Consider the following 72,089-nt stretch of genomic DNA (forward strand, 5'->3'; position numbering starts at 1 on the left):
GAGCTCGGTTGACATAAATAAAATATTCACTTAAACCTATGAAAAATCATGAAATTTTGTGTGTGTGACATATTTAGTTCAATCGAGATAATCTCATTATCCTATAATAAAGGGTGAACATCCAAGGGGAATTATAAAATTATTAAAGTGGATGTTTGACTTTTAAACCTTATATCTTCCCCCTTATTCTTATATTTTATCTTTATTTATCAATTTGTTAGTAGGAATTAATTCTTTTTTTAATATGAAGATACTATAATAATGCAGGATCCACGCTGTTGGAGATTATATGTAACGTATATTGTTTGAATTCAATTCTTTGTAACCGTAGGTTTGAATTCTTTGTAACGTATATTGTTTGAATTCTTTGTAACCGTAGGACTGTTTAGATAGAGTATTTATTTGTTTTAGTCTGTTACGTTGTTACCATTTATTGTATGTTCGCCTATTTAAAGGCTACCAATGAATAAGATAAACACACAGTTGAAATATCAAGTTTATCTTGGTATCAGAGAAATCCTAGTATACACGTTTCTGCATTCCCTTGCAGTGCGAAAGCTGGTTCATTTAACATGACACCAGGTGGTGGCAGCAAGTCCAAAACAACTGATCCTAGTTCGCCATTTTACTTGGCTGGATCCGACAGTCCAGGTCTCTTGTTAACGACTGTCATGCTGCGTGGTGAGGCCAACTATGACAACTGGGCCAAGCTCATGAAAAACGCATTGAAGGCGAAAAACAAATTGGGTTTTGTGACCGGTTCAGTCAAGAAACCAGGAGAGGATGATGCCGAAGAGTGGCGCGCCTGGGAGATGTGCAATTCGATGCTCAATGGTTGGATTCACAACACCATTGATGCAAAACTTCAACCATTCATCAAGTGCTTTGATGACGTCAAGGACTTATGGAATGACCTAGAGGAAAGATATGCAGTGCAAAACTTTCCAAGACAGTATCAACTGAAATCCAGTTTAGCCAATATCAAGCAACATGGAGATAACGTTGGTGATTATTACACCAAACTCAGGGCTGTATGGGATGATCTGGAAGGTAGCAAAACTCGCAAGTCTTGCGATTGTGGTGATAAGTGTGCCATTGCCAAAGCAATCGAGGAGGAGCAAGAGCATGATCGCGTTTATCAATTTTTGATGGGGCTGGATGAATCTACATTTGGCAATCTGAGATCCCATATCCTCAACACTTCTCCTCTTCCTAGTGTCAACAAAGTGTACGCAATTGTCACTCAAGAGGAGACCCATCGTAGTATTTCTCGCGTTCAAGATGAGATGAGTTAGGTAGTGGGATACTCAGCCCAAACCGATTCCATGAAGCAGTCAGACACGTCCATGCAGCAGCGGATGGTTCCTAACCAACCACAAGACAGAATACCTTGCCCTCATTGTGGCAGGACCAATCATGACCTTTCCAAATGCTGGAACGTTCATGGTTTTCCACCAAACAGGAGTGCTGGTCACGGACGAGGAAGGGGAGGACGTTCGGCAGGACGTTATACGCATGCTCATGCGACGTTTGCAATGGATGCCTCACACCCAGTTGCTGCTAACTCTCTTCCTCCAGACGTCTCTCATTCTGCCTCTTCTCAAGTTGCTGCACACTCCGTTTTGACCCCAGAAATTGTGAACAAACTGTTAACGTTGGTAGACCAGCCTCAGTCACATGAAAAATTATCTGGTAAGCGTATTCATTATCAATGGCTCATTGATAGTGGGGCCTCACGTCATATGACAGGCACTTTGGCTTTATTAGCTGACATTACACCTATTCCCCCTCTATCTGTGACTCTACCAAATGGTTCTATTACTTATGCTGCAAAACAAGGCACGATGGTGTTTAATACAAACTTCAGCTTGTCAAATGTTTTATATGTGCCTAACTTACGCTGTAATCTCATCTCTGTTTCCCAATTGCTTCACTCCAAGAGCAGTAGCGTTACATTTACTGATAAAAAGTGCATTTTGCAGGACCAAGTGTTGAAGAGGGAGATTGGTTTGGATGAACTTCATGAAGGAGTCTATGTGTTTCAGCCTTCATGTGCTTCAGCTTCGGTAGTTCAAGCAGGAGAGTCAATTGACTTGTGGCACAACAGGCCAGGCCATGCATCCTATGATATCTTATCTTTGGTTCCAGAATTTCAAGCTTTGCAAAATAAAGTAATATGTAAGGCATGTGAAGTTTGTCATCGTACCAAGCAAACTAGATCAATGTTTCCTCATAAGTTTTTCTCGCAGCAAAGAATGTTTTGATTTAATCCATTGTGACACTTGGGGTCCTTATCAAAATTCTTCTTCTTATGGTGCACGTTATTTCTTAACTGTGGTGGATGACTATAGTAGGCATGTATGGGTTTTTATGTTGGCCGATAAAAGTGAAACTTATGATCGGATGTGCAAATTTCTTGCTATGGTTCTGAACCAATTTGGTAAAACCGTAAAAATAATAAGGTCTGATAATGGTACTGAGTTCAAATCTAATAACATGGTGAAACTCTTGAATGAAAAAGGTATTTTGCAACAAACAACTTGTGTTTATACGCCTGAACAGAATGGGAGAGTCGAAAGGAGGCATAGACACATCCTTAATGTATCATGTGCCTTACTGTTTCATGCAAATCTCCCTGTTGATTTTTGGGAGAAGAGTATTCTTGTTGTTGTTCATATAATTAATAAAACACCTACAAGAGTTCTCCAAGGCAGGTCACCACATGAAGAATTGCATGGAGTTAAACCAGATTATACATACTTGCGCACGTTCGATTGTCTGTCATTTGCTAATACAAGACCGAAACCAACTGACAAGTTTGCTCCACGTTCGCGACGATGTGTTTTCATCGGATATGCAATAGGGCAGAAAGGTTGGAGATTGTTTGATATAGAAGCGCAACAAAGCTTTGTGTCCAGGGATGTAAAATTTTTTGAAAATATTTTTCCTTTTCGCGAAGCTCCAGTACAATCTGTTTCTGCACCAAATTCTCGTGTGCCTACAGAGCCAAATTACTTTGACGAAGGCAAAATTGTCCATGACGGTTCTGAGGCATCAAATGACAGCCCAACGCCTAGTGGATCATGTGTTCCTCTGGACGATAGGGGGAGTGTTTCTCTGGAAGCAACACCAACTAACGAAGTTGCCGCTAGGGAGTCCTCCTTACTAGAAAGAAGTTCGAGTTCTAGTGATGCATCAACCCAACAGCAGTTGCTGGAAGCAAATCTGCGTCAAAAAGTCACACGCCAGCATCGTACCAGGAAGCAGCCATCTTTTTTGCACGACTATGCATGTCAAGTAGCTGAAACACACACTCCTTCATCTCTCCCTACTCAAACCAATGTCACCTCAGGTACTCGGTATCCTATGTGCAATTATCTTAGCCTCACTAACTTTTCTAAGCAACATCAAGATTTTGTTGCAGCTATTGACACAGGTCATGAACCACGTACATTTCAAGATGCTATGAGAGACTCCCGATGGGTTGAAGCCATGAGGGCTGAAATCACAGCCTTAGAAGACAACCATACATGGTGCCTCACGGATTTACCTCCAGGGAAGCGTGCTCTTCCAAGCAAGTGGGTGTTTAAAATAAAATATCGTTCTGATGGAACGGTATAGGGCAAGATTGGTGATTGCAGGTAATTATCAGATTGCCGGAGAAGATTACAGTGAGGCTTATGCACCAGTGGCAAAGATGGTGAATGTACGTACATTGCTTGCAGTGGCTGCAACAAGAAACTGGGAGTTGCACCAGCTTGATGTTCATAACGCATTCTTGAATGGAGAAATAAGTGAGGAAGTTTACATGAGATTCCCCCTGGATTCAGTACTGGGTCTAAGCATAAAGTATGTCGTCTTACAAAGTCATTGTATGGTTTGCGCCAATCACCCCGAAACTGGTTTTCCAAACTCAGCAGTTCGTTGACGGCATATGGATTTGTTCAGTCAAAAGCTGATTACACGCTCTTTACTATGCAAAAAGGGGAGGTGTCTCTTGCACTTTTAGTTTATGTCGACGACATCATCTTAGCAGGTAATAATTCACATGCTTGTCTTTCAGTCAAAGAGTATCTGAATCAGTGTTTTAAAATAAAAGACCTGGGTAGTCTGAAATATTTTTTGGGTATAGAAATTGCCCGCAGCAAGAAAGGAATATTTTTATGTCAGCGTAAGTATGCCCTGGATATTCTTTCTGATTCCGGGCTCAGTGGATGTAAACCGGCGATTTCCCCCATAGAACAAAATCATCGTCTTGCCTTGGATGACAGACCAGTATATGAGAACCCTGAACGGTATAGAAGACTCATTGGTAAGTTGATTTACCTCACTATCACAAGACCCGACCTGAGCTATGTTGTTCATATCCTTTCTCAATTCATGCATTCACCGCGCCTAGCTCATTATGAGGCTGTTCTCCGGGTTATTCGATATGTAAATAGAGATCCTGGTCAAGGACTTCTCCTCAAATCGGATTGTGACCTAAAAATTCATGCCTATTGTGATTCGGATTGGGCTTCATGTCCTCTTACCAGACGATCTCTCACTGGTTTCTTTATTATGTTGGGTTCTTCACCCGTATCCTGGAAGACCAAGAAACAAGTAACGGTGTCTCGCTCTTCTGCAGAAGCAAGTATAGATCAATGGCTGCAGCTACAGCAGATATTGTGTGGCTCAAGTCGTTTCTGACCTCTCTTGGGGTCACTCACTCAAGTCCTATGGAATTGTTTTGTGATAACCAAGCTGCTTTACACATTGCAGCGAATCCGGTGTTTCACGAGCGTACCAAGCATATTGAGTTAGATTGCCACTTTGTACGTGAACATATTCTAGCCAAGCATATTACAACAGCTCATGTGCCTTCTCGTTCCCAACTTGCTGATTTGTTTACTAAGGCCTTGGGACAACGCGAGCTTCTTAGTTTTCTTCCCAAGTTGGGCATTTCATCCTTACATACTCCAACTTGAGGGAGAGTGTTGGAGATTATATGTAACGTATATTGTTTGAATTCTTTGTAACCGTAGGTTTGAATTCTTTGTAACGTATATTGTTTGAATTCAATTCTTTGTAACCGTAGGTTTGAATTCTTTGTAACGTATATTGTTTGAATTCTTTGTAACCGTAGGAATGTTTAGATAGAGTATTTATTTGTTTTAGTCTGTTACGTTGTTACCATTTATTGTATGTTCGCCTATTTAAAGGCTACCAATGAATGAGATAAACACACAGTTGAAATATCAAGTTTATCTCACACAAAGCTAGATTTCAAACAGGATATTTATTCACAAGTAGAAGAACGACATGAGATAATAGCAATTCATGAAGAAAGTCAAGAATGTGTTTGATCAAGTTTAATGACGCAACACATCCGAAAAGCATGCGATTCTTAGAAAAAGAGGATTCAACAATATTGCATGAAGATAATGTTGCTTGCATAACTCAATTAAATGGAAGATACATCAAATGAGACAAAACGAAGCATATGTCATCAAAATTCTTCTTCACTCATGATCTTCAACAAAATGGTGAAATTGATGTTCAACAAATTCGTTCAATTTGGCAGATTTATTTATGGCATCACCTACTTCAAGTTTTGAGAATACAAGATCGGGAGTGAAATACGTGCTGCACTCTTTTTTCCTTCACCATGGTTTTGTCCCATTGGATTTTCCTAGTAAGGTTTTAAGGAGGCAACTTCTAATACATATTTCTTCTCAATAGGATTATTAGATATCCAAGGGGGAGTGTTAAGAATAATTTATTGGTTGTCCATATTCGTTATATAATCGTTGGAGACGTTATGGCTGTTGGAGACATTATGACCGTTGCAGAATAATTTCAGTTATTGTAACTTTCATGTTTCTCGAGCCTATAAATAAGGCATCATTGTAGTGTGACAATACAACAAGAATACATTTCCCTATCTCTCTTATCTCTATTCTTCTTCTAATTCTTATTAATTTTACAACAATTTTAACTAAAATTACTTTTGAAATATAAATCACAACGTATAATTTTTATGTCTTAACAAAATCAAGTTTGTAAAATTTAATATAAGTGCAATTGTTTATGGCTCCAAGTTATTAATTTTATCTCTTCAATGTACGGAATAAAAGTGGGTTCTTAAGCGGATGGTTGTTAGAATCCTCATTCATTGCAAATAACTAAATAAGATAGGACTTGTACTGAAGGATTCTGACAGTCTTTGGTTGGGCGATACCGTGTTAACTTTTTCAAAGGATGTATTGAATCAATTGTGAGGTTTATGAGAAGAAAAACATTGCAACCTTGGTTTCGTTCTAATCTGAAAGCAAGACAAAAATAATTTTAGCAATACCAATAGATCAAGGGACATCGCGTTTATATTGAGAAAACATAGAAGTTGCAAATGCAATTTGCAACAAAAACCAATGGGTACTTGATACCACAATAACACTACTTGATACCACAATAACACACTTTTTTTTACCTTTTTTTTATATTATCTTTGGTATATATGTAAATATATACAATAAAAGAGATGGAGATGAAACATAAAAATAAAAATAAAAATGCAAAGGTGTAGGAATAAGATGTTTTTGAAGAAAACTCTATATTAAAAAAAAAAAGGAAAAGAAAAACATCGAAGTTCTTACTTCTTATACCACGGTTCCAAGTTCTAAATAACAAAAGCTCCAAATATCAGATCTGAAGATACGAACAAAACTAAATATGAAGCATTGGCCTTCAGAAACCAAGTGAATTAATGGAGCACACCACAGTAGTTAGATCGTTTGACATTATCCCTCACCGCATCATATGACATATATATATAGGTGGTTCCCTTTAATTATGCAAATGTAAATCCCAAGTACTCCAAAATCACAAATAGGAGAATTGTCAGAGACTAGTAGCAACCTTCACCTCTTTCAGATTTCGGTTTGCTTGAACCCAACCCCCATCAATAGATTCTAAACTCCCATTTAAGCCATCATCCACGAAGTCACCAACCCTCTTCACTTTAAGTTCTCTGGGCTCAACAGGGTATTTCCCAGAGAAACAAGCATAACAGAAGTTAGGACTGTCATTACCCAAAAGCCTCTGCAAGCTATCAATTGACAGAAAAGCAAGTGAATCTGATCCAATAAACTCCCTTATTTCCTCCAAACTCATTCTATTAGATATCAACTCCTCCGAGCTTGGTGTGTCCACCCCATAATAACATGACCCAATAATTGGAGGGCTTGCAATCCTCATGTGAACTTCCTTGGCACCAGCCTCCTTCAGTAACCTTACAATCTTAGATGATGTAGTTCCCCTCACAATTGAATCATCCACAACCACAACCCTCTTACCTTCAATCACAGCACGGACAGGTGAGAGCTTCAACTTCACCCCAAAGTCCCTAATCTTCTGAGATGGCTCAATGAAAGTCCTCCCCACATAGTGTGACCTGATCAGACCCTGCTGAAAGGGAACCCCAGCTTTGGCAGCATAACCAAGCGCAGCCACCACACCAGAATCTGGAACAGCAATAACAACATCACAATCCACTGGGCTCTCAGTGGCCAATATCTCCCCAAATTGCCTGCGAGATTCATACACCGACCTCCCAAAAACCACTGAATTGGGCAGTGCAAAGTATATATGCTCAAAAATACACTGCTTTGGCTGTGGATGAGACATGAGACAAAGGGATTGAAGGCCATTCTTGTCCACCACCAAAACCTCACCCGGGTACACCTCCCTCTCATAAGTGGCTTCAATCAAATCAAGAGCACAAGTCTCAGAGGCAAAAACAACAGCACCATTACTTCTCCTTCCCATAACCAAAGGTCGAAATCCAAAGGGATCCCTCACCGCAACAAGCTTATCCTCAGTAACAAACACCATAGAATAAGCCCCTTCAAGCTTTTCACAGGCATCAACAATCCTCAATATGAAAGGTCTATGCTTTGAGGTGGCAATAAGGTGAAGAACAACCTCAGTATCAGAAGTGGTGTTAAAAATGGATCCATTCTCTTCAAGCTTGGCCCTTAAGGTGCCATAGTTCACCAAATTGCCATTATGAGCAACCCCAACAGAGCCAAAACGATACCCAGCAACGAAAGGCTGCACATTCTTGAGCATGGATTGGCCTGCGGTTGAGTAACGAACATGCCCAATAGCCAAATTACCAGGTAACTGGTCAAGCTTGGACTCGTCTTTGAACACATCGGAAACAAGCCCAACACCGGTTATCGATTGAAGGACGTTGTTATTGACGGTAACGATTCCGGCACCTTCCTGGCCACGGTGCTGGAGCGCGTGAAGGGCCAAGAAACAGAGACGAGAGGCCTCTGGGTCACCGTATATGCCCACAACACCGCACTCCTCGCGCGGCTTCTCGTCATCCTCGTACGGGACAGGGCCTGCAGAGACAACCTCGGAAACCACGAAGGGGGTTTTGTGGGTGTCGGGGACGGCGCGTGAGAGAGTGGGGGAGAGGAGGAATGTGGGTTTTGGAAGGGTTTTGTTGAAGAGGCGAGTGTTGTTGTTGTTGTTGTTGAGAGGAAGAGGGAAAGCGCAGGGTTTGGAAAGGGAGGAAGAAGAGAGAGTAGAGAGATTAGGTGGTGTTGCAGCCATGGGTGCAGTGAACACAGTTTGGGGGGTTGTAACGCAAAAGAAGGAAGAAGAAAAGAGGCCTCTGGTGAGTGGTGATGGAAAGGGAAGACGAAGAGCAAGACTCGGATGCCACAGTTTTTTCTAGGTTTTGCGTGTTCACAGGGACCAAATCAACTTTTTTTCTTCTCAATTTTTTTCTCTCTTTCTTTCTTTTTATTTAATACTGATTTATAGAATCATCGAAATTCTCTTAATAAAGGAAATTATACCATCTAATTATTAATAAACAATATTTGATTGTGGGGTTGAAAAAGACTGTATATCTATTTATGTAATGTAGCCCACCAAAATATCTATATCGATATTTAGAATATACGGAGTAGGTAAAAAAAAAAAAAATTAACCTGATTAAATGCATAAATCATGCCAATTAAGCTTAACTTTTAATAATTTGTTTCAGTTTTTTTCTCTCAACTCTTTTTAGGACTTTTTGTTGGCTTATTTAAATTAAAAAAGGTTATATAAGATTTATTTTTATTTATAATCTTTTACATACTGTTAATTTCCATCAATTTTATTATTTATTATAAATTAATAATGAATTTAATTTGCAGAAATAATAACTATTGATTGACGAAAATTAATGGTTAAAATATGATTGTAAACAAAATTAAGTTGTAAGTATATCCTTCCTCTTTAAATTATGGATTTAATGTTTGTCTTTAATATAAAATTATATTATTTCAAGTGAGAGAAAGACACAAACAATAAAAAGTATGACTGAGAAAATGAATATTTTTTAAATTTTAAATAAAAAAAACTAGGTTATATTTTTCTCTAATTTAAAATGACACGCTTATATGTTCTTTAAAATGATATTTTTCCCTGTTGTTTTCGTACGTTTCAGAGAGAATTGTCCTTTTTTTTAAAAGAGTCTTTATAATTTAATAACGGTTGATGAATAGGAATCCATTTAATTTTTTTTAAAATATGATGACTCTGTTAAAAAAATTTAAAATATAAAGATTATTATTACGAGACTATGATTTTTCTTTTTTATTCCTCTGACAGCAAAAAAAATTGCGTTACTCGTGTAAAAGTTTGTGTATAAAATCTCAAAAAATTTAACGTGTTTCATAATTAAGAAAAGGAGAAGGTATGTGAAGACTGAAGATTATTATTTTGTTGGGAAATAATACTCTCATGCCACATGAGATACTCTTATTTTCCTACACAAATTCGTTCTCCGTGCCAATTAATTTTTCTTTTCTTTTTTAATATAAAATATGGGACCCACATTTAACTTCTCCCTACTTTTTTTCTCTCCTACAATCCTACAACATAAGAAAAGTTAAACCCTATTTTGTTTTCTCTTTTGGCAAACTTTGTGAGACTTAATATCAATATAAACAACATCGTTGTTAGAATTATGGGTGTTCACCAATTGATCCAAATCGTGGTGACCAAACCGAAAAATTAAAAATCGAAAAAAATTGAAAATTTTAATTGGATTGGATGGGATCAGTTTTCGGATTGGTGATTAAAATCAATTCAATTCAAACCGATCCAATATATTAATTCTCCTCTATCTACTCGGGTCTTTTCACAATCAGCCCAAAAATTTTTAAACCCAAAACTATTAACCCATCAACTAAATTCAAGAAAAAACTTAATCATCTCTCATCAACAAAATTTTATTTATGTAGAGCTTTATGTCACATTGCCAAAATTTTTTTTTATCATTTATTGATACTTTTGTATTTAAAAAAAAAAAATTTACAAAGTCAATATATACAAAAAGAAATTATTTGCACGATAATCATGCAACAAATTTTTGAATTTTTAAAAAATCGAAAATTGATCTAATTCAAACCGAAAAAATTTAAATTGGATCGGATAGGATTTGAAAAAAAATTCAAACTGAATGAATGATTATATAATCAAATCGAAATGATTGGATCAGATAATTTTTACTTTTAAAATCGATTTAATCCAGACGATAACATCCTTAGTCAGAATGACAAACCGTGGAGAGATTGATCAAACCTTGATGATTCCACAACATTAGTCTCGTTGGACCCCTGGGGGCGATTTGTGGCTAGCGCGCCCAGTGTCTTCTTCGTCCAAATTTTAAACAAATATGACCGGAACATATTTTAAGTCATACTCGTATGTATATATCATGAAATTTTGAGTGTATAATTATTTATTAGTATATCAGTATTTTATTAACTTAATCTGCATAAATTGAATAAATAAAGGGTAAAACACTTCTCCTTTAACTAGAGAAGTGATATCTCATGTGACTGAAATATAATTTATGAATCCCACCAGTTTTGAAAAAAAATATAAAAATAAAAAGATTTGACACAAGACTCGATGTTAGTGTAAAAATAATTTCTATTTTTCTGTTGAAGGAGAAATTAAATCCCATAAATAAAACCTACTATGTTGCTCTAAGAATCCAACAATGGCAGCAAAAACGAGCCCTTCTAGCTCCCTTCCTGTTCTCAAAGTCTGTGTGAACCAGGTTCATTTTCATCAACTCTACAACTAGGGACGTTAACGAGCCTAGCCGAGTCGAATTTTAGTCTTAAAATGTTAAGCCTGTGTTTAAATGTGTCAGCCTGATCAAGCCTGTTACCTGTTATAATATAATTATCGGTCTGTGGCCTGACTTATTTACAAAAATTAAAAGTCTGGTTTAGCCTATTTAAAAAAAAAATAAGATAACAAAAATTTATCCAAACAGAATATATAATCAACAATACTAATAATTCCATAAATATTCATAAATGCAATGTATATCCAAACAGCATAATATAGAATAAAATCATTCAAAAACTCTGTGTAACGAATAAACTGAGGTGAAAAGTATCGAGGAGAAAGAGAGGAATATTACAAGTAGTATAAAAAATATAAAATATAATTAAATAATATTATATTAGACCAGCCTGAGAGGCTCTAAGGTCGAGCTTTTGAATTGGAGTCTGAGACCTTTTTATTAAACGAGCTTTTATACAAGTTCAAGCCTGGTGCTAACAACCAATTTTAGGGCATGTTTGGTGCATAGTATAGTATAAGGCATGATAGTATAAGACCTGATTAAATTTTAATACTATCCAGCGTTTGGTATGGTATTGTATAAAATAATATCCTCCAATATTTTAAAAATTAATATATTAAAAAAAATTATTGTAATATATAAATATTGAAATGATATATTGTTCTTGAAAATTGTACTTGTAAGCAATATTAATACATCAACTCCTTATCATGCCTAATCCACCACTCCTAGGCTTGATTAAGTTATACATCATTTTGATGTATAAAGAGATCCTGCTGTATAAGCTTATACTATACGATAGTCACACCAAACAACTGAAAATGTCATAACGTATAGTATAAACTTATACTATCAGACTTTATACATCACACCAAACAGGCCCTTAGACATGCAAACTCAGACCTTCACTACCCAAACCAAAAATCCCTAAAAAGCCCTCGTTTATTTAGCACTCCTATCTACAACATTAGCGCGCGGCATAAAAGATGGGTATTCGAGTTTGAAAAGTCAAGCTAGCATCTTCCAAAAATTAAAGTGTGCAGATACAAAAAGTTATTCTCAAAGTAGCAGGACTCAGTAATAATGACAAGGGCTTTATTAATTTTTAGAATTATTTTATGTCGTAGAGAGAAAATAAATAGATCTTACAATTATAAGAAAAAAAGGTTTGTTTTTTTACAATTATTGTAGTAAGACTAATATGACGTCATTGTGGAATGAAAAACATTGTATTTTTATAATTTTAATTTATTTCAGGGTTATTATAATCTTTATAATTAATTTTTTAGTTTTTCAATCCTAAAACGATGTCGTTTTGGGAATAAATGCAGAAAACTTATCTGCAGCAACTGCAGATATATTATTCTATAAGAAAAAAAAAGAAAAAAGAAAAAAGATAAAGTGCAAAAATCGAAGTGACAGAATATGAGAGGAGTTCTCTTATGTAAAATGAGAATAATATTTTCCTAATAATAATAACAATAATAATACTTGTTGGGTTTAGTATTTTATTTAATGAAATTATCATTTTTTATTTTTTTTATGAAATTGTAAAAATATATTAATATAATGGTTTGGAAAAATATTTTTTAATATAAAAATTAATAAATAATTTTTAGTCTAACATCACTTACAAAAAAACTAAAAACAGTGTTTTCAAAAAAAATAAAAACAGCTTTTATGACGAAAAAACTGTTTAATCAACTAAAAAAATTAAGGAAAAAAAGTATCTAATGTTACTTTAGACTGCTTTATCTAATGTTCGTCGAAACAACGTCGATTTAGGGTTGAAAAATTAAAAAATTAAAATGATAAAGACTATTATACTCTAAAATAAATTAAAATTACAAAAACACCATGATTTTCGTCCCAAAACGACGTCGTTTCGGTGAACATTAAATAAAGTTATCTAAAGTAATTTTAGAAAAAACAAACTCAAAAACTAAATATATGCTTTTTTTTTTTTTTTTTTTTAGTGGCTAATACAAGCACTGAAGCACTCCACATGTAATAATGTGAAAAGCTAAAAAAGTTTGGTAATCAAATAAAGGAAAGAAAGCAAGAAACTGTACATATATTTTAAAAAAAAAAAATAGGAAAATGGATGGCATTTGATACGTAAATAAAATAGAATGAAACATAATTCTTAATTTTGGACCCGCCCCGAATCGAATTAGTTACGAAGCAATGAACCGATTGAAATATTTAAAAAAAAAAAAACAGAATGAAACATTCAGTCATATTATACTCTTTTTCTTAAGTTTTACTTTTTTAGAAAAATATAAAATATAATTAATACGATAAGTATTTTTTTTTTAAATTCCGTTTTGTTCTGATACGTTTAGTATACAATATCTTTAATGTCTTATTCATTGGCAATCAAATTCATTGGCACAAATTTAGTGTGTTGACACCTTTGACAAATATTTGATTTTCTGATCATATACAGTTAGGGTGTATGTAATTTTTAATTTTAATTTTTAACAAAACCGCACGTCAAGATTAGGAATATCCTTGTAAATGAAACTGACCATTGATTTTGTAATTTGTATCGAAAGCTTCCTTTTGAGGAGCCGCCTATGCTTTCTTGGCTACGTTGGAGACTAAAACATCTTTAGTTGATTTTGAGAATTTATTTGAATTGGATTCGGATCACTTTCGGCCATTGGTTTCTCTTTTTTCTTCCACCTTACGTGAAAGATTTTTGAGATTCCGTCAAGTAACACTAGAATTTATTCTTTTTATATGTCTGATTTCCTCCCTCTTCAGTCAGAAAGTTAGTGAATCCACGCAAAGTTTAAAGACATGAATAATTCTTTTGCCTTATGCAAGAATTGAAACTGATATAACTCGAACTCTATTGCTAATTCATCTCTTCAGCGATCCCTACACTGTCTTAAGTGTGAGACGACTGAAGAAAAAAAAAGAATCCGTATAAATTATAAGCTATAATTGAGATATGGTTGGTGAGATAAATAGTTTCTAAATTTGATTATTCAATATATCATAAGAAATGATTTTTCAAACCAACAAAGCAAGAATTATTTTATTTTATTTTTCTCTTTTTGGATAGATTGGAATTTGGTCAGATATACTTGCACTTAGGGGTGATAAACGAGCCAGGGGCCTTTGGCTCGGCTCGTGAAGGCCTAAGCTTACATGCTTACTATTGATTGTTAGAATCAGGTTTGGACTTGTATAAAAGCTCGTTTAATGAAAAAGGCTCTGTTATGGACCTGACAAATGCCTGTATTCTAGAAGGATCAATAAAGGACAACACAAAAGGAATGAAATCTCCTATTGATGACAATCCTATCCAGACAGCTAAACAGTTGGACTTGAGCCCCCAATATTCTTAAGAGGCCCAGAATTGCACTCCTTCATGTAACCCATCTATAAATACAAGATTAAACCAATAAGGTACAGACACTCTCTAAACCCTCTCTTAGCTTGTCACTGTGCACACACCCCACGCCTTGACTATGTCGATTATTATTGTGCACAGTGATCAGCCTACCCTCAAGGGTATCTCATTCATAGATACTTGAGAGAGGGCACCTAGATCCTACATAAAATATACCAGCCACCGGTTGGACATATCTGTCTTTCAGACAGAACAGGCTTAAGCTCCAATTCAAAAGCTCGGCCTTAGAGCCTCTCAGGCTGGCCTAGTATATTAATTTTTATTTTTTTTATTTTTTATATTATTTGTAATAGCCCTCTTTCTCCTCTCAATCCATTTCACCCCTATTTTATTAGTTAAACAGACTTTTTGAATAATTTTGTTCTATATTATGTTGTTTGGATATACATTGAATTTATGAATATTTATAGAATTACTAGTATTGTTGATTGTATATTCTGTTTGGATAAATTTTTGTTGTCTTATTTTTTTTAACAGACTAAATCAGACTTTTATTTTTTGTAAATAAGGCAGACCAAATCCTAAACCCTAATTATATTCATAACAGGTAATAGGTTTGGTATGACCGACACATTTAAATACAGACTTAATCTTTTAAGATCAAAGCTCGGCTCGGCTCGATCCGTTAACACCCTACTTGCACTGTAGTATCATGGGCATTGCCTTGCAGATTTCGAACCTTTTTTGATATTGATGTTCCGTAACTGCGGGTTTGGAAAATTTGTAAGTACTCATGCAAACACAGTAATGTCACTTGGTTTTTTTTTTTTTTTTTGTAATAGTCCAAATGGCCACTTGCCAGCACAAGTGGCTAGCAAACATATGGACCAATGACCATAGAAGGTAGACGACAGCCGCGTCTAGACAAGCTAGGATATACAATACCACGCTCCACTCATTAGTAATCACGACGCTTTATCTTAAATATTCCTTTTATATATAATCAATGGATAATGTTATATTAAGAACAATGATCATATTAATATTTATCTTATTATAAAAAATAATTTTATCTCCTATATATATATAAAAGTATGTGAAGATTATGTAGGATCATGTAATGAGAAGAAAAAAAATAAAATATGAACCTCACATATTTTTATGTATGTGTAGGCAGTGACAGAGTCAAGAAAAAGACTCGGCCAATGCCAAAAGACTTAACTAAATAAAATTCAGCTCGTGCAAATGTTATATTATACTTAAAAATCTAACCAATAATACTAAGGCTATACCACATTTTTTAAGGAAAATATATAATAGAGTAAATATCCTTTTAAATCTTTAACAAAAAACACAGTCCTTATTTTAGTCCTTTAAAAAAAAATAGTTTCGATATTCTTAAAAAATTTAAAGTGGATCAATTTAGTTAAAATCGTGGTCCTTCACAAATTCAAAAAAGAATCATATTACTTCATTAAAAAAACTAAAATAGGTCCACTTTAAATTTTATAGGAACTATATTACTAACTTTTTTTTTTATAAAGAACTAAAATAGAAACTGAATTTTTTGTTAAAAAATAAAAAAGACATTTACTCTATATAATATTACCAAGTAGCTTCGTCAAATCGTTAAATCATCTACTAGAACATGAGATACATTAAACCCAACAATAATATTAGCTTTCCGTCAAGTCACAATCAACAATGCTGTCTGCAATGGCATAGCAAAAGTCAGGATAAAATTTAGACTTTTTTAATATTAAAATGCTGAACTCCTTAATACAATGTACATCAACTCAGTACAAAACAAATGAACAAAAGAGTTTCGAAGAGATGCAAAACTCTGATTTCAGAACTCTTTTCAAGTAGGATAAGGTCGAGTAGACTGGACCCACAAAATAATTATAATATATGTGCATTTACTGAGTTTTCAACTGAAAAAAAATGGGTATGTTCGTGTAAAACCGACACACAAAATTGAGTTCCCAGGCAATGTTGGACGATACGTGATTATCAAAGGGCCAGGAATGAGGAATGGACTTAGTTCAACGTCGAGTTTTTTGGGCTTTAAGCTTTTAAGACAAAGTGGTTCTACATAATTTACATTTCCTCTTTCTTGAATTTGAAATGACGTCAAGCGCGAGAATATTCTTGGGAATATCCTTTCTTATATTGGGCCCGTTTAGAGCATTCAGTTGCTGCAATGGGGTGGGATAGGACTAAGGGCCCATTTGGACAAATTTAAAATAAAAATAAAAATTATGTACTGTTTTTTTAAAAGAATTTTTTTTAAAAGATAAAGTTATTTTATGTTTGGATGCATAATCAGAAAATCACTTTTACATAAAATGTATGTATCTTATCACAATTTTAATCGTTAATTTTTTCAATCAGCATAAATAACTTTATATTTTATGCTCTAATTGCACTTTAGTGAAGTCAATTTCGGGGAACAGTGACAAAAATGTTATTTTTTGACAAAAATTTTACTTAAATATCACGCGAACAATATTTTTTACCAGAATGCTACGTGTTATAATTCGTTACCACTAATAGCGAATTTTATTGCCATGTCACATGACCATATTGCAGATCAAATTCGCTACCACTGGTAGCAAATTATGACACGTCAATTTTTTTCCTATAAAAATGTGCCATGTGTCACAAAATTATTGACGAAAATGGTTTTTTACCAGTCGTAGAGAATTATGTCATGTGACATTCTGAAAATTTTTACTGTTAACATAACAGTCTGGTAAATATTTTAGTGAACAGTGACAAAATGGTCACGGTTCCCAATTTCGGAATCTATATAGTTGCAACTGTTCAACGTCAGCAGGCTCCAAGTCTCCCTTATTTTTTTTGTTTAATAAAAAACCCAAAAAAAAAAAAAAATACGCAATCCATCCCAAATCTGAAGCATTCAGTTGCACAAAAATTATTGGGTTTGGGTCTCAATACGAGGTCCACATTAAGTTTTCTGGGCCTCATGGGGTTTGGATCACAAATTATATATAAAAAAAAGGTAGCTGTTTATCAAACGACATCGTATAAGTTGGCGAGTCACACTCTTTGTTTCTGGTCCTTCCTTCCTAGGGTTCGATAATCGAGATTTGAGTGTCTTGTTCTTCGTTCGGAGCCGTTTCATTCCATCGTTCCACTCTTTTGCTCAACAACAATCAATCCCATGACGCCGCCACCAGGACTTTATTCTGGTACCAGCACCCTAGCTTTGGTATGTCCTCAATTCCCCTTTTTCTGTTTATTTCCCGAGAAAAAATAAAAAGAAAGAAAGATAAAAAGGCACAAATTGAGTAAAAATAATTTTTCTATTTTCTCTAATAAAATTTTGCATTTGCAGGTCGCTCGAGCTTCTGCTTTCTCCTTTGGCCTTGTTTATGGAAGCATCAAGCTCAAGTATCTCAAGGTATTTAACGAATCCCTGTTTGACTTTTCATAGAAAATAATTATAAATCAATGTTAATTTGAATTGCAGTTTTTTTTCACTCATTTTCTGTCAAAGCATAATGGCTGATGTTTAAGGGATTTTAATTTTTAGACTGGAAAACACAGATTTATTATTGTTTGTGTGATTAATCAAAACCTCAGTTTTCAGATCCTGACTGATACTGCTTTCAGGCTAGATCTGCAGTCTTAGCTTGAATTAAATCCCTTTGCCAGGTTCATTGCTTGAGTCATGTTTTAGTCAATGATCTTGATACGAATGTTAAGTAGTCCCTTGATGCTGGGAAATTACTTATGTAATTCAGATCTGATCTGAGTTTTATTATATCATTTTATAATCTGTATTTAATCCAATGGTGTGTATTGTTGTGCTGTGTCATGTCATATGTCTTTAATAGTCTGGTTTAGTGCTCTCACAGTTCTGAAAACCACCCATTTTTTCATTTGTTATTTATAGATTATGTAGGAAATTTAGCATGCTTTACCTTGCTTCTACTTCTTATGATTATTGTTTGCTTTGTTGAATTTCTGTTTGTTTTCTTTTTTTTTTGGCGTGCTGTCATTGATGTTTGATTCTCTTTATTCAGGCAAAAGCCAAGTCTCAAGAGAAAGCTAAAGCGAAGGCTCATCACTGAAAGCAATGTGATCGCTGGGGCTATTTGCTGAAATAATTCATGACAAGGAACTGTACAATGTTTTCTCCCAATTTTTTTTTCCTGGTTTAAGCTTTGGACGACCTTAAAGCATTGAGTTTAGTGCAATGTGAAAATGTTCAATTATCACGATTTTGCCTTGTTTCAATAAATAGCCTGTCTTATTTTGAGTTCCAAGTTTATATTGCAAGGTGCCTCTGCTATGTCTTGTCATTCGCTTCAAGCCTGGAAAAATATTTTCACTGAATTGCGATGTGTCTTATTCGTAGGTAATTACTACTTTCTAATTGTTATGCATTTTGAAATTTCAGATTCATTCTAGACGAGTCAATCACTTTATTTTCTTGTGGTATGTATGAATGTCAATTGTGATATTCTTCCGATGAATGAAAAACGAGATAAAAATGGTCTACTTTTCTAAATGGAGGATTATTTCAGAATATATTACACAACAAAATGCGATGTTTTGAGTTTTTCAATATGTTCTTCCAAAAATGGGTTCTTAATAAAACGATTAATCTCTTTTATCAGGACAAGTAGAAAATGTTTGGTTTACACAATTAATATGGTTCAATGAATAAAATACTTAATTTACATATCACGCTAAATATGTCGTTGTTGTCGTCTAACTCGAGTTTTAAGAGTTTTTAGATGCTATTGTTTAACGTCAAATTATGGCGCTATGAAATATCAAGCGTTCCACTTGTATACTGTGATAACATACTGCAGAAAGTAGCTTGCTTGATGTGCTTTGTTAATGGTGTTTTATAGTAGTCGTTAGCTTTCTCCACGTTTGGTCATCGACAACTAAACATCACTGAAATGTACTAGCTTGCCAAGTATTGTGTTTGTGTTTAGAAATTAGAATTGATTAGTGTTATGCTTCTCTGCAGCTCTATGAATGGGAATTTGTGGTTTACACAAATAATCTGCGACTGAATAACAGCTGAATCTTGCTTAAATATTTCTTCACAACCCCCACAATTTTCGCAACGAATATTTACCTTCATGAATTGGAGTGATATTTGTGTGCTCCCGGCACAATTTGTTTTTGGTGGGACGGATGTGAGAGAAAAAGAGAAAAGGTTGAGGAGAAAGAAAAAAAAAATCTGTCACCTTCGGATAAAAGTGAATTGGTCATAATGTAAAGAGGAAAGAAAAAATTAGTGAGATTCACTCATTTTTATACAGTGATAAATTTTAAAAACAGAAATATCAAAATACAATATTCAATGGATTAACACGCTTAATGGGTATTCCAGAAGCTTCAATTCACAATTTTTTTGAGATGAAAAATTCGTAGATATTGCAAATCGGTCGAGACTTAGACATGCTGATTGTCAGGGAGATGAGGAACCGATAATCTCGTATGGACTCCACTACGATCCTATATTTGTCATGCTACTGTTCGAGAAGCCCATGCCTTTGAACAATAAAAGGCTACAATAGCCTTTTTGGTTATTAGGAGCACCCTATAGGTATTTCAAGAAAACGTAATTGAGCTAACTTTGGTGAATCTAAGAGCCCAATATCTACAATAATATATAAAATCAGGTGAATTGAAGACAACGCAAAACTGTTATCCCTCTTTCTCTCTCCACGGTAGCAACAATTTTCTTTTTATTTTCTCTGTTTGTTGTTCATACTGGGCCCAGCATATATTCCAAAATCGTGATTTATGCCCATATTACTATGTTAAAATGATTCTGGGGACAGGAAAATCATGGGATTAAGAAAATCAAACATAACACAACGAAATGCAGTTGATTTTGTCTTTCCGTGTTTGTCTCTTTCTTCACAATCTTTTTTATATTACAACAAGAACTATTTTTTTTTGGGGGTGGTTTATACAACAAGAACTATTTAATTTGACCTGAGTGCTCTTATCATTTATCTAATCATAATGATTCGGATGCACTTGTGCCCTGATTGGTAGGTAATTGAACAAAAGTATGTGCAAAATATATATCTAATTCGCAGTATAGTGAAAGCTAGAGGATTCGCAACATGACTTTTATTATGTTGTTTGGATCTTATGCAGTTCAAAGACAAAGATCAGGTTTTGAGTTCCATGAATCCATGATCTCAATACAAGATTGAGGGAAACATAATAATCAATTGGGGCAAGCACATGTATTGTGAACCTCTTTAATTATTGATCTCGATCCATAATAAGCGAAATAAGGGGTTCATTTAATAACAACTTAAGAGGTCGAATAATAAAGACTTGGGGAATAAGAAAAGACTGCAGACACACAACTCGATTGATAGCAACACAAAGTTCATAGGCATAATATCATAACCCATTAATAATAGGTATTACGCAAATGAGATAGGTTGTTGAGGTCACCTTAATCCACAAATGGGAATGTGCCGCAATATTAAGACGGCACAAACATAACATGCCGTTGTTATATAACGAAGGCTCAAAGTTTAAATATAATCATCTTTTTTTATTACAATTTAAGCTCATAAATCAAATATTGACTTGAATATTGAAATGCATTGCAGGTATCCCATTCATCTCAATCAAGTAAAGATATCAAACATTAGTACAATCATCTTGTGTTACAGCCCAAAAATTTCGGTTGCAATCTCGCTTCGGACAACCCTTGGACTAGGATCAACGTTGTCTCATGTCTGTTCAGATTCAATTATTCTTGGATTGATCAATTATTCACGCTACAAACAAAGCTACGCCATAATTGTTCTTATTCTAACTTGAAAATAAAATTGTTTTGATTTATGATACTTTCGTTTCTATTCATTTTCTTTTTTTAAATTAAAGGAATAACTTAGTGAAAAGGCCCTCTTTGCCTTTCTTGTTTCTAAATTCTAATGATAGCTAAATTATAGCTATATGGTTATTAATATTTTTTAGTGAGTTTTATAAATAATTGGGGGTACAGATACCAAGATGTGAGTAGCGTAAAAAAACACAAAATAAATAAAGTAATGAACTACATTTTATTCAACAACAAAATTGGGGTTCTACTTGCAACATTCAAAAACTTCAAAGTCACGCACAATGCAGCAATTTTAAAATTTTATGAGCTTGTTAATTACTTAAAATTTGAAAAATAAATATTTCATTTGTTTTAAGTCAAAGTGTAATCCGGTACATAATTAATTTTAAATTAAGGATGACAATTTTCAATATTACCCATTCACACGACATGTATACGATACAAAAAAATTTGTATTCAGATAGATTCTGTTTTCAAATTCGTGTTGGCAAAAATTCACCTTAAATTTTTTTTGTCATGTCGTGTGTCAACTTGTAACCCCAAAATTGACCTGCGTTAATATTCTTATAGTTTATTCGAGTAAGGTAAACCTGCATAAGTAATATAGTTTGAGATTGACAAATTATTCATGTCGTATTGTGTCAACCAGCAAAATAAGTAGATCATGTCAAAAATTTTAATCCGATTTTAAATTTGTGTCGTGTTCGTATTGAGTGTATTTGTATTTGTGTTGAATTTGTATCCAGTCGACCCGAATTGTTATCCCCAAAACTCATTAGTTAATATTTGAATTTTGATCTTCTAAAATTTGAATGTATAAACGATTTCTTTTTATCTGTGTGGTTGTAGTAGCTATGTAAAAAATTCCAATGGAGGTTAAACTTATACATTGGACTGGTCTCTTTTGTCTTATTTAATGTTGGGTAATACTTTTCTCATTTAACATGAGAGAAATTTTTTTTTCCTACACTAATAAAAAATATAGAACTCTCAAGTTAAAAATAAATAAAAAAGAAAAGAAATTGCAGGCACATCTTTTTATATCTCTGTGACGTGAGATAGTTATCTCCTACAGTTGAAGAAAACAATTTCCCTTTAATGTTATATAAACATTACTTTATTTTTTTGATACAATATAAACATTATTTTAACTCTCACGCGTAAGTGCTGCACTACAGATGGATCCAAAGTCTGTTATGTATAAAATATTTTGACAGCAGAGGGACCCTGTCCTTTTTCTATCGAAGCATCACCGTTGAAAAACTGAATAGAAAATTCAAGAAAAAGAATACTTTGAAAATTAAAATAAATAAAGTGTATCAGACAATACTAAAAAAATGTTTAGGATAAAAAGTTAACATTTCACCTTTAATTTAACTTTATAAAAGGTGAGCGAGTCCCTTGCAATTTGCAACGCACGATAGCAAAGAAGCAGAACTACTGGGCTAACCCTAAGCCCACATGACCCATCTCGCATCCTTCCCCATCGTCACATGGGCTTGACTACGATTGAGGCAACAGGCACAATCTCGTAATTATCTCCAACTCCAGTGGCATTTAACCCTCACACAAACCATATATTCCACATTCCCAACTAACTCAATCATCCACCTTTCAAATTCCGAATAACGAAACAAACCCACTCTCTTCCTTTTTCCACACTCCACTTTTTTTTTTTTTTTTTTCCCGAGAAAATGTCGCCGTCGACCGGAAACTGCAGCAAAATCCGTCGCATTGTTCGAGTGCGTCAAATGCTTCTCCGGTGGCGCACGAAAGCCAGATTAGCGGCGTCCGATGTCCCGGCGGGGCACGTTGCGGTGTGTGTGGGACCCAGCAGGAGGAGGTTCGTTGTGTGCGCTAATTACCTGAACCACCCGATCTTCAAGAAGCTTCTGGTACAAGCGGAGGAAGAGTACGGGTTCTGCAACCATGGCCCCCTTGCGATACCCTGCGATGAGTCTCTATTCGAAGAGCTTCTTCGGGTTATGACCCGACCCGAACCTTGCATCTCCACCTTCGAAGATATCAAGAGGTGTTGCCACGTCGATGTTCGAAGTAATAGTAGTAATTTTGACTTTGTAGGAGAATCACGGCCCTTGCTTCATGACGAGCCAATCTGCTGAGTTAACTCGGTTTTCTTGGATCGGTCTTTTCTGTGAAATAGGATATCATCACTAACTATTTTTTTTATTTTATAATTTATATTTTCGACCCTAATTGTTGAGTTTGTTTTAGAAAAATTAGTTATTGGTGAAAACGATGATTAAAAATAAAAAAGGAGTCAGGTTTTATTATTATTTTATTCGTTTTAAAACAAATGGAGTGATCCCGCGTCTAAATAGTTCAAACGGGATGGATCCTTTGTTGCGTATTGTTTTGCTATTTGTAAAAATATGCAAATTACTCGAATCCATTTTAAAGGAAGGTTACTAGATGTGTTCTTCTTTCTTTCTTTTATCTTCACCTTTTAATCTTTTGGATTTAATTTTAGTCCCCTGCAAGGATAAGGCTTTTTAATATACTTTAATAGTGGGAAGTTGTAACTTTGTAACCATCTGTTTTAGTATTTTCTTAAGAAGAATGATTCGGTTACAATTTTTTTTAACAAATTACACTAAGTATGACCGGTTATACACTTTTCATTGAAGTATAATCAGTCGTAATAATTTATAAGAATTTATAAACAAGAAGTATAATCAGTCGTAATAATTTATAAGAATTTATAAAAAAAAAAACTGTAAATATAAATTTTTCCTTTCTTAATAATTCTCTTGCATGTTTGAGAGTGTTAAACTTTTCCATAAATCTGTTTAAAGTTCAAAGGTGTATTTGTTTTTAATGGTGATAAATCCAATGTTATGATGGTCTCTATGAAAATTAGGGACTGTTAAAGGACAAGTATGTTCTCCGGTGCATAGTTTATTACAGTTTTTCAGACTCCCAAGTAAGCCAATAGCATAGTTTATTTGATCAGCATAGTTATAGGTGGATGTTAATCTCTATGAAAACCATTGACTGTAAAGGACAACTACATGTGCACTTTGCACTATAGAAGGCTGCTAGCCGAAAACTTTGACTTCTATTTCATTGCAGCCAAACACCCTATGAGCCATTGGTTAGATATCTATTACTTAGATGCCACATTTAAAAAATTCTACCGGCCGGCAATTAATTTTATTCAATAGTATTTACTTTCTACACATGTAAGATGTCCAGAGGAGTTAGATCTACAAAAGTACAAGACAGTCAATGAGCTGATAAAGTTGCTAGTTTATCAGTCACACAACAAAATTTAAGCATTTACCTTGGGTATGGATATCCACATGCAATCACGAACGAGAAACTATTGAATACTCTCGAAGTGTCGCCTAATATAGATTATTTCAGTGCCAATATATAAATATGTAAGTATGTAAAGTTCATCATTAAGTACTAAAGCTATAATGCCGATATATGAATAAACGAGGACAAATGTACAATCCTACATAGTAAGCTAGGAGGATGTAATAACTTTCTTGCATAAACATAATTATTGCCACCTGAATTTTATTCGATAATTAGTTAGATGAAAATTCAACTAAATATCTATAGGCTCAAGAAATGAAGATTTAAGCGATAACAAAGAAAGTTGTAAGATTAAGAGACAAACTCGGTAAGATTTATTTATATAATCTCCATTGATATGTTTTTTCTTCTTCTATAAATGGTCTTAATTGTTTGAGAATAATATAAATCCTTAAAAAGGTCGTTATCCAACACCTTAAGGTTTTGGATTGAAATGATTCTTTACATAGTGATCATAAGATTATGAGTTCCATCCTTAGCGAAGGTTTTGGGTTGAAATGATTCTTTACATGACATGCTTCAGTGACCATAAGATCATGAGTTCGATTCTTACCGCACCCACTTTCAAATAGAATTAATTAAACACAAGGTAAAAAAAAATAACAAAAAATTGGACCTATGCAATATCCACGTTTCAAGTCCAAAGAGCTCTTACATGAGAGTGTGTGTTAGAGAATAATATAAATCATTAAAAATGTTATCAACCAATACTTTAAAATTTTGGGTTGAATTAGTTCTATACATTAATTAAATTTATTTTAATAGATGATTAGTTTTATATCCTTTTAATAAGTCTCTTAATTTCTAAATAAATAAAGCATTAATTTTTTTAATGTTTTCAAGATATTAAATGAATGTATTTTATTATTCATTTTTTTTTATCAAGCACTAGAATAAAAAAGTTATTTTTTGGTAGATATAAAAAAAGTTCTTTTAAAATGAATCTGTCTTTAAAATAAGTTAAGGTGTATTCAATATTGATTTAATTTAAAATGTATCGTGATTTTAACTTAACAAAACTATCTCGATTAAAAGGATTATTAAGATGTTTTAGAAGGATATAAAAAAACTCTTTAATCAAATTAACTGTCACTAAGTCGATATTTGTTTCTTCATTTTAATTTTAAAAACATTGAAACCAAAAGATACGTGCTTAATTAAGCATTGATTTTTATCAAAAGAATTGTGCTTCATTTCATTTTTATCATAATTAAAAAATTTTATCAAAAGAAATATGCTTAATTTCGTTTTCTTCACGCACTGGATAACTACGTAAATTGTTGTTCAACATACTCTGAGTAATTTTTATCTAAATGGAATTTCATATGAGCAATAATTAATCAGGCACGATAATAGGCTAAAGGAAAGGACCGGGTACATATCATAAACGACCCAAAGAAGGAAATTAAGTATAACGACAAAGATTTCTTATGATTTCTTTTACAAAGCAATATCGACTTGTCAAGTATCATTCATGACCCGATTAGACGAAACACGAGAGACTGCAATGAATCAAAATTCCAAAATCGTAGTCACTCGCTTAACTTTGATTCGATCTAAATGCATGCTTTTACTTTTCTTTTATTTATTTATTTTTTTGAATCTCTTTTTGTCTTGTATAAGATAATGTATCGAGTCATTAAATGTGGGAGTACAAGGTCTAATTTGTCAAGATGTACTCGAATAGTCGAATGACAGTTAAGATTAGATCAGCTATTCGGTGGACTCACAATAACCTTTTTTTTCTTGGGAGTATATTATTTTTCTCGAGCTTGACCCCCTCAAACAACGAAGAATTCAGGTCTAGCTCCGCATTATACGGGGCTAACTTGATAATGTTACAAATGATGCTCAGTGACAAACAACTATGTTAGCTTTATTTTTGTACGGAGTTTTATTTCTCTTATGTTGTAGGTGATAAGTTATCTTATATTATAAGATAAATTAAATAAGGCTCACAATTTTATTTTATTTTTTTAAAAAAAGTAAGACACATCATTTTATGTGAGTATAACATAAAAGATGAATCTTATTTAACATAAAAATATAATTTTCCTAATATATGGCACATTTCTGATCATTATTCGGTAGTATGCACCGATACAAAGTTATGCTAGGGGCGATGCCAAGGATCACGGGTTCACTGTAATAAAAAAAAAAAAAGGGACAGTGAGTGGATAAACTGTTAACCTAGAAAGAATCAAGTACTGTCGTACAAATATATGTGGTCAATGATCATAGTCATTTTAGCACCACAAGGGCAAGAGATTTGTTTTAAAGAATTTATTTATAAATTTTTATAAATTATACTATAAGCTAAAATTAAAAAAAAACTTAAAAAAAAAATATTAAAAGCTGTTTGGTAATCACATAAAAATTTTAGCTTAAAAATTACTTAAAAACATATATTTTAAGAAAATTATCTCTATTTATCTTTGTACTTCTTCATTTTTAAAAAAGCACATAATTCAAGAAAAATAGATAAGAGCTTAAAAAAACTCTTCCTAGAGCTTTTAACTTTTAACTTTTTTCTTCATTATAAAAAAAAACTTTTCATTATAAGAGTTTTTTTCAAAATTTGTTTGGCCTAATTTATATTTATAAGTAGCTTCTAGCTTAAAAAATGGAGAATCCAAGCAAGCACTATATATTTTCAGAAGTACATAGTATAACCTAGTGTACTTCTGAGAATAAATAACATATTTTATAAAAATTTATAAATGAAAAGTTTGTAAATATAATCTCGCTTTATTCTATAAAGCAAAATCATTTATAGTTTACCCATAATGACATAATCCATGAATGTTTACTTTTATTGGAGGGTGGTTTGAAACGTTGAGCATTATTGTGGGGTTCCCCATTAGCATCTTGCTTAATTAGAGTTGTGGAAGGCTGATTGAGCCCTAATTATGTTGTTCTGATCAGCATGCTAATGGCTATGCCACATAAAAGTAAAGAAAGGGCCCACTCCGAGTGTTTGAATATTAATGATGGTGTAAAAGTATCCAATCCGAGACCAACTGATTGTTTAGATGGAAAAGCATTACTTGGGTCAGTCTGAATGGATCTTGTCTTCTCATCAATTGGATTCTTGACAACAATTTTCTTCATGTTGGGCCCGCATGCTATCATCTCCCACATGCTAAAGCCTAAAGGACCCATCTTTTCTGAAAAGTATATATACGTAAGAAAAGGGCAATGAAAATAAAGTGAAAAAGGTCCATGCCCCAATTTTTTTTTTTAAATGTATGGGTAAAAAAGAGAGAGAAGAAGAAAAAAAAAAAACCTCTAAAAATAGTTTCATTGGCAAGCTAAGCGCTCCATGATTTGTTTTAATTAGGGTTTAAAATTTGGTCAAAACAAATTTTTAGAATTTTTTGAAAGTTAAAAGAAAATTGTCTTTTAAAGGATATTAATCTCACTCTTCCTCGGTGATAATGGTGCAACGTACCATCTATTTCAATTAGAAAATAGCTTTAAGAGTGTATTTCGAGATTAATATAGTTAGAAGAGATTAAATAAGAATATTTCCGTGTTATCTATCAAAATAATAATATTTTTATTTATAAAGGAAGACATCATTAATTGGTTTGAACAAGAGCCTGGCTATGTCATTTCTCCAAGGTAGTGTTTGGTTGAAGGTTTATTTTAGGATTGATGGGAAAGTGTAGATGGATATTGGAAAATACCACGTTTGGTTCAGGTTTTTTCAAGAAATACCAGACAAATAGGATAGATGGGAAAATGACTTTTGTGTTGATTTTTTGATGAAATTCACTGTTACAGAATACCACTTGAGATGTGGTATTGTGAGATGACTGGGGAAGTGAAAAAACAGGTGCAAAGTTTCTCCCGAACATAGATTTTGCATATTTAAATAAATTTCTCTGGTAATATTTGGGTCAACCAAACAACTTTTTTTACATTTTCCTATCAAACTCACTTTCCAACCATTTTCCTATCAATTACATTTCCCTAGTAAAAAAAATTTCTCCCGAACCAAACACTATCTAACCCTCGCTCAGCACATCCAGTTGGGTCTTTTATAGTGATGTTCAATTTAAATTTAATTTATTGTAGATTTAAAATCTTTTATATTATCAATAAGTATAAAAGTGATATACTATTCAGACAATTAATATTTCCTTAATTTTAAATAATGAAGTGTATATTTGTTAATGATATATATAGCCATTGATTTTTTTGATCTAACGGTTCTGAGATGAGGTGTCAAAATTGAAATTTGACACCCGTGTCAAAGGATTCTACCTCTATATATATATTTATATATATATGGGTTTTATAAAAGTTATGTTGTAGGAAAAGTGATTGTGTAATGTTATAGAGATTCGTTTTGCGTGCCGTAGATTTTTTTTTTTGCTTCAAAAAATGTGGGCCCCACAAAATGTTGTATGTGTAGGTAACTTTTTTGTGTCATGTTAAATGATGAATGCAAAACCCTATATATATATATATATATAATTATTGATGATATTTATTTTTTTATTAATAATTAAATTTATTATAAATATAATGCCCTCCCCACTTACCAAAAAAAATATATGTATAATCCATAAATCAAAGTACCTGTTCTAGAAATTCTCATGGATCTACTACTCCTCCTATTTTAAAATTTTAGTCGTTTAATATTTTTTTACTATGATCGAGAGAGCTATTAAATTTTCATAATTTTGAAGAAATAATCAATTTATTTTTTTATTATATTAGTGTTTTTTTTATTTCATTTAGTGAAAATACCAAAAAACTAAAATTTAAAAATAGTGTCTTTTAATTTTTTCAAAATGAGAATTTTTTTTTGAATTATTAATATCTAAAAAGAGAGAATAATATATATGAGTCACACTGTTCGCAATTTAATTTACCTTTTATTTTCTGATAGAAAGAGTATGAAATGTAATTTTTTTGGGCAATACACGGTCAGAAAATATTTTAATTTCTATCTGATAAGGTGAATTGAGTACTAAACGTGCTAATTAAAATATGGGAAAAAAGTGTGTCATTTTAAAAGACACACCGTATATTCTTTCACGCTCGTAAAGAAATGGAACTCACATCTTTAAAAAAAAATTCATCCATTTTTTTATCTCATAATTTATTTCTTTCTATCACTTAAAATAACACAATTTTATATACCTAAAAATTATAAACACTTTCTCCTTAAAATATAGTGAAGTGGCCGAAAATATATAGATTATTGAAGTGGAACTAGAATAAAAGCTCATATCGTAATGAGACGGACTTACGCACGATGTAGCGTGAGCCTATGACAAATGTAAAGAGTACTTGGGATAATAAATAATAATAGTTTTTTAAGAGTTATGTTGTAGGAAAAGTGATTGTGTAATGTTATAGAGATTCGTTTTGCGTGCCTTAATTTTTTATTTATTTTTTTGTTTTAAAAAGTGTGGACCTCACAAAATGTTGTGAGGGTAAAAAAGTTTGTTGTGTCATGTTAAAGGATAAAACAAAAACCCAAATAATAATTATTGTACATTATTATCATCAAATTCAAAACTCATGAATTGCAGTTGCGAGAATTCATGCATAAATTCTACTTATATAATCATCAAGGGTTTGATTTGTGAATCCATGGGCCATCCAACGGTCAAACAGCGAGCTCTTGTTGTTGTGGGGCATATATCACGTGCTGCTCATCCCTACCAACTTCTACTTCTACGCTGGGTTCCATTACGTGAGCCTCGATCACCTACCGCATAACAGCAACATTCAATTGGCCTCACTCACAATCAGCAATTTTTGTTTTTTTGGATAGGTGACTGCAGGTTAAATTATAATTCCCTAAACTACGAGGACCCGGTACAGAATTAGTACTTTTGAGATGAGAAGACAATTTTGTCCCTACCTCATCTTCAACAATAAAACTATCATCACCGATGACCCATGGGTCATTTTCGACAAGGAGAAGCTCAACAGAATATTCCCTAGGATCTGCTTGACAATAATTAATTATTATAATATGTCATCCCTGGACATTAATCTTAGCCTGTCCTCTTTTATATCTCTTGTGACACATTGGGTGCACGAGTTTCCTCTGATTTTTTTTTTTTCAGGTTAAAACAAGAAGGTTGTTTTCTTGTACTATTCTTTTAAGTTATAAGTAATGTTTAAGACCTAATGTGCAAGGATTTAGGTTCTTCGCATATTTCTAAATACTGCATCGAATCTTGACCATTAAAATTCTATTATTTTGTTCTAAAATACGATCTGTGTTATTTGTAATTCGAATTAGGATTGCCTTGGACACTTATCTTTTAGAGTGTGTGAGACTTAATATGTGGGTAAGAACAATAATTAAATTTTTAAAAAAATAGAATTATCAAATTTATAAATGCCTGGTGTAATTATTTTATAACGGTAAAGAACCAATTCAACCCAACAGCTAAGTTCTTGGGTAGAGTCTATATTAATGATTTTATATATCTCAACATGTTCTTTCACACGAGAGCTCATTGGGCTTGAAGGGTGAACAATGCACAAGTCCACCTACCCACTGGACTTGAAGGATGGATAATGCACAAGCCCACCTATCTATGCGAGAAAAAAGAAATTTCACTGGAAACAAAGTGGAGGCGGTGAGGATCGAATCCGATACACCCGATATTGTGATCTCAATAGCTTAAGATGTTGAGTGGAGGCTACATTAATGATTTTATATATCTCAACAATAACTACAACCGATCGTAATCGCATAGGGAGAAATGTACGTTAAATTATAGATAAAGAAATCTCATTTTTTTTTTTTGTGGATGTGAATTCTCAATAAAATTTGATTAAGGATATTAAGCAATCCCAAAAATACTTATTACCACTGCAATTAAGACTTATGAAAAATAAAATAAAAATTGGCTTCCTGTGTCAAAACATTTTTTTTATAGATATTCCAATTAAAATTAATTTTTTAAACCTTTCTAAAAAACAATACTAAAGAAGATCGAACACATACTTTTATATACGGTTGCTCAGTTCTTTCTGATCAACCGAACTATTTGGTTCAAAACAGCTCTTTGAATGTCCACTTTTGTCACTAGCATTTAAACCAAAATGAAATTCTTGAGGAAGATTGAAAGAATTAATGTTTGTGGTATAGCACGCCATGATGCAAACGGAAGTAATAGTACACCCCACAATTGGTTGGTACCTCTCACTGTATCTCTTACAAATTTGTCTTTGCTCTCTCCCCACAATCCAACCTCGTCTCATAGTGTCGTTTTCATTCTCTTCTGCCCGAAGTTGATAATGTCCACAAAAACAAGAGAGGAAAAATGTTAAAATTGATTGAATTATACTAGGACTTAAAATACTAAGAAAACTAATATAATTACGTATCTTTTTGAAAATGTAATTAAATTTAAGGATTTCATTTTTCTGCAATCATGGCAAAAAGATTTATCTATTATAGACATATATTCATCAGAATTCGCTGACGGATCCTTTTTTTTTTAATCAGGATCTCACGTCAAATCTTGATAAAAATGTGTCTGTGGTAGACAAAATTTTTTTACTGCAAAAACAAAAATAATTTTGCCTATATTTAATTATCTTCAATAGTAATAGTTCTAAAAGGTATATTATGCATAGGTATGTACTCTGAAAACAAGACCTTTCCATTTTTTTTTTGTTGTTAAAGAGGACGCATCCAGGGTGTCATGATTGTAGAAATTTTTTTGACCTTATAATGTAACCCTAGTTTCCTTTTATCTTGGGCTTTGGATTACTTGAGTCTACACCGTATTTTTTATATATAATGTATAATCAAATTTCATCTTATTGGGCAGTTTGTTTCGGATTTTGCAACTAAACCATGTTCACCCCTAATTAAGGCTAACTCCACGGCGGGTTAACCTTAAAAAAATAAAATAAAAATACTTCATGGCGGGTTAAATGTATCCTCATTTCTCTCTGTGATAGAATTGGTGATGAGGTTTAAAATCTGATAACTAGGAGTGTAAATAGGTTAGACTATGTTAGGCTTTGGTTTAAATAGGTCAAGCTTGTGTAAAAAATATTGGGTCTAGCCTGCCTTGTTAGCCTGTGTAGGCCCCAAATTATAAATATGACCTGACTTATATTTAAAAAATAAAAGCCTTGACCTAAGCCTATTAGCCTGTTTAAGCCAGTGTTTTAAAACCCCACCCCGCCCTCCGGGTTGACCCGGGTCAACCCTGACCCCTCCTTTCTGAGGGTTGGGGTCACAAGTTGGACCTTATATGCATATCGATCCCTCTGACCCCAAAACCCGATCGGATTTCAGTGACTCCCGGGTCAGAAGGGTCAAATGGGGTCACTGCATGTTTTTTGTTTTAAAAATTCCATGAAACAACATTGTTTTATTAAAAAGATAAATAAAAATATTTGCAAACCTAAATCTAATCGTTCTCTTCTCTCCTAGTGACCTAGACGTTTTCAATCTTCACCTCGCTGCCGTGAATCTTCTAGAAAAGGTAAGAATTTTACTCATTCAAATGAAATCCTTACGGTTGTCGATGGAAAACACAAACTCATTCTTACTTCCTTTAAATTTTTCTTTGTCAGAGACCTTCTCAAAAGAGGCAGAACTGGGTCAGCGTAGTGACCCATTAGAATATGAGTTTTGTACTTTAGTATCTTGATACTTTAATTAGGTTGTGTAAAATTAACTTGTGGTTGTAATTGGTGAATTATGTTAAGTATATTTTGAATATTTGATGATAGGTGGTTTGTTTTTTAATATTTTCATATAGGATATATATTTATATTATTTTAATATGTAAAATCGGGTCAGCGTAGTGACCCAGTGACCCCCCGGTTGAACCCGTGACCCCTGACCTCAGTCGGGTCGATGCCGGGCCGAGTTTTTAAATACTGGTTTAAGCCTGTTAAACACTCAACAAGTAAAAGAATAACTAAGATAATAGGGAAAAAAGTGTGTCATTTTAAATGACACATCTTACGTCATTTTACTATCACAAAGAAGTGAAATTCACATCTTTAAAACTTTTTTCCCACTCTCTCTTCCATGATTTATCTCATTCTCTTATTTAAAATGACACAACTTTGTGTTCTTTTAAATGATACACACTTTCCCCAAAATAATGTTACTTTATTATTCAAAATTATTGAAAAAATAATTTTATTTATTTTCTTTAAATAAATAATATGATATAAGCCGACCTATAGACTTATAGACCCGACATATATAAAAAGGCCTATGACCTGTTTTCTAAATAGGTTTATTTAAAAGACTAAGCCTATTCTATTTTACTATTTGTAATAGACCAAGTCTGACCTAATATAGGCTAGGCCGTAGGCCGACCTAGCCCATTTACACCCGTAGTGATAACTATAGCTTAAAAATTCAGAATCTGCCTTTGATGGGAAAAAATTTGATATGGTCCAAAACTTTGATGATCCCTCCAGTAAAAGTATGACACTTGAATCAATTTTTTTTTCTCTACTCTCTCCTTCTCAGCTTCTTCTCAATTTCTTTCTCTTATGTCCCACCAATTGCACTAAATTCCTGCTCGTTTGATGGGTAGGCAGTGACTTGCCCTAGCTATCTAGGCTACCACCCAAATCTCTCTCTCTCTCCTAGAAAAAAAATATCTTATAACTTCTGGTCACTTTTCATTAAACTTAAAAAAATAAGAGTATGTTATAAAAAAAAAAAAAAAATAAGAGTAAAATTCTTTTTTGGGTTCATACAAAAAATATGATCCTCACTTTAGTCTCTTACAAAAAAAATTTAATGATTTGGTTCCTATGAAATTCAAAGTGAACCTATTTTAGTCTTTTAAGGGACTAATATGGGTCTTTTTTAAATTTATGAGGGATCACGATTATAACTAAATGCATCCATTTTGAATTTTTTAGGGACCTCGAAACAAATTTTTTTTTGTAAGGGACTAAAGTGAGGATCATGTTTTTTGTTAGATTCGTAAGAGGACTTTACTCAAAAATAAATGGAGAACGATCTGTTTACAAACTTTTTTTACAAATTACATTATATATTTCCAGGAGAACATAGTATAACCTAGTGTTCTCCCTTCCAGAAAAACATAATGTAGTTTGTAAGAGTTTGTAAACAAAAAGTTTATAAATATAACCCTCTCAAAATGAATTGGTTTTTGTCAAAATATTGTTACATACTTACATTTTTAAAGTGTGAGAGTAATATCTTAAAATAAAAAAATAATATACGTAGATAGTTTTCATAATTAATATTTATAAAAGCTCAAACTTTTTATCGTGTAGTTGGCTCCAAAACATATTATGGTTATTTCAAGGGCACTGGATCTACAGTAGTATAAGAATAAAAGTCATTTATATATCTACGTGCATATATACTAATTGTAATTTATTAAGTTATTAATTGATAAATATAATTCAATAAATTATATAACCATCAAATAAATACACATAAAATAATGACAGATTGGATGTAAATTTTTACTTTTTAATTTTTACTCCTGTATACATTTGGTCACGCCCCTATTACAAAATTTGTTAGTATTTATAACTAATATAACCACATTAATCCGGTAGTAATGCTACATGTTACAAAAAATTTATGTGACAGATTTGCTATATCATAAAACGGTTCCATTATTTAGTATGAGAAATTTTATATAAAATTGTCAAACTTATCTTAAATGTATTAAATAAGTGAAAAATTCTCACATACTAGTTTCTATTAAATATATGTCAAGAGTTGTTATAACAAAATATATATATATATATATATATATATATATATATATATATATATATATATATATATATGTCAAGAGTTATACAACAATTTTTTCAATCGATAATCCATTTTTTCATATTACAGATTCATGTCATGTCATTCATATTCATTAATTTCTCGTAAAAATTATAGTGTCATTTACCGTTTTGTTATAAATCTGCCCGATGTTATACATAATTGCAAGCTAAAAAAAAGCAAAGAAGGTAACATTGATTGAGTATTGACAGTCTGATTCTGAATCTCAAAATCTGAATTCTGAAGAATAGAAGAGAACATGGTAAAAAAAATAGTTCAAGATTGGCACTTTCCATGAAATAGAAGAGAACATGGGTGGGGCACTTAGGGACAAAATTCCAAAAGAGAAATTCCCAACAGTAGATCCCAAATCTCCCCAAGTGAAAGACAATAATAACTCCCTGAATTAATCTATTGGGAATTTAATGTATCTAAAACTAATACAATGAAGTACAGGGCAAGTTCAAGTGCATCATTATTGGAGAAAGAAAACGAATAGATATTACAAGAAAACAAACAAACAAACAAACACTAACACATGAGAATTTGAGGCTATAGCTTTGCAAAAACAATCACCTCATGCCACATAATGAAAAACTCATTTGTAGTCACAACTGGCATTTGTTTGAACTCTTTGGTTCATTAAATTGACTAAAGACCCGTTTAAAACACTTCTATTATAAAATTCCTTTGTATACTTGCTTTAAAAAAAAAAAAACCAGAAGTCACAAAAAAAGTCGAAAATTTAATTTTTTTTGGAAGTGAAAAATTTTAACTTTTAAAAAAAAGCAAAATTCAAAATTCAAATATGTTTTTCAAAATCCAAATATTTTTTTTAAAAAATCTAAATAGCTTTAGTTTTTGTAAAAAATACTTCTAAAATAAGTAAGACACAAAAAAAAAAACACTTTTTTTTTAATTCATCCAAACAAAGCCATATCTTTTGTTGGTCCAGACAAATCAAAGGCTCATGTGTGTTTGTGTGAGCAACCACAAAAGAGAGAATCAAAGGCATGGGCAAGACAGAAATGGGTGAAGATATTTTATCTCAAGAGGGAAATAAAAAAATTGGATTGTAGGAAACAGAAGACATTCTTTTGGGGCCAAGGGAGTTGCCGAGTTGGTGAGGCAGTTATAAGAGGAGTTGTGAATGTCAGAAGTCCTTTGTGGCTGAAATGAAAAGAAAGAAAAAAGGATGCATTAATAATAGTAAGAGGACCATATTATCAGAGGCACCCTTTTCTCCTCAGCTGGTCCTTCTGTTATAGGAAAACTATATCTGCTTTCACAGTTTGTTTCTATGCAACTTGCTTAGCCTTTAATTAATGCTTAATAATGATTTGCAGCCACTTATTCCCTTCAATGACTCAACCTCTCCCACGCTTACTCAAGGATATATGTAAAAGAGAGTTGAAATCACACATAAAAAAATATCACATGATCTATTTCTATTTTATTTTTTTATATCGTCATCCTATGATTGAGTGTGAAGTTAAGCTATTAATATTTTCATTAAATAAATTTAATAACGCAGTTAAGTCTTTGAGCCTCTTTCAACTTCTGAACCCACATGTAAAAGTGCATCAGCTTTTGACTTTTCGCCAAAAGAAAATATTGCGCATAGTCAGTACCTCCGAGGCTGCAATGTTATTATATGAGGAAAATATACCCAAAGGCACGAAGAGCATTTATGTCCTGTCTTCATCATTAACAACCTCTTTGCACAAATTGGCTTCAAATCATGGTCCTCCCAGTCCCAGTTTGCTTATAATCAAGGAGCCATCAAAGTATAAAATATTCAAAATGCATCTTCTTATAAATTTTGTATTTATATCTTGTTTAACAGACATTAAATAGATGATAATATTTTAAAACTTGTGAAAATCTATCAAAAGAGAGATATATACCAAAATTTCACGTGATAAAGTCCTATAAAAATCTAACATGAAAAAATCCATTTCCAGAATATCTATTTTTTAACTTAATTATAGACAAAAGTATCATGTACCGAAAGTTATATACGTTGAGACCATATAATAATAACTGAAAAGCGAGGAGAACAAATATTGTGAGAGTTAGCTATGCTTTAAACTCCTCCCAAAAGTGGTATTGAGGAGGTGAGGATCTGTTTAGCTCTTATGTACTAACTGAGTTACCATCATTTGGTATTATTTTCTAATTCTAACAGCCATATATTTAACAAAAGGACAAAACAGAATCGAGAAGTGTGCATCTTTTCATGCAAGTCATCCCTTACCATAAGTTTCTTCTTTTACAAACTCTAAATTTCATTTCCGTAGAGGTTAAGAGGTCACATTGCACTTGAATTTGATAAAAAAAAAAAGAGAGAACAAGTAACCTAAATAAGCAATTTTTTTTGGAAAGGAAGATCTACCATAAAATACTACTTTCTTGTACAAGACTGAGTATGCAAAGTTTTGTAAAAGCATCCAAATATATCAACCAACATTTAACAACCAAATGTTCTCATGAGAAGTGATCAAAACTGGTAGGTGTTTTTAAATTAATCTACATTAATATGATTTTGCTTCTTGTACGAGCTTGTATACCTATTCTTACGGAATGCAGTAATCATACAAAAGTGGGGCATTCTTCTATTTTATAGTTGAAAAAGTTAAGCCCAACTATACCTAGATGATCCGTACAAATCAGGTACTGCACCTTCTCTGGTCCCTTACCTTTATTTACTTTCATGAATAATAATACATGATTTTGTTAACAAGAAAAACATAATTTATTATTATTATTATTATTTTTGGTAAAGAAACATAATTTAACATTGGATCTAATCTTTTGTTGTCTAAGTTGCTAACAAGCACAGCTATTTATTTGGTTGCACAAATTTTTTTCACACTTTTCTTTGCACCATCCCTTATCAGAATAAAAATGATTTGCAAATGAGGGTATTGAGATTTGGCATAACCTACTGCAAATAATTTTCAACCAGGAAAAAGAGAGAGAAGAGGTGGCACAGTGATGACATTCAAAGAAGCAGAAGTTTCATTAACATAAAACTTCTCTCACAGGGTATAATATAGAAGCTCTGTGAGGAAAACCTCAAACATTTGTACAATTTTCAACCCATGAAATCTTCATGGGTACAAAGTTAGATTCACATAATTGACATAAAAACCAAATAGTCTAACCCTCCCGGTCCCTTCCAAAAGAAAAAAAAAGAATGAGATGGAAAAATAGCAGATCGAGAATATTGATGAGAACCAAAATGGCTATGATGAAGGGAGATGCTAAAAAAAGAGAAGCAAAAGCTGCTGCTGCTTCATCTTGGTCATCATCCACTTCAATCAGAACCACCAAACATGTCCTTCTTTCATCTGATCATTGATGTTAGAGACTGAAAAACAACTTCTTCACAAGGAATAGTGATGCCCATATCATGATCAAAGCCGAATTCTTCTTCAGCTTGTCTAAGGAGGGATTGGAACTGAGGGTGAGCCAAGAAAGATATTGGGACAATGTACCTACTTCGTTTTTCACCAACATAGACAGCAAAGTGACCTTTTGGTACGTCAAGAGGTAGGACATCATCGTCATACTCATGCTTCTTTCCTAAGCTTGAACACCTTTTGAGGATTTGTTTCAAAACAGCACTTTGGGGAAGCTTGTTAGATTTTCTGATGGCCATTTTGAGTGAAACAGAAGGATGTGGTGGTTTTGAAACAAAGTTGGGTGTGTTAGGGACTTAAAAGACTTAAGAGAGATTGATAAGAGAGGGTAGAAGAAGTAGTTGTAGTTGTGATGGGAAAGGTAAGGGTTAAGAGGGGGTATTTATGGAGAGGTTAGGGAGATAGTGAAAGACAGAGAAAGAGAGGCAGAGAGGGTCATGTGGAGTGTGAGAGCAAAGGAGTAAGGACATACCACGGGTGTTTTCGGGTTTGTGTATTTGTGCAAGGACATGGTGGGAACCAAGCCCATTGGCTATGTTAGTCTATGTTTGTACTCCTGCCAGCAACATGGACCCAATTTCTCTTTAGTACAGCCTCAATACTACATGTACCTCTCTGCTTTCAACCTTGTTATTCAGATTTCTGCACCACCGAATTATCTTTCTTTGCTTTCCTTGAAAAGTTTTATTATTTGGGCTCTTTTGGATAATGCTTAAAGGACACAGCCTCTTCATAAACAATTTTTAATACCTGTCTTCTTTTCTCTTTTGACCCAAATTTTGGATAACCTAGTATTCTTTGGATTTTAATTTTGTTTTAGACTCTTTACGTGTATATATATATATATATATATATATTTTTTTTTTCAGAGCAAAAGTTTATTTCTCATCTTGTTCAGATATATAAAATCATTAATGTAACTTCACCTAAGAGTTTAAGTTTTGAGTTGAATTGATTCTTTACATGGTGTCAGAGCTCGGTGTACCGGATTCGATCCTCACTGCCCCCACTTTTTTTCAAGTGAAATTTCTTTCTTCGCACAGATAGGTGAGCCTGTGTATTGTCCACCTTTCAAGCCTAGTAGACTTTCATGCGAGATGGCATGTTGAGAGATATAAAATCATTAATGTAATCTCATCCAAGAACTTAAACTTTTGAGTTGAATTAGTTCTTTACACGTATATTTGTCACCCTTCCTGGCTTAATATTTTGGTACAGTTCATTTAAGATCTGTCCCAAAAAATGTGTGGCCTATATAGATCTCGGACAATTTTTTTTTTTAAGCACATAAATATGAGAGAATTTGTTTTATTTACATACAACTTGCGGATATCCCTCATACTTGTATAAACAAGCTTTTAATTTTATTTGGGTGTAGGTAACATCACTATCACAAAAAAATTAAAACTCATTTTATAGTGTTTAACTGATGTGTGACTGTTTGAGGAAATAAATAGAATTTTTTTTATATCGAATCCTACTCAATTCTCACCGCCAATTTCTCTATCATATATAGTGTGTTCATTGGTACAACTGTGCAAGTACAACCTGGCGATGGTTTGGCTTTTGTCATTGTTGGGCTTGTGAAACTGTGAACTGATGAGTGACACATGAAACAGAAACCCATGTGTCTGTTACAGTGTTACTCATCCTTTCCAGGTTTTGAACTCAGTATCATTTACTTTACCTTCAAAGTTCAAGTGCAAATTCGACCTTAGCAAATCCGATCCAATCCTAGCTATAAGATGCTTCTTCACCTTCCAATTTCATGAACAAATGTTTGACTATCATAGTTATGTAATCGACTAGTAATCTAATATCTATCTATTCTGTTTTTTTTTTTAAATAAAAAAGGGGTTAATTTAGAGCAAATCATAACCACCAAGCTAAGCTGTCGAGCAAATTTGAATGGGAAACTGGAGAGGTCATATTCAACAACGTGGTAGGTTGGTTGGTTGGTTCTTTTATTGGAAGACATTCATATTAATTGTTCGATAGCAAAAACAAACAAGAATAGACTACTCTATCAATGTATAACAAAATTGTTGAAAATTTTAAGCATAAATAATTAAATCGTATATTGGTAAGAAGTGAATTAAGGGAAAATCATATACATAAGAAAGACTACAGACTCTCATTGCCAATTTTGGACTCTCACAATTTGTAATAAAAGCTAGTTCATGCTTGTCAATTTCTCAACCTACATATTAATTGAATTGTTGCAGTGTGCGCTACTATGAGTAAGTGTCTCAACAATGCAGTGCTTCCCCATGTGGTCCTGCCTTAACCACGACCACTAACAGCAGAAAGACAATAAGACATAAATTATATCCAATATGCACCACCATTTAGGTTACTCAGCATCCATATTGCTTCGTTACCTTAGCATGTTCCCAGTCTCAGAAAGCGATCTTAGAAGGATAAACTCAGTGACACATATACTGGAGTGTCCTCGCTCAATGCCAAACTCCATGATAATTTGGAGGACAAACTCATAGGTACAAATTCAAGCACCTAAATGAGAATTTGCCTTGTTTTAATTCTATGGTGTAAAATTCTCACTCAAGTCAATTTTCACTACTCATCCGTCAAATTAATGATAAATCCACAGTGCTTTAATTTATCTCGTTATCATATTGAGCTGGAAAAAAAGTGAAGAATTTTTTGGATTTGCTATACTTTTTAAAGATAGATGCGATGAAAAAAGTGAGGGAGAGAAAAGGCAACAAAACAAAGGGTTTAATATTTCTAATGTTGTAAGAAATAAATTTATCTTTTACACTCACATAAAAATATGCAGGACCTATGTGAGTGAATATGAATCTCATACACTTTTATGTATAAATGTAGGAAATAAATTTATCTCTTTACAATGTGAGAAATAATAAACCCAAAAACAAAATGAATAGTTGGGATGAGAAGTTTGTGAGTTTGAAGGCATTACCGTTTGAAATATATTAACAATCTTAAGGTACACATAGGAAACCAAATAATTGGATGTCGCCTTCCTAGAATAGACTCTTCATGTTCTGTGAATGAGATTAATCGGAGAAAGAGAAGGATTTAAAATTAGGAAGAAACTTGAAAGGCCCCACCATTTTCACCAAAATGCGGAGCTCTGATGAGCAAATCAAAGAAGGGATGTTCTTTTAAGTTGATGGGGACTTGAACTTTACTTTGGCACATGAAGGCCATGTTACTCTTGCCCCTAAAATCCACTTGCTAAGGGTCTTATGAGATCACTCCAACCACTAGAAAACGGCTAGCGTTAACTCACCCGTCTACTTTCCTCACAACTTCTGTAAATTTGTAAATTGTCCTCAATTACTTTTGTCATTTCTGTTTTTTTTTTTTTTTTTTTTTTTTTTGACGAAAATGTGTGTAAATCAAATTAGTGTTCAAAAGAAACCCATAATGTTATAAAAAAAAAGAAAAAAAAGAAACCCATAAATCAAGGGAATGCCTATCTTGTAGATGTTCCAAAAGTGAATGGAGTTGCAGCTAATGATATCATAGGGACGTGAAGTTAGTAATATTTACACCTTTTGTGATGTGAATTGTCAGCAATGCTTGAATCCAGAATTGCAATCATACACATAAGGTGAGGATATCACTTGTTGACTTAAATGGGGAGCTTGACTTACCTAGAGGATGAAAATAGGCAAATTCTGTGTGCAAGCTTGTTAAATTTGGTTCGAGCACTATCAAGTTCATAACACAAACAGATGAAAATCATCAGTTAAAATTTGTTACAAGAGTTTATAAGTGTAAAAGTTTGTATTTATATAATTTTTTTTAAAAAAATAATAAAGAACCTGCCTTTATTGTACATAAAGTCGTCCTTTTTAGACGCATTAATTATTATACCAAATTAAAGCAATCCAATCATGTTTATACATAATTAATAAAACAACAATTAGATCTAAATATGAAATATCATAAATACCTCCCCGAATTACAATATTTTTTTTTGTCGAATTTGAGTTTCAAGAGTATTTTCAAACTCTTTCTCGGAAGCAATGCTGTTAAAATTGAGATTTTAAGTAAAATTGTAATATAAAAAAATCATGAAAACGTAAAAACATTTGGAATATTAATAATGAAAGTGTTGGGCATGACTCATACTTCGAATGCTGATGAAGGCCCTAGTTGTCGGAGTCAGCAAAAATGTAACTAGGGTCCCGCTCACCTGGGTCCGGGGGCAGCGCCCCATGCCCGTAGAGGTTAGGTACTGTCGTGGACCTCTGTTTTATTGTAATTTTCTTAGCAGTTTGGGCTAGGGCCCATGAATAGCTGTTGTTAGGATTTTGTAATCCTATTTATATTTGCCTTGTAAACCGAGAGACTTATAACGAATGTCAGTGAGGTGAATATAGTACAGACAAGCTGGACGTAGCCTATATTGGGTGAACCAGGGTAAATCGCTATGTCAGTCTCTCTACTCTTATCTCTTTTTCTGTTTTCTCGATTCTGTGTGATTGTGATTTCCAACAGAAAAAATAACTACGGAGTCTCTGATACCTTTCAGATAAAATTATTTTGATAACAAAATAATAAAATTATAAAATTATAGTGATAAATCAAGATTTTATGAGTATACTCTTAATCCTTACCTGGTGTAATGGTGTATGGTAACTGAATATGAAAGAAGGAGTTTAAGAACTTCAAAGCCTATATACACATCGCTTTGATACACTCTACCCATTAGAGTTAGTTATGCAATGTAATGGGCAATTGCTGAAAAGTGATGCTGAAAATAGATATGATGAGGTGGACTACTTTAATTTACTAAAAAGTGGTTACTGGAGATAGGAACGCAATTAGGTTGTAGAGCTCCCGGGCCCTTTGGTCCTGCAAGAGAGAAAAAAGTAAAGAGAGAGAGGGAGAAGAAAAAGGACCAAAAAATAAAATTCCGATAGGAACGATGATGACATGGACACATTAATTTGACTTAGTCCTCTGTGGCCAATCCAGCATTAACAATGATTATAAAAACACTTTTTTTTTATATCTTATTTTTAATAGTATGATTATTCAATAATTGTTGTTTTAATAAGAATCATTTATGGAAAGAAAGATGCCAATCATATCTGAATTCTATTATAAGACGTTTGTATGTTTCTATTATATTAAGAGTCTTATCCCTATCCAATTAATGAAAGCTTCTAATCTTAATCAGCAAAAGAAAATTTACCTTTAGGGCGTTCTTGTTTTAGTTTATAACAAAAATAGTTGATAATATATTGGGAAATATGTTATTGTACATATAAAAAATAAATGAAATTCATTTTTTTTCTTTTTTTTAGTTAATTATCTTTCTTTTTTTATGTATTACATAAAATAAAATTGTAACATGAGAAACATTTATGGAAAATAATTTTCTTATATTATAAGAAAAGAGTTATTTCATATAATAAAAATAAAATTACAAATGAGATTGACAGATAATAAAGAAGAAAAGAAAAGTAGAATTCATCTCTTTTTTATGTGTGTAAAAAGTTTATATCTTTTATATAACATAAAAAAAAGTTATTATCCATTATTTATATGTATAATAGTTGAGTTTTATAAGAGTTATATTGTAAGAAAAATGATTGTATAATGTTATAAAAATTCATTTTACGTGTCATAATTTTTTTTTTTTGCTTTAAAAAATATAAACTCCACAAAATATTATGTGTGTAAAAAAGTTTTTCTGATGTACAAACTAAAACCCACGTACAGAAATAATGCGCTCCACAACTGCAATGCCAATGTGCAGAGCAGGGCAGTGCGAAATGGGGCCTAAGTCTACTTTAAATCATGACATGTACTAACCGAAGTACCGAGGGGTCGGTCCTTGGTTAACATTGCATGCGTTGTTGTACGTACTAACTACTTTGTAGTTTTTGGACCGCTTATTGTATTGTACCTACTCAAACGAACGAGCATTAACATAGGAGTCTCACTTAGAATTACAAAACCATCCACAATAATAAAGCAGATGGTAGTTGAATTTTCCCATTAATGGCAAGCCCTAATAAAGTCTATTCCTATCTCAGTTACCTATCAAACCCACACAAATAACTGAATAAGTACATCTAATACATGCCTTCTTTAAAGGATCTAATTCTCCCACCTGACTGCACCAGTACAATATCAACTCATCCAATAAATTTTTAGTGCAATATCACCAGACTACATCATTTATATTTTGTAATATGTGAATAAAAAATATCATATTACATAAAAAAAAAAATTTAAATGACAGCTGATTAAATTATGTAATATTTTCTGTCCACGTGTCATAAAATAAATGATGACAGAATAAAAAGTATCATATTATTTGAAAAAATAATAATTAAATGACAACAAAGAAAATATATATTTCTTAGCTGGATAATATGTTATTTTGGTAATGCACACTTATTCTCAACCACTGATTTTATTCATTATATTTAACACGTGCCATAATCTATCTATATCAAAAGTTTAAATAAAAAATTATAATTTTATTAAATTTTTAAGACATCTCACGTACAAAAATCTTTTGAACTTTAAACATAATCAGTACACAAATTATCATACACTATGCTGGAATTTATTTTATATTTTAAAATAGGAAAGAATAAATTAAACTCTCGATAATATGATTATAAAAGCTATATTATATTGCAACTAATTATCACAAAATAAAAACAATCGCATATCTTATCCATATTTTTTACGGTCAAAATTACATCAAGAGCCATTTGAGATAAATTTTAAAAGTCAAGTTTTAATTAACTAAATTAAAAGTCAAGAGCTCAAATTAACAAACACTTTTGAGCACTAAATTGGTAATTATTTATTAAACAAATCAAAGACGGTGGAAAAAGAAAAAGAAAAAAGCAAGAGGCATTCAAACTACTCTCTCCCAATAGTATACTAGTTTATCCCTGCCAACATGATATATTTAATTTTATAGTTATACTGCTAAGTATACTTTAATAAACATAAAACAAAAAAACTACATTTGTTAATCTCTAGTGACTATATCGTTACACATTTGCCGCTTATATTTATTGGCAGAGCCAAACTTATCTTAAACAATTACAACATCGCAGACAAAATTGAAATAAATTATAATAAAACGAAAGAAAAACTAGCTGATGAGTGATGAAGGGCATATAATCAACCCATTCTCTGCTGTATGACTAATTAGAAAATACACCCCAAAGATCCTGATCGTACATCTATTGGTCAGAAGAAGATTTGAACTGCTGATGCTGTCCATCTATCAAACTTATCTGTCGTCTGAGTTTAGCAATATGAGCTTGAACCTAAGCCATTGGAAGGAGGAAATAACTGTCAATTGTCAACAATAGTTTTCTTACAAGGTTAAGATTATAGGGTCATTCAACAAAGCCTTCAAGAAAAGCTAAAACATATTCACAGTTTAAGTGACAAGAAAATAATATTCAACCGCCTACTCTTTCAGATCCTCGTTGTCATTCACTACTATCATAAATGAGGATACATAAGTAACAATAACTCAGGTAAACTACACCTTATCAAGAAAATATAAGAAAAAGGACTGTAATACAGACTTTAGCATACTGACAATGGTCAATGATTTGGAGAAATGAAAAAAAGTTCATCTACATTGCATAATCACAAAATTGGAAAGTATATCACGAAAAACGTCAGCATTGTATAATTTAGTTTTAACAGTTATTTATTATTTTAAAATTGAATTATGATATACATTCTGAATATTTATGCCGCACATAGAAAATTATTAGAACGTAGAGAACCCACAATATATTGATGATAATGGATGCCAGAATTAAATCCTTTAATGATGAACAAGCAGGAGTAATAAGCCACCACAATAGCCATTAAATAAAACTAGAATAATATTAATCTGCATATACAACATCTTTTCTGTCTTCTCTCTGCCCTTCCCCCTCCGCTGGCTCCCCACTTTCTTAGAAGTCGAAATAAATCATTTAATTACAAACGAGAATGTCAAACATGCACAGATCAGTACAGCCAATAATCTTACTTAAGAAAAATGTCTGTGCATTCTGTTTTAATAATTGAAAGGCATAATTCTTTTAAGTTCAACTAAACACAAAAATAAGCCAAAAACATTAGTCTTGAGTCTTGACTGCTGAGTCCTGAGTATGTGTTCTGAAGTGCAGAGCAAATATGCAGAAATTTTTTTCTCTAATAATCCATATATATTTCGATTTTGATAAAACCATAACCTTGCATCGAGATCATAATCCTTGGTGCTATCACATTTCTCTACAAAGAGACTACAGGTGCATCTATAAGCAAGGATGAAAGATTATACTTGCTGTCAATGGCTCATATAAATTTAACATCAAGACATCAACAATAGCTTTGACTTCCACAAAGATTATATACTTTAAATATGATATAAAGTATTATGTCAGTTGTACCTGCTGACGAGCTGCTGCAAGCTGTAAAAGCTCATCTGCTTCTGAGAAATTCATGAACCATTGGCTTAAGGAATGATCTTTGGTATCCCCTCTCCTTCTTTTACTTACATCCTCAACAGGTACTGCATTTATATTATACACTTTCTTTCAACTCAAGCATGGAAAAAAGAAAGCTGCAGATAACATCGGGTAATTGCTAAGTAACATACTGGGAGGAGGTAAGGTAAGCCCAGCAGGCAATCTTGGCAAGTTCACGGCTGGATGACTTTGCACACGAGCTAAAAAAGCCTCGGAAGGATCAGGGAATACTATCTCATCATAAAATTCCACAACAACAGGCTTCTTTGTGGACATGGAACTGTTTTCATCCTCTGGGTACAACTTCAAGTGATGATATCTGTATATATATTACACTTCAATAAAATACAAGATTCAGAAATTATTTTGACATTCACAAATAAATGGTGTGCAATCTGCATGATTAACAACAGTGAATACCAGTTGTATGGTCATCTAGTATATCATTAGATAATTCAAGCACTTGAGCCACATAGCTGCACTCCCTAACCAAACTTAGCGTAATAGATATTAGTTGTGTAGTCATCCAAGTTTATCATTATTAATAAAATGAAACACTAAGGTCAAATTGCTGTATATATCTAACTAAACTTAGCAAGGCATAGAACTGCACTCCTGCAGTATTCCAGAAGCATCAGCACATTATTGATGATATGTCAGGTGTTGAAACATACTAAGATGTTAGTTGAGATTTTGCCTACTCTTAACAGTATTTTCGAACATACTTTAAAACTCTGCACTGAATCAAGAAATCAGAGTATCAACAAAAGGCTCAGGAAACTTTTTTTCCCCCGAGTCAGCAACTAAATGAAAAGCTGTATCCAACAACTTACAAGTTCAAAGGCTTGTCACAAACATCGCTGTGGAAATAAAGTGTGATGGCAATTTCAAATTCACCCCATCCTGCCTCTGACAACTCAAAAGGCGGTGACTCCACAACCCTTGTGGGATTATTGAAACTAGAATGCAACTGAAAAACAGCACGCTTTACTATAGTCCCAAGATCCTCATTGGTTGCTCCACGAACATATATAGTCCATTTATGCGACTGATACCTTGCATAACATAAATATGGTCACTTCCTTACTTCAATATTTCTTTTGTTAAGGAAAAAAAAATTAACATTTGTTACTTCAAGAACCACATTAAACCAGCAATAGGGGTGGCAATGTAGGATACTTACTCGCTAGCCTTTTTGCCAAGCCAAAATGCTATGTTTCCATACACTATTGGAACGCTTGTTTCTACATCTTTGAGTTTCTTACCCAAGTTCTACACAAAACCCAAAAATGGTTATACTTATACAATCAATAAAAAAGCCTCCTTTAGTAAAATAAAGGGAATTTGTTTTAACGTTGTATGACATTCTGAAATCATATTTAACATTATGCACAGTGATTTTAAGGTTATTGTAGTACTGGGTGATGGTTCCAAATCAAATCTTCGAATTTGAATCGCTAAAGAAACCAAGCTGCAAGCTTTACACACTCATAAAAGAGTAGGGTTTGGGTAAACCGTCATTATGGCGATTTGGAAAATGGGATTTTATCCTGATTCGAATCGAAATAATGGTTACCTTCTTATCGTTGTCTTCGGACTTGCCCATTTTGGATCGCTGAGATTTGGGTGTAGGACCACTTAATTCAGACTGATCTTGACCTTGCTTTTTCGAAGATGAGCTGTTGATCATATCAATTTACGAGTTCGTCACAAAAATCGAAGCTGAATCTGAGCAACAAATTTTAGGGTTTGTGTGAGTCTGCCAAAATTACACATTATAGTTCATGCCTTTTACGACGTCGTTTGCGCAAGGATCACCTAATGGGCCCAATCCAAATCCCAAGTGGGCGTTTTGAAGAATGTTATTGGGGACTTGGAGTTTCGAACGGGCCAGCTGGAACAATTTTTTCATTTGTTTAAAATTTCAGAAAATTATTTAATAAAAAATAAGAATTCTAAAATTCATATAAAACTATTAAATTATCAATAAAACAACACTATATCTCAAAAATAAAAAAAATCAATTTTTTAAAGCTTTACTATGTACAATTAAAAGGGTAATGCATAGGTTAGTTGTAACTTTTAACTTATACTGAAATGCGGAATATGATAGATCATAAATATCATTGGTTATTGTTTTCCTTGATGTTTTAAATGGTTGCTATAACTTTGATGTGTAAAATTTCTATTAGCCTTCCAAACTCTTCTCTAAGGCCCAGATGATGTACAACTTTGTAGTAGAGTGAGCTTAGGAACTCGTGAAGCTAAAAATGCATCCTTTTATAGAATCCTCCATCATAGAGTTCGTTCAAGTGTGCACTGAAGATGAGTTCAATTGATGGCAGACCAAAAAACAAAACTTAGTTGATGATTGCAGACCAAAACCAAAAGCAGGTGAGGTAGATTATCTTTTATCAGAAGTGAACAACATAGGTGAGGTTGATGGAAGACCAAAACCAAAATTATGTACTCCATTATGCAATCTATTATTATTAGCGGACAATGTAAATGGACCACATAGATCACACCACCACTGACACATTTTTACTAACATTACTTATTTACAATATTATTCCTCCGTCTCTTTTATTCCCCCTTCCCCCCACCCCCAACACACACCCATAATTTTGAATACTCACTGCACAAAACCTAGGAATGTATCCTCTTTTGGAAAGATTTGAAGTGTTTGGTTTCCAGGGAAAAATCAATCCAAACAAGTATAAGGTTGAATGTGGATAAGAAAGAATGTACATTCCTTGATAACTAATGATCAAATGCCATCAACACAACCTTGTACAATAGGTTCACTTATAATGTGTTTTGCTTCTAAACTAATGCTCTCCCTTCTTTAATATTTTGTGAGGTTGTAGTAGTAATTGTTGGAGGTTATGGTTTGAGACAGAAGGGTTTTAAGGTGCTTGAAATATTACACCAAGAGATATCAAATTTGAAATGCTCAAAGTTTAGAAAATCCTAAAATATTGGGCTCCAGTCCATATGGGACCAAATAGCCATGCTTTCACTTATTGTATGTGAATATATTATTGAATTATATTATTAATATTTCCAACAAACACATATTTGATAATATTCTTTGGTTTACTTGATCCAACAACTAACAATTCCTAGCCTTATCTAAATGCTTAAGGAAGGTACACATGCTATCAGTTTCATGATCACTATGTAGTATGCATGAGATGTCTCAAGCGTGTTTGGAACACAAATAAGCAAACCAGCTGCTGTTAAGTTTAGACAAGCATTAGTTGTTGACCTGTGTAGATTTCTCTGGTTGCAAGTTCCAAGTGGGTACCATCTTGCTAGTTCGTGAAAAAAGTGGGGCATTCAGATTCACATAATTTCTTCCTCTTCGATAAAAAGACATCCTAGACAGTATCATGTGATCCTTCAAACATAAAATTCTCTCGTTGATATTTTACATGTAGTCTTTCTCAACTTATGATACGCTTTCCACTTGGTAGTAATTATCGTAGCAGAGCAGATTAAGTCGCACATGTGCATGATAAGTTTAATTGTCCATGCCTTGTTTTACATTTTACAGTGGCCCTGATTTGTCTCATCCACTTTACATTTATACATGCAAGGTAGAGGAACAAATTTTCCTTGTATTAATTATTGTCTCTACTCTCAATTGTTTCGTAAAAGGAAAAATTGTATGTATGTGCCAACAATTTCTAAGCCTTATCTAAATGTTTATGGTCCATGGTATTAGTTGCCTGTTCAATATGAAGCGAACATGATGTCTCAAATGTGTATAGAGCACTATACGTCAGCTATTAAATTCTTTAGACAAGCATTAGGTTTAGATGTTATAGATTTCTCTTTTTCAACCTTCAAGTGGGTATGTTCTTCAAAACAGTGCTCACTTAATTTCTTCATCTTTCGTCCTAGACAGTATCATGTGATCCTTCACGCCTATGTTTCTCACTAGACCCCATTTGGATAGCTCTTCATCAATCATTTTTGTACCTAAATGGTTTTCCAAAGCCTTCTCTTTATCTATATATACAGATTGTAATAGTTGCAGTCACAAACAAGTCAAATCCTGTGCATTTTTTAAGCACCAACTATTTCTTACCCAAGTCTTTTCAAATCATCCTCTTGATTTGCAATGGGTTTCCGTTTGCCTGGTCTTCAAAGGCGCACTGATGTTCCAAAGGGCTATCTTGCAGTTTATGTTGGTGAAAACCAAAAGAAGCGGTTTGTGATTCCTATATCATACTTGAACCAACCTTCAATCCAAGACCTGCTGAGTCAAGTTGAACAAGAATTTGGATTTGATCATCCAATGGGTGGCCTTACAATTCCTTGTAGAGAAGATGTCTTCCTAGAAATCACTTCTCGCTTGCATAGGTCATAAAAGAGAAAATTGAAATGAAGATGGCCAATGACCAATTCAATTTTGTACACAAAATACATAGTCTAACATTGTAAAATTTTTTTCTTTCTTTCTTGTCTTTCCCAGAGAATTGGAAAATGTACCCAGACAGATTATTGCAATTCCCTCAGTATAATTTAGTTGGATTTCTTTTATAAACTTTCCAATGACCCTTTATTACAAGTTATTAGGTGGATGATTGTCTATTTTCTATGGCAGACTAAAATATACTAGCAGGATCATATTTTTACTCGTGCATGAACCTGGTTACTAACCACTCCCGGAGTCCCGTGGTGATGATCTGCACGTGGTATTTGTGCTTCCTTCTTTACATTGCTTTTATAAAAAAACAGGAACCAAACCTTTTCTTTCTTTCTTTATTTCAATATTCTTCATGATCAAAACACAACTTTTTGACAGGATAAATTGGGAAACATTGTTAATGATTTAGGTGATGGTCCATGATGAGAGATTCAAAAATCTAAATCCTTTTCTAAAATCTTTGTGATGCAGATTTTTACATAGTACCTCTGATTGTGTACTTAAATATGCATGAAAATAATTCTAGTACCTATGAAACACTGAATAATTTTTTGCATTATTTCCAATATAGTCAAGGAACAGTTGCATTAAGATGATATTGAATTCATGAACCTCTGTTAAGTTGGAGTATTTGATCAATAAATATGTAGGGAACACAAGAGTTGTATTTGAACAATAATTTTTCATTTTAATTCCACCAAAATTGAGAATATCTTCCATTACTGTTGCCAAATTTAGGTCAATACAGTAGAAGTGATGATTCATGTATTGCTGCCCAATAAGAAATTAATAATCCATGTGATGGTGCTGCTTGATAAGGAAAATGGAAGAATCGATGACCTTTATAAAATGGGAATAATTTTTCAGTGATGATAGAATGGGAAGGGGCACTAAATTAACTGAAGATAATTATTCTGTTGTGCTGAAAGCAGGAATTAAATGAGCCACATATTGAAGAATCTAGAAACGAGTGGCTAAAGCTGTTTCAGTACAAATGAGTTTTGTGGTCCATGTTCGGCTCAAGGACATATTGAAGTACAATAGGTCAGCACTAAGCCAATAATGACTATTGTCAAGTTTGGTCAATATCTCCAAAATAATTACTTCTCTTAATCCCTACTAAAACCTGATCACCTGTTATATATTAGGGTTTTATGAGTATAATGTCGTAGGATATAAGAAAATTTTCCTACTCTCACAATAAAGAAATAAAGAAGAGAGAGAAAGTGAAATGATGTAAAAAAAAAAACACGTGGACCTCACCTCTTAATTGTGTGTGTAAGAAAGTTTTATTGGGTCATGTAACATGATACTAATAAAACCCTATATATTAACCGGAATTTAATAATGATACTGGTGCACACACACACACATATATATATATATATATATATATATATATATATATATATATAAGGGATAGGATCCATTGACACCGGTGTCAAATTTTGAAATTTGACATCAAATTCTAACCGTTGATTTTCGCCAATCAATGGTTATCATTTATTGGCAATTGATGATTAATTAATAAGTGTAATTCTCAATAAATGATAACCGTTGATTGGCGAAAATCAACGGTTAAGATTTAGTATCAAATTTTAAAGTTCGACACCGGTGTCAAAGATCTCCCTATATATATACATATATATTAGAATTAATTGAGATTTGGCAGAAGTTAAAAATGTTTTGACAACGTATTGTCATAACTTTCTCAATAACATTTTCCCACTTCCAAAGGAATTAATCATACAAGAAAGAAACTAAAATGGAAAACCTTTAAACTGAAAAAGAATGCCTTCTGTACAAATTTGCCTCTTCTAATCTATCTCAATCTCCATTAGATTGTCACAGCCCATTCAAGCGAGAAGTGAGGCTTAGGAACTCATCTTCCATGCATGGAATTGTGAGACCACCTGTTGGATGATCATATCCGAATTCTTCTTCTGATTGACTTAGTAATTCTTGAAATGAAGGCTGGTTCAAGTACGATATAGGAATCACAAACCGCCTCATTTTATCTCCAACATACACTGCAAAATAGCCTTTTGGTACTTCAAACCCCTTAGAGGCTGCTTGGGTTGCAGAAAATGATGTCCGTCTAATACCTGGTATACGGAAACCCATGTTGCTTCACACAATAAACAAAATATTGATCTCAAAGGACTTGTATAAGAAATAAATATTTGAGTTCTTATGCTTCAGGATACAAATGACTTGTGTTGCTAGACAGAACCCAAGAACCAGTGTATATAAGGGCCTCTGGAGTCCAATTCCACAATATTAATGAATGATTTTGACGGGACTATGATGGGGTCTACTAAGAGACACGGGATCACATGGTATTGTCTTAGAAGACTCTTTCAAGGATTAGGAAGTTAAATGGGAGTGCATGCCCCACCTTCTGAGATAAAAACCAACTGATGGCCCATTTGAAATTAAAGAGTCATCTGAATAGGTGAAACCAAATGTTTGTTCATGTATTGTGCTGTAGCTAATCCAATGGTAGACATGTTTTAGACATCTCACATGTTACTTAGGATTGACAATGCTGCCGATATACATATACCAACTAATATCACATTAATGGTATGCAACCTCCATGAAACAATGTTTAGAGGCTAGAAGATAACCAATGTTTACATGATCACGAGCTACTACGAACCACATTTTTTATGTTCATCAGATTCTAAGCAACACCCCGTGAAATTTGTATACATGAAGTTGGCGGCCCCCACATCCCAAAAATAAGTGTCAACATGTTCCCATTAGACTTTCTTTTGCTCACATACGTCAGTTTTATTTCAAGCGAGGTGATCCGTTGGCCTTCGGTCCAGAAGGTGGGACTTATGTTATCTACAATAACGTGTTACATTGATCCTTGAGAAAGTGCTCTAAGACAAACACCATGTGACCTCTTAATGCCATTGTCTCCCATCTGATAGCCCTCCTCCACTGATCATTCAAGTTTCTAACATATCCATTTATCTATATATATTCATGGCTGCAAGCATTCAGAACCAACTCAAATCATTCACATCCTGAAACATTCGAAATTCAAAAGCTTGCATATTATTTACAAGTCTTTTTTTAAGACCATTCTCAAGTTTCAACACATAGACCAATGGGTTTTCGTTTACCTGGTATCAGAAGGGCGTCATTAGCTGCAAACCAAACATCTTCAAAAGCTGTGGACGTGCCAAAGGGCTATCTTGCAGTGTATGTTGGAGAGAAAATGAAGCGGTTTGTGATCCCAATTTCATACTTGAGCCAACCTTCGTTCCAAGACTTGCTGAGTCAAGCTGAGGAAGAGTTTGGATATGATCATCCCATGGGTGGCCTTATATAATAGCCCTAACCTAATTAATTAGCAAATTGCATGTAATTAAATAATTAAGCATGTTTTAATGAGTAAAATTAAGTATAAGGCTTAATTAAATGAATCTGAGTCACTTTGAAGTTAAAAAGTGTACTCAGTGAAAATTAAGGGGTATAAATGGGTACTGGCGAAAGTGCCCAAAATATAAAAATAAAATTGTAAATATTCCTAGAATAATATTCCAGACTTTTGGGTAAAGTTTGGTAATTAATGGAGTTGAATAGATAGACGAACCAATACCCGCCTAAAGTCACTTAACCTATGTTAAGTGACTAAAGAACAAAAGGAACCCCAAACCCCCCAGAAACCCGTCGAGCCAGAAAAGAAGAAGGAGGAGAAGGAGGAGAAAGGGAGAGAGAAGAAGAGAGAGGGAAACCCTAGGGAGAGCAATCCTCCACCGATTGGAGTGATTCAAAAGCCTAAACCACTCTAAATCTTTCCCTCATCACTAATCCTAGCTTGGTTCTTGGTGGGGAGTGTTGTGTTGTGAGATATCATCCCCCAAAATTTCGACCCATTGATGATTGGGTGTCATGGAGGAGTCCATTGCTTGAAGTGATGCTTGGAACCTCTTCCTTGGGTGTCTTCTAGGTGAGTTCATGTCTTGATGCAATTCCTTCCATGAGTTTTATGGTGATGGCTATGTTAGGGTTTCATTGAGAAAGATGTATGCATGGTGGGGTAAATTAGAGCTTGATTAAAGTTAAGTTCCTTTGTAAATGTTGCTAGTGATGATAAATAAACAGTAGAAATGCGTTTAGATGGTCATTTAGTTGTTGTTCCATGTATTAGAAAATTTATGCTTGAAGTATTGATTTTCTAGTAGTGTAAGACATGGTTTGGTTGGTTGGGTATTGATTGTGCCTTGTTGTGTTAGGATTGAGGCATTTGGGCCAACCTTGAGAAACCAACCATTGGAGCAAGCTATGGAGCTTGATTAGCTCCATTGGATAGGTGAGTTCATGCTTATGTTTGGTATGAATTGTATAGCTTGGTTGATAGCTATGAGATGTTATTGGATGCAATATGTGTTAATTGCATTAAACCTTGTGTAGGTTTTGTTTGAGAAGTGAAGTATTGTAATTGACTGACTGTGGAACCTGTTGGTGGTGAACAAAGGTTGACTGAAGCATTGAGGTAAGCCTTCGGACCTTGGGTGTAATTCCCTTGATTGTTCCACCAAGCCCTGAAAGGGTAGTGGTGATTATAGTGTATATAAATGCAATAAAATAGTGTAATGCTTTGTTATACGTATGTGTATGCATTTGGTGTGGCATAGGATGGTGTTTCCCTATGTTGGTATGTGGCATGACGATGCGTAAATCATACTTGGTAGTTAGCTGGCCAGTAGGACTATTTGCATCTGAGTTTCCTTAGGACAGCTCGAGAGCTCGAGGGATTTCTCCTGGAGATGTATTGCACTTTGCATAGATATGTATTTACTGCATTATTATTGTTATTGCTATTACACTGATATGGAACTGTGGGGTGGAGAGATGCTCCAAGGACCCCTGGTTTACTGGATATATTCGTATATCTCACCCCGTGTTGTGGGGACCCCCTTTCAGGTGAGGATGCTGCAGGAGCCTCTGGTGGCAAGTGGCCATATCTGGATTATGCATGAAATGTGGCATTTCTTTTGAGATTGTACATGTTGTTTTGTAGCTCACATGTATAGAATTAAATGAATAGGCAATGCTAGATTTATGATTTGTATATTGGAATGGACTTAGCCTATGCTCATGCCTTTGGTCATCTCTTTTGTTGATGAGAGCCAAGGGAATGATCATAGTATTTTGTAAGCTAAGTTCCATGATTTGTAATGGGTATGTAATGTAAATGATGCCACTTGAAATTCAGATATGCATGCTTTTATGTATTGAGTTATTGAATTGGTTGGGCTGAGAAATCTTATTAGGTACCTAGTTCTAAATTGGGAATTGTTGAGAAAACAAGGGTTATGCTGCCCAAATTTTAGTACAAGCCATGAGGAAAAGGGCATGCATGTCCCTTTAGATGTGTTTGTATTATGCAAGAACTAAGAACCATTTATGAAGAGGAAATTATATGATAGGTTGGGACGGTGGTGTATGTATGGAAGTTGTAGATATTTTTCTTAGCTTTCCATAGAGACCAATATTGTGTGAATTGGACATGTATAACTCTAGTTAGAGGTAAAATACTAAGAATTGGTGAAACCTTCAGAGCTTTGGCGCATCTGGCGCCAAACTTGGCGCACATCACGCCATTTTGCTTGAAAGCTTCTGTTTCGTGGCGCAATTCGCGCCGGAGTTGGCGCAAATCGCGCCGGGATCACCAGCTGGCGCACCTGGCGCCAACCTTGGCGCCTCCAGCGCCATTTCGATGGGGAGCTTCTGTTTCGTTGGCGCCCGCCGCGCCACAGCTGGCGCCGGTCGCGCCGGGATCAGCAGGATTCACGCGCTCGTTTCGTAGAAAACCCATAACTTGGGCTACAGTGCTCCGATTTGAGCGCGGTTTGAACCCACGCGTAGCTAACGAAGAGATCTACAATATAGTAGAAGTTGTGAAATAAACAAGAAGTAAATTAATGGTTTAGAAATGGAGTAATAACATGATGTTAAGCTTGGTTTATCTGGTTCCGCAAGGTAATATGGTTATGATCACGCAATTGGATATTTTAAATTCGGCGTCGTTTTAAAAAGAAAAATTTATCCGGATTTTTAATTGAGCCAATGTGATTGTAACTGCGCTTAATATCATAATGCGATGTTAACAAACCGGTTCTAGAACGGGGTGTTACACCTTACAATTCCTTGCAGCGAAGATGCGTTCCAACATATCACTTCTCGCTTGAATGGCCTATAATTATAAATCTCACACCATACGAAACTGACATGGATTAGTAGAGACATTTTTGTACAACTTCAATAGGCATCATCCTAACTTGTAAAGATCCTCTTTCTCATAGAACGGGAGAGAGAGAGAGAAAAAAAAAACAATCAGAATGACAAATTCATGTCTTCTGTTTTATATGTAATGACAATGAATTCAACTACTCAAGCGGATTCTCTGTATTTTCTGTTTATTATTAACAAAATTACAATGTTCACTTCTCCCTGCACTTAGGATCTTACCAAGTATGAGCAAGGTTGCTTGCTGTAAGAAAAACCAGACTTTTGATATGATAAATTTCAAAACAGGAATAGAACACGTGATTCCTAGCAAGTGCTGAGCAAAAGTATTTTTCCTAGGACCAAGAAAAGGATAAATTTATTTGGGACAGAGTTAAAATATATACTAATTAAAAATATGCATAATATTCATATGAAATTAAAATTTCGGGGTGACAAGGTTCAATCATATATGAGGTACCTTCCCTGCATAGGCAGGTGAGCAGCAATGGACTTAGTATCATGGTTTAATTATTCCCTTGAATCACACTTGCCTAATTCCATAGCAAAAGCTTTTTCTCACAATATTGACGTATGGTTTATCCATTATTCCATATTTGTATTTTTTTTTTCTGTCTGTAATAAAGTTTTAGATATGCGTCAAAATTTCCAAATTTCATTGATCAGGGCTGTAATTATCAGATTTCGGTGCTAGTTCTGCTGACGGTCAACCACAGTTGCTCAACAACTTCAGATGTTCTCATTCTAACTAGCTCGGTGGCCGAAGTTGAAAATTGATAAAAAGAAAGATCTAAATTCTTTAAGAAACCCAAATTTCTATATTTGTTAGCTTATGGTATTTAGGGAATCTCTTTGAAGATCGCCTTGTATCTAAACGCTTCGTAGCAAGACCACAGGAAAAGCTCACAAACTATGGCTTGGCTCTATCAACTGGATATTTATCTTGTCAGAGCAATTTAGCAAATCAATAAAGTTCTAAATTTATTATTATTATTATTATTTTAATGATGGAACAGGGTTATAAGTAACTATATTTTTTGTCTTGCATGGACTATATAATGGATGTACATCTTGTACTACTTTTGTTACGGGGAGGGTGCAACAGATCTACATAACCACTCTACCGTAGACAATCTTTATTTTACTCTTAGTGGTTAGGGAAGTGGTTAGCTCAAGTCTGGGATCATGCCCTCCATTTACTAGTGATATTAGTCAGTAACAAAGGATATTGTCACAAAATGTGGTCTTCCTTTGCCTCCAATTCCATTATTATTTTATAGTTATCAGTTAGATTTATGGTCTGTATACTAGATTCCAAGAACTGGCAGTTTATCAATATGAATAACTTATGTGATGTGTTTGGAGCCTGTCTGGAACATAAGAAGGCCATTGCATCGGCTTTGCAATTATTAGTTTTTTGGCTGTAAAGTCTCTTTCTGTTGACATGAATTGTCAAATCTCAAGTACTGGTATTTTATCAATACGAAGAACTTATGTGATAAGTTTTGAGCCTGTCTGGAAAATAAGAAAGCCATCACATCAACTATGCAATTATTAGCTTATTGGCTGTAAAAGTCTCTTTCTAAAGGGGCAACCAAGTTGGCATGAATTTTGAAATCTGAAGTAATACTTGATAAAAACCATTAAGACAATACCATGTGACATATCACTAGCCCTTGTCTCTCACTAGACCCCATCAAATAGCCCACCAACCATTCAATTCAGTAGAGATTTGTTTCCTCAAACTCTCATATCTATCTATATATATACTCATTATGGCATTCTCAACCAATACAAGTCATTCAAAAAATTGAGAATTCAGATATTTCTTTCTCACACAAGCTCTTGCATTTATTGTATTGTTCTTGGTGTTTTGCAACTCGTAACAATGGGCTTCCGTTTACCAGGTATTAGAAGGGCATCATTTGCTGTAACCCAAGCAGCTTCCAAGGCTGTGGAAGTCCCAAAAGGGTATCATGCAGTGTATGTTGGAGAGAAAATGAAGCGGTTTGTGATTCCCATTTCATACTTGAATCAACCTTCATTTCAAGAATTACTAAGCAAAGCAGAAGAAGAATTCGGATATATTAGAGGAGAAAGAAAACTGAATGTATTTTCATATTCATTGATTGAATTATAATGTGTACAGTACATAGCAATTTATACAGAAGAAAAGAATGCTTCTAGAACCTATTCTGTTCTAACTAACTTGCGTATTCTCAGGAAAGGAATAAAAAGAATAAAAGGAATAAAAATCTAAAACTGATAACAAAAACTATAACAGAATGATAAAACAGTAAATTACAAAACTATCCCACTCTTAATACTCCCCCTCAAGGTGGGAAATAAATTTTTGAAATTCCCATCTTGGACAGCAGTGCAGCAAATTGTGTAGGAAACAGAGGTTTAGTTAACAAATCTGCTAACTGATTCTGGGAGCTGACATGTAAAGCTTTAACTTCACCTCTGATTATTTTTTCTCTCACCAAGTGACAAAAAATGTCAATGTGTTTTGTTCTCTCATGCAAAACAGAATTTTCAGCTATGTGAAGAGCTGCTTGATTGTCACAAAATAATAAGGCTGGACCATCATGCTTTAAATTCAATTCATGCAACAGAGTGCTAATCCAAGTTAAGTCACAACAAACATTGGCCATAGCCCTGTATTCAGCCTCTGCAGAGGATCTTGAAACTGTCGTTTGCTTCTTTGACTTCCATGACACCAAAGATTCACCAATAAAAACTGCATAACCTGTAACAGACCTTCTTGTGTCACAACATGAGGCCCAGTCTGAGTCTGCAAATGCTTTCAGCTTTATACCATTCTCAGAACCATAGAACAGCCCCTGCCCAGCAGTCCCTTTGATGTATTGCAGCAGTCTATTCGCAGCAGTCTATTCGCAGCTTGCATATGAGGTTCTCTTGGATGTGCAAGAAATTGGCTCAACTTATTTACAGCAAAACAAATATCTGGCCTAGTAATAGTCAAATATAACAATCTTCTAATCAATCTTCTATAAGTAGTTGAATCATCTAACAGTTTTCCCTCTTCTAAAGACAATTTAGCATTTGGCTCCATAGGAGTGGATTTGGGTTTGCAACCCAAGTAACCAGAATCTGATAGGATTTTCAAAGCATAACCTCTCTGATTCAAGGATATTCCTTTATGATTGCGGGCTATCTCAATCCCAAGAAAATATTTCAATTCTCCAATATCTTTTAACTTGAAAAATTGATTTAAAAATATTTTCAGACTAGCAACTTCAGCAGGGTTATTACCAGCCACAATAATATCATCTACGTATACTAAGAGACCCAAAAAATTAGAACCATTAATTTTAACAAACAGAGAATGATCTGCAGAGGATTGTTTGAAACCATTTGATGTCAAAACTGAAGAAAACTTTAGAAACCACTGTCTGGATGCTTGTTTTAGACCATAAAGTGACTTGTGTAACTTACAAACAAGGTTGGAAGGTAAAGGCTCCCCCTCACGGTGATAACCAAGTGGAGGCCGCATGTAAACCTCCTCCGAAAGATCACCGTGCAAAAAAGCATTGTTGATATCCAAATGGTGGAGAGACCAACCTGAAATAGAAGCCAAAGCAAGTAATATTCTCACAGAACTAATCTTAGCCACAGGGGAAAAGGTCTCAAAGTAGTCAATGCCCTCTTATTGAGTGAAACCTTGGGCAACCAAACGAGCCTTGTACCTCTCCAAGGACCCATCAGCATTAAGTTTACACTTGAAAACCCATTTGCAACCAATTGCACGTTTTCCATGAGGTAAAGGAACCAAAGACCAAGTACCATTTGATTCCAAGACATCTAACTCAAGGGTCATAGCTTGCTGCCATAAAGGGTTTTGAGATGCTTCATGGTATGTGGAAGGCTCAATATGATGGGATACCGAATTAATGAAAGCCTGAAAAGAGGGTGATAGGCGGCTGTATGATAAAACAGATGAAAGAGGATAGGGAATAGTGGAAACGGTAGAACAAATGAAATCTTGCAGGTAAGAAGGAGGTTTGGTAGGTCTAGAAGGTCTAGAAGAGGGAATGGGAGGAAGGATAGTGGGTTGAGGTAGGATAGTGTCAGAAAAAAAATTGGAATGGTCAAGGGAAGGCTTGCTAAGAAAGGGAAAAACATCCTCATGGAAAACAAGATCTCTAGTAATAAAAACACGATTGCTAACAGGATCCAAAACTTTATAAGCCTTATAACCGGGGGGATACCCAAGAAAAATAACAGGGATGGCCCTAGGGGAAAATTTGTGTCGATCCCTAGGCAAAGTGGAAGCGAAACAGAGACAACCAAAACATTTTAAATGACTGTAAGAAGGGACTTCATTAAAAAGTACCTGAAAGGGGGACACATTCTTGAGAATAGGACATGGAAGTCGATTAATGAGATAAACAGCTGTGTGTATGCAATCAGACCAGTATGACAAAGGAACATGAGATTGAAATAACAAAGAACGAGCAACATTTAAAATATGTTGGTGTTTTCGTTCAACAACAGAATTCTGTTGTGGACGATCAACACAAGAGTGAAAAGGGATAATGCCATTGGAGCGAAAAAAGGAATCAAAATTGAGTTCAGGAGCATTATCAGATCGCACAGATTTTATTTTCTTTTGAAATTGTGTAAGAATGAGAGTGTAAAATTGGGGAAACACAGTTAACACATCAGATTTAGAATGCAAAAAATATACCCAAGTGTAGCGACTACAATCGTCAACAATGGTTAAAAAATAACGAAATCCTTCAATAGACAAGGTAGAAAAAGGTCCCCAAACATCCAAGTGTATTAAATCAAAAGTGGAATTGGACAAATTCTTGTTGGAAATAAAAGGTAAGCGCCTCTGTTTAGAAAGAGGGCAAATGCTACAAAATGAATTACAATGGTCTGAGAGTACTGATAAATTTAAAACTGATTTAAGAAGGGACAATCTTGTGGAAGATGGATGACTGAGACGAGAGTGCCACAAAGAAGAAGCGACATCAACAGATCGAACAGAAGCAAGAACGCAAGGAGACTCACGGAGGACATAAAGGTTCCCATGACGATCAGCAGTCCCAATCTTATGGGAGGTGGAAGGATCCTGCAAAATAGAAGAAGAAGACGAAAAAGAAATGGAAATCCCAAGAGCAGAAGAAATAGAAGCAACAGATAAAATATTATAATGAAATTGAGGGATAAATAAAACAGGAAAAAGGGAAAATCCGGGGAATGAAACAGACCCTATACGAGTAACATTAATGGTGGATCCATTTGGGAGAGACAAAAAAAAATCAGAAATAGGTTTAGTGAAAGTAAAAAAATCAAGACAACAACAAATGTGATGGGTAGCCCCGGTATCTAAAATCCAAGAAGATTGAGATAGAAAAGAGGAAGTACCAGAAATGTTAGCAACCGATGGTGATGGAGGAGCTTGTTCAACAGAGGACGAAGTCGTCGGTGGTGAGATCGAAAGATGGGTGGAAAGTAAGGCTGAAATTTGGGATAACTGATCAGGGGTGAATGCAATCACAACAGTAACTTCAATATTAATGACTCAACAGAACACGTTCATCCAATATTGCATTAATTTGGTTTGGGAATAATTCCCTTACAATCAGAATCAAGAAGGTAAATGACCAACTATAAAATAGCTATTACAGACTCCATACTCATATTGCTGATATCCATCCTATTACATACTACGATACCCAAGTTCACCACACTGAACCCCACGTCCAGGTGCTACTCCTTACTTTCCACTTTTCAGAATGATCTTCTCCTCCTTCTAACCGTCTCCTTATTCCCTATTCCTCACAGCTCATCACAACCCCTTCCCCCACGTGACCCTCTCCATTCACAGCATCCCACGTGGCATTGTTTATAACTGATTTCTGCCTCATATGAATTCCTTGCTCTTCTTCCTTACTTCCTTTTTCTCCCGTGCTTGTGCCGTCCACTTGGCCCACTGTGCTGTTTCCTTCCACTTGGGCCTTCTCAGCTTGGGCCTATTTACTGATACTGCTTCCTTTCACTTGTGTCTTAACTCTTCTGCGTGTATAAAATTGCCTAAAAGGCCTTAGGGGCCCATCAATACTCCCCCTGGAAGAATCACCTTGTCCTCAAGGTGAAATGAAGGAAATTGGTGCTGAGACACCTCCAAATCCTCCCAAGTGCAGTCACAGTCCGAGAGTGCCTCCCATTGTACCAATATCTCCACTTTCCCATTCAGTAGCCTCCTAGTGTCACGAACGGCCACTGGTTGAACATTAAGCTCTAAGGTATCAGCCAAACAGCTTGGTAAAGAAATCATGGGTACCATTGGTTGGACATCAAGTTTAAGTTGAGATATATGGAAGACCGGATGTACCTTTGAATATGAGGGAAGCTCCAAACGATAGGCCACTGCCCCCACACGCTCTATTACCTTGAAAGGGCCATAAAAGCGTGGACTCAATTTTTCATTAATCCTTTTAGCCAGAGAGCGCATTTTGTAAGGTTGTATCTTCAAAAACACCATGTCCCCAACTGCAAACTGAACCTCTCTCCTCCTTTGGTCTGCTTGGAATTTCATGCGCTGTTGAGCTCTATTCAAATTCTGCCTAAGGTCATTCATCACCACATCCCTGGCAACCAGCCACTGATCTAAAGCATCCACTTGAGTTCCCCCTTTTTCAAAAAGAAACAGAGAGGGAGGATCTTGTCCATATACATCCTTAAAGGGTGTCATACCAATTGACCGATTATAAGTCGTATTGAACCAAAATTCAGCCCACGATACCCACTTAGCCCAACCACGAGGGTGACCATTAATGAAGCACCGCAAATATGTTTCAACAGTTCTATTTACTACTTCAGATTGTCCATCCGTTTGAGGATGATAAGAGGAACTAAATCGTAATTTAGTACCTGACATTCGAAATAGCTCCTTCCAAAATAGGCTCATAAACACCCTATCTCTATCCGAAACAATAGATTTAGGGAAACGTACAACCTCCTTCACAAATAACTCTGCAACATTCTGAGCCTGATAAGGATGCTTTAAGGTTAAGAAATGCGCATACTTGGTGAGTCGATCTACCACCACCATAATGGTGTCAACTCCAAGAGACTTGGGCAATCCACCAATAAAGTCCATTGTTACATCCTCCCAAGCTTTTTCTGGTACAGGCAGTGGCTGCAACAAGCCAGCAGGCAGTAGCCCTTCATACTTTTGTTGCTGACAAATTCCACACTGCTTGACAAACTCAGCCACCCTTCTACGCATCCCTTTCCAGTAGAATACCGCAGCAATCCTTTTGAACGTTCTCAATTCCCCAGAATGCCCCCCAAGAGGAGAAGAGTGAAATTCAGACAAGATGGCAGGGATTTGAGCCGAATGTTTAGGTAAAACCAACCTATTTTTAAACCATAAACAACCTTTAATTACCTGATAACCAGGATGGGAAGTAGCTTCGTGCAACACTTTCGTAAGTATTTTCTTTGTGGACTCATCATATAAGACCTCATCGGCTATATCTTACAAGTCGGGGCTGTTTACCAGGGTCAATTCCCTGCACTCCATCACTCTAGACAAAGCGTCAGCAGCTTTATTTTCCACCCCTGGCTTAAACTGGATCTCAAAATCAAACCCCATTAATTTGGCTATCCATTTTTGTTGACCCTCAGCTATCAACCTTTGCTCTGTCAAATACTTGAGGCTGCGTTGGTCAGTCCTAATAATAAAGTGTCTTCCCAACAGATAATGACGCCATTTATGGACGACAAACACTATAGCCTTTAATTCCCTCTCATAGACAGACAATCTCTTCGCTTGATCCGAAAAAGCTTGGCTCAAGAAAGAAATAGGACGTCCCCTCTGCATAAGGACAGCTCCCATACCCACCCCCGAAGCATCGGTTTCTACCACAAAGGTCTCCTCAAAATTGGGTAAAGCCAGCGTAGGAAGCCTCACCATTTCAGCCTTTAACAACTCGAAAGCTTCTTGGGCCTCTTTGTCCCATAAAAAACAGTCTTTCCTCAACAATTGCGTAAGGGGTCTGGCTATATGACCGTACTTCTTCACGAATCTCCTGTAATACCCAGTAAACCCCAAAAATCCCCTCAACTCCTTTATATTTCGAGGTACTGGCCACAATTGGACTGCTTGCAGCTTTTTTGGATCTGTTTTAACACCCTCCTTGGACACCACATGACCCAAGTACTCCAATTCTTCCTTAGCAAAACTGCACTTCTTATAGTTAGCAAACAATCCTTACTGCTTCAGGATCTCCAGCACAACACGAAGATGATACTCATGCTGTTTCTCATCTTGGCTGTACACCAAGATATCATCAAAAAATACCAAGATGAATTTACGCAAATGAGGCTTGAAAATGGTATTCATCAACGATTGGAAGGTTGATGGAGCATTTTTCAACCCGAACGGCATTACGAGATACTCGTAGTGCCCCTCATGTGTGCGGAAAGATGTCTTCTCAATGTCTTCCACCTTCATCAATATTTGATTATATCCTGACTTTAAATCCAACTTGGAAAAGATGCCAGCCCCATTCAACTCATCTAACAGCTCATCAATAACAGGGATTGGAAATTTATCAGTGATAATCACCTTATTCAAGGCGCGGTAGTCCACACAAAACCGCCAACTGCCATCTTTTTTTTTTAACTATGATCAACGGACACGAGTAAGGACTGTTACTAGGCCTTATCATTCCTGCTAGCAGCATCTCCTTAATAAATTTCTCAATTTCCTCCTTTTGATAATGTGGGTAACGGTATGGCCTCACATTGGGTATCTCGGCCCCCTCTTTCAAAAGGATTTGGTGGTCACACCCTCTACTGGGAGGTAATTCTGAAGGCAACTGAAACACGACCTTGTACTCCTCAAGCAGCTCTGAAATTGGATGTGGGACTCCTTCAAGGGAACTGGGATTCAGAGAGATTAACCCCAATTCCACATAAAACTTCTCATCATTTTTCTTCCAAGAACGATACCTTTTTACTCGAAATCTGCTTACAAGAAAGATTTGGATCCCCCTTCAACTTGACCAACGTTATAATAGCCCATATTAATTAATTAGGAAATCAAGTGTAATTAATTAATTAAACATGTTTTACTGGGTGAAATTAAGTATGAGGCTTAATAAAATGAATCTGAGTCACTTTGGAGTTAAAAAGTGTACTCAGTGAAAATTAAGGGGTATAAATGGGTACTGTCAAAAGTACCCAAAATATAAAAATAAAAATAGTAATATTCCTAGAATAATATTCCAGACTTTTGGGTAAAGTTTGGTAATTATTGGAGTTAAATAGATAGACGAACCAATACCCGCTTAGAGCCACTTAACCTATGTTAAGTGACTTAAGTCACCAAATGACCCTCATTTCCCACCCAACCCGTCGAACCAGAAAGGAGAAGAGAAGAGAGGGAGAAGAGAGGGAAGAAGAAAAGGGAAAGAGAGAGAGAGAGAGAGCTAATCCCAACGGTTTTGGGTGATTCAAAAGCCTAAATCGCTTAGAATCTCGCTCTCTTTCATAATCCTTGCTTTGTTTTGAGTGGGGAGCATTGTGGAGAGAGATATTACCTCTCAAAAATTCGGCCCTTTGGTGAAAATTGGGGTTTTGAGAGTTTCTACCTCCATTGAAGCTTGAGGAGCCATCAATCCTTGGTTGTGTGACCATTGGTGGTAAGATTCTAACCCTTGAACCTCATGATTCCTAGAAATTTGCATGAGTTAGGGTTTGTGAATAGTAAATTGGGATTTTTATGAAATGTAGTTGAATTAGCTATGTTCTAGGAAGAATGGAGCTTAGAGCATGTTATGGAAAATGCTAGGAATGTCATTTAATCGGTGGAAATGAGCCTAGATAGTCATTTGATAATTGTTCATAATATTGGAAAATTCATGTTTGGATTGGTTAGTATTCTAGCATGTTGAACAATTAGTGAGTTGAATGATTGATTGGGTCCTTGTGATGTCTAGGATTGAGACATTTGGACCAACGGTGAGTGATCAACCATTGGAGCAAGCTATGGAGCTTGAATAGCTCATTGGAATTGGTAAGCTCATCCTTGTGTTGTGGTATGAATAGGATAGCTTGGATTGATGATGATGAGTTATCCTTGAATGCAATATGTTAATTGCATTACCCTTGTATAGGTGTATATTTGTAAAAGTTGATTGCTGAAACTGTTGGTGAAGAACAAAGGTTGACTGAAGCATTGAGGTAAGCCTTCGGACCTTGGGTGTAATTCCCTTGACTGTTCTACCAAGCCCTGAAAGGGTGGAGGTTGTGATTGTGTATATAAATGCAATAAAATAGTGTAATGTTTTGTTATACGTATGTGTATGCATTTGGTGTGGCATAGGATGGTGATTCACTATGTTGGTATGTGGCATGACGATGCGTAAATCATACTTGGTAGTTAGCTGGCCAGTAGGACTATTTGCATCTGAGTTTCCTTAGGACAGCTCGAGAGCTCGAGGGATTTCTCCTGGAGATGTATTGCACTTTGCATAGATATGTATTTACTGCATTATTATTGTTATTGCTATTACACTGATATGGAACTGTGGGGTGGAGAGATGCTCCAAGGACCCCTGGTTTACTGGATATATTCGTATATCTCACCCCGTGTTGTGGGGACCCCCTTTCAGGTAAGGATGCTGCAGGAGCCTCTGGTGGCAAGTGGCCATACCTAGATCATGCATGAAATATGGCACTTCTTTGAGTTTATGCATGCCTTTTGTAGTTGACATGTATAGGATTTTATTTTGAAAGCCCATGATCATTTGTATATCTTGATTCATTGGATGAACTTAGCCTATGCTCATGCCTTTGGTTACACCTTTTGTTGATGGGAGCCAAGGGAATGATCATAGTGTTTTGTAAGCTAAGTTCTATGATTTGTAAAGGATATGTAATGTAAATGATGCCTACTTGGAATTCAATATATGCATGCTTGTTATGTATTGAGTTGTTGAATTGGTTGGGCTGAAAATCAATTAGGTACCCTCTTCGTTTAAACTGGTAAACGATGAGAAAACAAAGGTCATGCTGCCCAAATTCTAGCTAAATCTCATGAGGAGAGGTTGGATGAGTGCTAGGATTTAGTTTTGGGGCATGGACATTTGGGGTTTGTAATGGGGATGCATTTTCCTCTAGGCTTGGACTTGAGAAATGTGGGAATTGGAATTCCCTGGCAGCGCGCTTAAGCGCCCAGGAGCGCGCCCAAGCGCCCTGCTGCCCCTGCGAGTGCCAATGCATTCTGCCTCCTCGCGCTGGAGCGCCCAAGTGGGGGCTTAAGCGCCCAGGATTGCGCGCTGGAGCGCCCTGGCGTGCGCTTAAGCGCCCCTTGCTGCAGAAAGTTGGGTGGCTTACTGACCCCTCGTGTTTTAGCGCCCAGGGTTGCGCGCTTGAGCGCCCTGGTCCGCGCTTAAGCGCCCTTCGCCACTGAAGGAGGAGATGCTTCTGTCTCTGCGCGCTAAAACGTCCCCGTGGGAGCTTGAGCGCCCAGGATAGCGCGCCTGAGCGCCCTGTTGCGCGCTTAAGCGCCCATCCACACTGGAATGCCTGATGCTTACTGCCTCCGTGCGCTTAAGCGCCCAGATGGAGGCTTTAGCGCCCGATAGCGCGCGCTTGAGCGCCCGGTAGCGCGCTGAAGCGCGCTGGGCCTGTGACCAACACTCTCTTGTGTTGCTCCAAATTGTCCTAACTTGGGCTACAGTGCCCCGATTTGAGCACGGTTTGAAGCCACAGGTAGCTAATGAAGAAACCTACAATATAGTAGAAGAAGTAAATTAATGATTTAAAAATGGAATAAGAACATGATGTTAAGCTTAATTGATATGATTCCGCAAGGTAATACGGTTATGATCACGGAATTGGGTATTATAAATTCGGTATGTTTTAAAATGAAAAATTTATCCGGATTTTAATTGAACACATGTGATTGTAACTGCGCTTAATATCATAATGCGATGTTAACAAACCGGTTCTAGAACGGGGTGTTACATTATATGGTATCAGAGCAGTTTCGTTGGGAATAACTGTTAGCTATTGTTGAGTATGCTTAGTGTTCGATGCTTTATAGTTGTTTTAGTACTCTGTATGATTATTGCATTTGTGATCACTAAGTGTGGGCCTGATCAACTCACTTCTTTGTGTAACATGTGTAGTGACATGACGAGGAACCGAAACAACCCCGGACCATCAAACACCAATGCTCAGCCAGAACCTGTTTTGGCTGCTCTTGTGAGGCCTAGAAGTGGCCGTGGGGCAACGGGCGTACCGCCTGATCCCGTGGCTGAAGCTCTTGCAGCCGTTCAGAGAGAGTTGGCTGCTAGCAGGCAAGCCAATGAAAATTTGTTAAAGACAAATGAAGACTCGCGGACTGCTATGGCCGCGATGATGACCGAGTTGAGGACGTTGAGGGGTCCTAGGCCCGTGAACCGGCAACCCACTCCTCCTCCTCACACTGCTACGCCTTCTCCACCTCCTTCACAGGAAGAGGGTGGAGTGGGTAACAATGAGGGTGAAGGTAGTCACCACTCCGGAAGTCGGAGTCATCACACTGAGGTTCGTCAACCTCAAGTTGAAAATGTCGGTGATCATGAGATGGAGGAAAGGAGACTGATGGCTTTCCGAAAACATAAACCCCCTTCTTTTAAGGGAGGTTATGAGCCAATGGCGGCTGCAAAATGGCTCCAAGCTATGGAGAAAATATTCAGGGTGATGAGGTGCCCTGACGCAATGAAGTTGGCTTACTCTGTTTATATGCTGGAAGAGGAAGCAGAAGATTGGTGGACAAATACCGTGCAGCCATTAGAAGCTGAAGGTCGGGAGGTCACATGGCGGTTATTCGAGACATTGTTCTTGGATAACTACTTCCCTAGAGAGGCTAGGGAACAAAAGCAGAATGAGTATAACGATCTCAAACAAGGGTCGATGTCTATTGACCAATACTTCTCAAAATTCAATGAGTTGGTGAAATACGCCAACTATGGGCGAGCCTTACCCACCCCGGCTGAAATGACCTCCAAGTTCCAATGGGGTCTTAATGAGAAGATGTCTCGGAAGATGTCAAATTGTGACATCCGAGAGTTCAGTCGGTTTGTAAACCAGTGTAGAAAGGTGGAAGAAGTGTATAAGGTGTCCCAAGCCAAGAAGTCTTCTGAGGCCCAGGCACCTAGTTCCAATAAAGCAACGGGCTCAGGTTATTGGAAGAACAAGAAGGTGCAAGGCAAGAAGCTGAATGCGAATAAGCCCTTTGACTTGTTCAAAAAACTCGGTACTCAGAAGAAGTTTGTTGATAGAGGACCTCCTCCCAAGTGCAAGGGATGTGGCAAAGAGCATAGAGATCCATGTGCTACTGGTGAGGTGATTTGCTTTAAATGTGGAAGATCCGGTCACTACTCCAGGCAGTGTCCTCAGAACGAAGCAAGGACTATGGCAGTTCAAGCTACTGCTGTTCCGGTCTCTGTTGTTCCACCTATGCTAGAGTCTCAGACGGTTGGTAGAGTATATACCATGGACCGTCAACAATCGGAGAAGGCTCCGAATCTAGTGAAAGGTACAATTTACATTGATAATATGGATGTTGAAGTGTTGTTTGATTCAGGAGCTACACACTCCTGTATGTCTGATTTTATGGCCGTTGGTCTAAATTTGCAAATGTATGACATTCGCCCTCCAATGAAAGTGGTTACAGCTACTGGAGAGGAGTGTTATACATCCGTGTTGTGTAAAGATGTCGAATTCAAATATGAAGGCCGAGATTACGTGCTGGATTTTATTTGTTTACCTATGATCAGCCTTCAAGTTATCTTGGGTATGGACTGGTTGTCAAAGAACTGTGCTATGATAGACTGCTGCGGTAAAAGGATTGTGCTTGATGCTGATGATTCTGCTACTAGTTCTTCCCCATATCTATCTGT

General features: G+C 34.9%; 6 protein-coding genes and 1 long non-coding RNA gene across 8 annotated transcripts; 4 read left to right on the top strand and 3 right to left on the bottom strand.

The window, feature by feature from the left end:
* Positions 1–6,530: 6,530 nt before the first annotated feature.
* LOC133289489 (amidophosphoribosyltransferase, chloroplastic-like) lies at positions 6,531–8,749 on the bottom strand. The gene has a single exon (XM_061487445.1). The coding sequence runs from the start codon at positions 8,602–8,604 to the stop codon at positions 6,880–6,882; it is 1,725 nt and encodes a 574-aa protein (XP_061343429.1). The 5' UTR covers positions 8,605–8,749; the 3' UTR covers positions 6,531–6,879.
* An 8,822-nt stretch (positions 8,750–17,571) lies between these two features.
* Positions 17,572–18,909, top strand: LOC133289538 (uncharacterized). The gene is made up of 3 exons (XM_061487508.1): positions 17,572–17,748; positions 17,875–17,940; positions 18,566–18,909. The coding sequence occupies exons 1-3, from the start codon at positions 17,701–17,703 to the stop codon at positions 18,611–18,613; spliced, it is 162 nt and encodes a 53-aa protein (XP_061343492.1). The 5' UTR covers positions 17,572–17,700; the 3' UTR covers positions 18,614–18,909.
* Positions 18,910–23,000: 4,091 nt separating this feature from the next.
* Positions 23,001–23,897, top strand: LOC133289546 (protein SMALL AUXIN UP-REGULATED RNA 12-like). The gene has a single exon (XM_061487516.1). The coding sequence runs from the start codon at positions 23,073–23,075 to the stop codon at positions 23,499–23,501; it is 429 nt and encodes a 142-aa protein (XP_061343500.1). The 5' UTR covers positions 23,001–23,072; the 3' UTR covers positions 23,502–23,897.
* A 14,679-nt stretch (positions 23,898–38,576) lies between these two features.
* LOC133289515 (protein SMALL AUXIN UP-REGULATED RNA 12-like) lies at positions 38,577–39,234 on the bottom strand. Its single transcript, XM_061487493.1, has one exon. It carries the CDS (start codon positions 39,171–39,173, stop codon positions 38,859–38,861), a length of 315 nt encoding a protein of 104 aa, XP_061343477.1. The 5' UTR covers positions 39,174–39,234; the 3' UTR covers positions 38,577–38,858.
* A 6,621-nt stretch (positions 39,235–45,855) lies between these two features.
* Positions 45,856–49,187, bottom strand: LOC133289501 (transcription initiation factor TFIID subunit 14b-like). Of its 2 annotated transcripts, none has more exons than XM_061487482.1 (6): positions 49,018–49,187; positions 48,625–48,701; positions 48,275–48,496; positions 47,573–47,760; positions 47,364–47,485; positions 45,856–46,235 (listed from the first exon to the last, which is right to left on the bottom strand). In XM_061487482.1, exons 1-6 carry the CDS (start codon positions 49,129–49,131, stop codon positions 46,149–46,151), a joined length of 810 nt encoding a protein of 269 aa, XP_061343466.1. In that variant the 5' UTR covers positions 49,132–49,187; the 3' UTR covers positions 45,856–46,148. The 2 variants fall into 2 exon arrangements, with proteins under 2 accessions (XP_061343466.1, XP_061343457.1); XM_061487473.1 differs by having other exon boundaries at positions 48,625–48,713.
* A 2,383-nt stretch (positions 49,188–51,570) lies between these two features.
* On the top strand, positions 51,571–51,823 carry LOC133289418 (auxin-induced protein 15A-like). The gene has a single exon (XM_061487350.1). The coding sequence runs from the start codon at positions 51,571–51,573 to the stop codon at positions 51,817–51,819; it is 249 nt and encodes an 82-aa protein (XP_061343334.1). The 3' UTR covers positions 51,820–51,823.
* Positions 51,824–55,564: 3,741 nt separating this feature from the next.
* Positions 55,565–57,150, top strand: LOC133289555 (uncharacterized). The gene is made up of 4 exons (XR_009748500.1): positions 55,565–55,846; positions 56,133–56,209; positions 56,311–56,392; positions 56,824–57,150. It is a non-coding gene; the product is annotated as an uncharacterized LOC133289555 (long non-coding RNA).
* The last annotated feature ends 14,939 nt before the right edge of the window (positions 57,151–72,089 follow it).

Source organism: Gastrolobium bilobum, unplaced genomic scaffold (genome assembly GCF_033153095.1).
Source record: "Gastrolobium bilobum isolate Gb01-03AN ecotype WA unplaced genomic scaffold, APGP_CSIRO_Gbil_v1 utg29262, whole genome shotgun sequence".
NCBI lineage: Eukaryota > Viridiplantae > Streptophyta > Magnoliopsida > Fabales > Fabaceae > Gastrolobium > Gastrolobium bilobum.

What these genes read in the sequence shown, in the direction of transcription:
- LOC133289501 (XM_061487473.1), bottom strand. Translation starts at nt 49,131, where the DNA reads ATGATCAACAGCTCATCTTCGAAAAAGCAAGGTCAAGATCAGTCTGAA. An exon ending in GCTTACCTTACCTCCTCCCA is followed by an intron (nt 47,486 to 47,572) that starts GTATGTTACTTA and finishes ATATAAATGCAG; the next exon opens with TACCTGTTGAGGATGTAAGT. An exon ending in TTGCAGCAGCTCGTCAGCAG is followed by an intron (nt 46,236 to 47,363) that starts GTACAACTGACA and finishes CCAATGGCTTAG; the next exon opens with GTTCAAGCTCATATTGCTAA.
- LOC133289515 (XM_061487493.1), bottom strand. Translation starts at nt 39,173, where the DNA reads ATGGCCATCAGAAAATCTAACAAGCTTCCCCAAAGTGCTGTTTTGAAA.
- LOC133289489 (XM_061487445.1), bottom strand. Translation starts at nt 8,604, where the DNA reads ATGGCTGCAACACCACCTAATCTCTCTACTCTCTCTTCTTCCTCCCTT.
- LOC133289546 (XM_061487516.1), top strand. Translation starts at nt 23,073, where the DNA reads ATGTCGCCGTCGACCGGAAACTGCAGCAAAATCCGTCGCATTGTTCGA.
- LOC133289418 (XM_061487350.1), top strand. Translation starts at nt 51,571, where the DNA reads ATGGGTTTCCGTTTGCCTGGTCTTCAAAGGCGCACTGATGTTCCAAAG.
- LOC133289538 (XM_061487508.1), top strand. Translation starts at nt 17,701, where the DNA reads ATGACGCCGCCACCAGGACTTTATTCTGGTACCAGCACCCTAGCTTTG. An exon ending in GTACCAGCACCCTAGCTTTG is followed by an intron (nt 17,749 to 17,874) that starts GTATGTCCTCAA and finishes TTGCATTTGCAG; the next exon opens with GTCGCTCGAGCTTCTGCTTT. An exon ending in TCAAGCTCAAGTATCTCAAG is followed by an intron (nt 17,941 to 18,565) that starts GTATTTAACGAA and finishes CTCTTTATTCAG; the next exon opens with GCAAAAGCCAAGTCTCAAGA.